Consider the following 68858-nt stretch of genomic DNA (forward strand, 5'->3'; position numbering starts at 1 on the left):
CCACCTTGGACTTGGGGGGCCGTGGGGTGCACGCGTGAGCAATGCTTTCTCACCCAGCTCTGCAGGGTGAGAGCTGGCAAAGCGTCGGCCACCACTAGAGGACGTGTTCTCTGTGCATCACCAGGATGTCACATGGTGGCTCTGCGTGCCAGACCTGGAGAGAGAGAGGCCCCCGCACGGACGGGACTCTCCCTGCCGTAAGCTCAGGTGGCCAGCCACCTTGGGGCGGGGGGGGGGGGCAGGACACAGAGCCACTGAGCAGGTGCAAAAGATGACAGCAAACCAGAGAGAGAGAGAGAGAGAGAGAGAGAGATCAGGTTCACTCCCCAAATGGCCACAATGGCTGGGGCTGGGCCAGGCCAAAGCCAGGAGTCTGGAACTCTCTCTGGGTCTCCCAGTGGGTGGCAGGGGCCCAAAATACTTGGGCCATCTTCCGCTGCTTTCCCAAGTGCATTAGCAGGGAATTGGAATAGAAGTGGAGCAGCCGGGACTCGAACCGGCGCTCATATGGGATGCCGGCACTGCAGGCGGCAGCTTTACCTGCTATGCCACAGCACCAGCCCCTAAATAGATCTTGTAATTCAATTTTGTCCCCAGCCACAGAGAGAGGGCCCACCGTGGCTGTAGGAAGACAGAGGGGCTCTTCCAGACCCCGTCCTGCCTGAGGGGGTGACTGGAGGGACCAGGGGACCCGGGAGGATGGTCACCAGATCCCTAGGGGTTGGAACAGGAAGTGGCGGGGTCACAGCACGTGGATTCCTAAAGGAGGGGGCCTGTGTGGGTGTCAGCAGGGCCTGAGCGCCGCCGCGTGTTCCGCAGCACTGTCCATGGTCACCAAAGGCAGGGCGACCCCAGCGTCCGCACCGTGGAGTAAGGCAAGGATTGGGGTCCTGACCCCAGCTACCATGTCTGGTGTGAGCCCAGAGGGCGAGCCAGAGGCACAGGCTGGGTGCTTCTCCTGGGTGAGCCCTTCAGACTGGGTCCGCAGAGGCACAAGGGGCCAGTGCTGTGGTGCAGCGGGTAAAGCCACCGCCTGTGACACCGCCGGCATCCCACATGGCGCCAGTTCGAGTCCCGGCTGCTCCTCTTCCCATCCAGCTCTCTGCTATGGCCTGGGAAAGCAGTAGAAGATGGCCCAAGTGCTTGGGCCCCTGCACCTGCGTGGGAGACCCGGAGGAATCTCCTGGCCCAGCCCTGCCATTGTGGCCATCTGGGGAGTGAACCAGCAGGTGGAAGACCTCTCTTTCTCTCTGTCTCTGTCTCTGTCTCTCTCTGCAGCTCCAGGGCCTTGGGGACCCGTATGTCCCTCTCCCCTTCCTAGGAAAACCCAGTGAAGCCCCGCAGGGGGACCTCAGGCTGACATCAGAGCGCTGGTGGCAGCACTGGGACCAGAGGGGTTCCTGCCCCGCCCCTACCCTCAGTCCCCTCCCCCACCCCAGGCGACAGCGGGGGCGGTGACTGGAAAAGGTGCCTGGACCAGAGGTTGGTGGAGAGGGAGGCAGAGCCCCCCCAAGTTCAAGTCCTCTCAGGGGGCGGGGCCTGTACTCACAGGGAGGGGCGAGGGGGGGGGAGCCTGCAGCTTCATCTCCCGACCTCTCTGGAAGGTTCCTTCCGGGCTCAGAACCTGCTCTCACCGCTGTGCTGCTGGGAGCTGACACAGCAGCCTGAGCCAGCCCTGGGGTAGCAGCCACGGCGTGTCCCCCTCAGCCCCCTCCTCCACCTCCACAGGCATTGGAAGCTCCTCCCCGTGGGCGACCCCTCCCTAGCAGGCAGCCGCTGCCCCCACCCCCAACTCTGGGTCTGAGAGACTGCGGGCTGCGGGCTATCTTGCCTGGAGCTCGCCTTTTAATAAATAGTTCAAGGGCCGGCCCCCTGGCTTAACAGGCTAATCCTCCGCCTTGTGGCGCCAGCACAAAAATGGGGTTCTAGTCCCTGTTGGGGCGCCGGATTCTATCCCTGTTGCCCCTCTTCCAGTCCAGCTCTCTGCTGTGGCCCGGGAAGGCAGTGGAGGATGGCCTGGGTGCTTGGGTCCTGCCCCCGCATGGGAGACCAGGAAAAGCACCTGGCTCCTGGCTTCGGATCAGCGCGATGCGCTGGCTGCAGCAGCCATTGGAGGGTGAACCAATGGCAAAAAGGAAGACCTTTCTCTCTGTCTCTCTCTCTATCCGCTCTGCCTGTCAAAATAATTTTTTTTTTTTTTGACAGGCAGAGTGGACAGGGAGAGAGAGAGACAGAGAGAAAGGTCTTCCTTTTTGCCGTTGGTTCACCTTCCAATGGCCGCCGCGGTAGCGCGCTGCGGCCGGCGCACCGCGCTGATCCGATGGCAGGAGCCAGGTGCTTCTCCTGGTCTCCCATGGGGTGCAGGGCCCAAGCACTTGGGCCATCCTCCACTGCACTCCCTAGCCACAGCAGAGAGCTGGCCTGGAAGAGGGGCAACCGGGACAGGATCGGTGCCCCAACCGGGACTAGAACCCGGTGTGCCGGCGCCGCAAGGCGGAGGATTAGCCTGTTGAGCCACGGCGCCGGCCTCAAAATAATTTTAATAATAATAAATAAATAGTTCAAATATTTTTTAAAAACAAAAATAAAAGGGCATCTAGTCAGGCTTTTCGGTGCAGAAGGTCAGGGAATGCAGTATCTAGAATGTGGATGGAATGTCTGGATGCGTGGCGGCCATGTTGGGACCCCGAGGCAACAAGCATAAGGAGAAAGCGAATTATTGTCACCAAGTATTGTTTTCTTGTTTTTTTCTTTTATCCTAGCAGGTGAGTGCCTAACTAGGAAGATCAAGCTATGAAAGTATCCGGAGGAGGAGGAACCTGTCAGGGAGCCAGAATGGCACGTGCAAAGGTCCTGAGGCAGGACTACAGGCTTGAACGATTTGAAGAACAGAGTCGGTGCAGTGCCATGAGCTGCAGGGTTGCTCTGGGTCTCTGGGGTTATACCCCGCCCTCTGGGCCAAGCTGCCCCTCTTCTGCCTTCTCCCTGCCGATGCCCTCCATGACGTCACCACGCCCCCTCCCCACAGCCTGGGCTGTGGCCTCCCCGTCTGAGGGCTGGACCATTGTGGCAGGGCGGGGACTGGCCGCTGGGGGTCTCAGGCCTCCACCATTCCCCCTTTGCAGACAGGGGTCCCGGTCAGGGAAGAATGTAAATGTGTTGCTTTTGGGGGCCAGCCCTGTGGCGCAGCAGGTTAAGCTGCCGCCTGCGATACAGGCATCCCAGGTGGACGCGGGTTCGAGCCCCGGCTGCTCCACTTCGGATCCAGCCCCCGGCCCACGAGCCCTTGGGAATTGTAGGCACCTCCCTCCCGCTCCCCTTGGCCCGCGCGCTCTGCACACCCAAGGACGTCCGCGCGGGTGGGCGCCCGCACACTCTGGCGGGAGGGGGGAGGAGGAGGAGGAGCGGCGGCGGCGGCTCGGCCTGGGCCCCGGGCACCGTCCCTGCGAGCGCGCGCGGACTACATTTCCCAGCCGCCCCCGCGGGTCCGCGCAGGACTACATTTCCCAGCCGCCTCCGCGAGCGCACGCCCGGACTACATTTCCCGCCGGCGCCCGCCCCGCCCAGGCCGCCGCGCCGGCGCCGGCGAGCCGAGTGTCTCCAAGATGGCCGCCTGGGGAAGGAGGCGTCTCGGCCCGGGCAGCAGCGGCGGCAGCGCCCGAGAGAGGTGAGGCGCGGGGCTCGGCGCTGGCGGGGCGCGCTCGGCGCGGGGGTGCGGGGGCCGCGGCGGGCCTCCCGGGACGCGGGGATGGCGCTGCTCAGCCCTCACCCCGCGCCGGGGCTCGCGCGCGCCCGGGCTCGCGGCGGTGGGAGCCGCCGGGCCGCGGCGGTCTGGGCCGCGCGCGAGGGCCCGGAGGGAGAGGCGACGGCCGGGGCCGCACGGGGCCCTAGGGACCCGCAGGGCCGCCGGCGGGCAGGGGGCGGCGCAGAGGTCGCGCCCCGCCTGGCCGACGCACGTGGCGAGAAGGGGGCCCGGGGGGCGGCCAGGGCGGCGCGGTCTCCGCGGGACCCTCGCCGGGCCGGGGCGCGGGGCCCGGGCCGCAGCTGCTCGCCCGCCGGCCGGCCGGCCTTGCGACTTGGCGGGCGCGCCGCGGAAGTCCTCTGACGTGACCTCTGCGGGACAATGAATGGTGCGTGGGTCGGGGGCCGCGGGCGTGCGTGTGCCGGGAGCGCCGAGCAGCCGGGGTCGCGGAAGCCGAGGCGGGCGGTGGGAGGCGGGCGGGGGTGCACGCGCGCGTGAGAGTCGGCGGAGCCGCCTGGGCTGCAGGCTGGGACAGCAAAGTTTCCATCTTGCCTTTTATTTTTTTTAATTCCCCCGAGTGAGGCTTAAGCGGAAAAGGCGCCCTCTCTGTGCGTGATCGCTTGGTTGGGGGGCCGGGCCCGGGCCGCGTTGGGACCCCCAGCACCCCGCCGTCTGCCTGGGAGACGCAGGGGCCGGCAGGTGAACAGAGGATTTTTTTCTGTGTTGTGGCTACTTCCGATCGGTGCACGGGCAGTTGAATTAAAGGACGCATTTGCTTAGGTGCAAACTTGTTAAGTCCGTGCGTAGCTTTTTTTTTTTTTTTTCCATACTAAGGCGTCTTCCGGGAACTTGTGGAAGATCCCAACCCCTCCGAGACGCGGACCTCGGGAGTTTTTTGCATGGAAACGAGGAGTAGGGCCGACTTTGCTGTGTGTCTCCGTGGGCCGAGGTTACGGCCTGGGTTTCCAGGCGTTCATGCAAACGTTCCTCTCGGAGTGGCAGGAAGTAGTCTGTTTATAAAACTCGGGATCAGGCAGGGGGGAGGGGCCGGAAGGGCCCACGAGGATGCCCCAGCCGTGGAGGTTAAGCTGTGTGCGTCTAAGACAGTCCCAGCGTGGTTTTCCCATTGGCCTGAACTAGGGGCTCACTGGGCGGGGAGCTGCCCTCCGGCAGCCACGGGGCCTTGTCCAGCCGAGGAGGCCACGGGGGCCGTACGCGGGCACTGGGGACTGGCTGGATGCAGGCTTGGGCAGGTGCGCGCGGCGTGTGGCTCCTCACCTGGCTCCCCGGCAGCGACCTCTGGCCTGGAGCTGTAGGCTTCTGCTCACACACTCGGGCCTTCTGGTTCTGCTACTTGGGTATCGCTGTCTGCCCTCCTTCCAGGTCCGTGGTGTGGCCGGAGAGCGCCCCCTCCAGGCCGTGAGGCCCCCGCCGGGTGTTCTTGGAGGTGTCCTCTGGGGTCCTGCGAGTGCGGACACTGGGTGGGGATATGGGGCAGAGCCTTGCCTGGTGCTAACGGGAGGCCACCCCTACCCCGCCGAGTCCCCCGACTATCCGCTCTCCGAAATGCCTTTGCCCGGGGTCCCAGCCGGGTGGGCTCAGATCTCAGCTGCACACACCTGGCCGGCGGGTGCTATGCAGAGCGGCTCTGTGGGCGCACTTGCCAGGTTGGCCTGTGCCCCGGACTCTGTGCCCGGTGCCAGTGTCCCCACGTGTTGCTGTCCTGAGACGCCTCTGGGCAAGCCGGGAACAAATGCCTGGACTCACAGCAGTTCAGGCGCTGCTAGCCAGGTGCCCGGGAGAAGTCCCCGAGGTGGGCTCTCGCGGCGGGTGGCCAGCCCCACGGGACAGAGCTGGCCCAGGAACAGGAGGGGCTCCGAGGCCCGCTGCTGGCTGCCTCCATGTTGACTTTTCTCTCCACTCCGTTAAATCCAGGGACCCAGCAGTGTCTGCAATGAAGAACAGCAGACTCTGAGCTGTAGCCCGAGTTCTTGCCCAAGGCGCAGCCCGCTGGCGGCGGTGAGCACGCCAGACAGATTGCCATTGGTCCCGCCGGCGTCGCTGAGGCACGCGTGCCCACCTAGGAAAGCCCAGCGCAGGTATCTGTGTGTTCTGCCACCTGCGTGCCGCCGAGCAGTCCCCGCGGGTGTGCTCCCGGGGCGCCCGGGTTCCCGGGGTCGGTGGCCTTCTGTGCCATCCGCCTCTCTGGTCCGTGCAGCATCCCAGTGGGAAGCCCGCGGGTCACCTGCCTGCCTTCCTGTGCCGTGCCATGCCGTGGTGCCCCCAGGACCTCGTCCTCCTCTTGGGTTCCAGTGGATGAGGTCTCAGGTGGTCGTGGTGGGGTGGGTGCCTGGTGCTCCCTGCTGACCCCAGGGCCCGGGAGCCTCCAGTGTGGTGGAGTCAAGTTCTAGGGCGACAGCCACCCCCTTCCTGATCCCGTGCTTTCCTTTCGGAGCTGAGAGCCCTTAGAGTCTGGGGGCTTTAATTTTCCCCGAAAGACCCGGGATGCCGTGGGGAATGGTTTCCTTCCCCTGGTCAGGCTGAGATGAGCGAGCACAGGATTTACACCCAGGGCCACCATGGGGCAGAGGTTCAGCTCTCCTGGCTGGGGAAGGGTGGGGGCTCCCGGGCCTCCCACCTGGGTGTAGGGGTCCAAGCCCCTGGGCCATCTTCCACTGCTTTCCCAGGTTTGTTAGGGACTGGAACCAGTGCTCACATGGGATCGAGCGCTGCAGGCTATGGCTCTCACCCGCTGAGCCACAGCGCCAGCCCTGGGCTGGGCTCGGGTGGGATGAGTTTCTGATCTCCCCGATTTGCCCAGGCACTCTGGGTCCAGCCACGTGGAGCCTGCTGCCCTTCTGAGCCGCTGTCCAGGAAGCCTCCGTGGGAGGTCTCCCGGGTCTTCCCTGGTGCCAGCGGCATCTGAGCGTGGCATTGTTGGGAAAAGCCAGGAGCCATTCATGGTCCTGACAGCTGGGTGTGCCCGAGGACTGGGAGGGTTTCATCTGGTTTTAGCTCATTTAGGTGTGAACGGCCTGGGGGGCCTTGCACGGGGCGCTGCCTGGCCGCTGCCCCTGTGCCCCACACACCCGGGCAGGGGAGAGCCAGAGCGTTTGCCCTTGGTCACAGCCAAGTCGGTGGCTGAGAGGGGGCGTGGATCCAGGCCTCGCCCCTTACCTGCACTGCCTGCGCCGCCCTCAGCGCTGGGGGCTCTGACTGTGCTGCGCCAGCGCTCTGCTTTCCTCCCATTCCGCCCACGGTGGGGTTCCTGCCGGGGAGGTGTGCCCGGGTGGTAAAGCAGCAGCAGCTTGGCCCTCAGGCCCATCCTCTTGGTGGCCGCGGGTGCGTTTCTCCCCGGCCCTCCCAGCGGAAGCTTGGAGTGGAACTGGCTAGGGTCAGGCTCAGACCCCGTGCAGGGGCCCGGGGAGCACCATCCCCGTGTGGCCATCTCGTTCTCCGGCGGCGGTGGGGGGTCCAGCCCCTGCACTTGCACGCCGAGGGGGTGCCGGGTGAACCAGGCTTCTGTTTTTAAGAAGAGTGTACGATTGTTTTTATCATTGGAAAAGAAGTACCTGTTTATTTGGTTTTGGGGAAAATACAGAAAAGCAAGAAGAAAAAGAAAATGTAAGTCCCCCACGAGGCCTCTGTGTGGAGAAGCCAGCGTTGACCACCGTGTGGCTCCTGTGACACTCCGTCTTCTGGTCGCAGGTTCCTAAATGCACCGGAGCACATCCAGAGTTAGGGGTGGGTCTGGCCGCAGTGTGGGTGCCCGCGGGCCTCTGCCTCCTGCTGCTGTGCACCTGGGAGGTGGGTGGCGCTCAAGTCCTTGGGTCCCTGCCACCATGAGGGAGAGCCAGTGGCAGCTCCTGGCTCTGGGCTGGCCCTGCCCTGGCCATGGTAGGCGTTTGGGGAGTGAACTACTCGATGGAAAAACCTGTCTTCGCCTTCTGCTGCTCTGCCTCTCAGTGCATTTTAAAAGTAAAAGTTCATAAAGCTGGGCCAACACGTCCAGTGCTGACCTTGCGAGGGCCCGGGCTTCCCTCTGGAGGCGGTGAGAGGCGCTGTCTGCGCAGCTCTGACCCCGCGGGGCACTGGACTGTCCGCCTTAAAGGGGTGGTGGTTGTGGCCTGTGATGTCCACATTGATCAAACCATGCGGATCAGGGCAGGCCAGGATGCCACGGCGGAGGCCGTGGTTCCAGCTTCCTGCCCACGTGGCCCCTGGGAGGCCCACGTGGCCGGGTCCCTGCCACCCACCTGAAAGACCTGGATTCAATTCCTGGCTGCCAGCTTCGGCCCCAGCCCTGCCCTGGCCGCCTTAGGCATTTGGGGAGTAGTGAACCACGGATGGAAGTGTGCTTCCTGTCTCAAATAAGCACAAATCAAAAATACAAACGAGATAGCAAGGGGAGTCCCAGTGAGATTTACCACCGCCTGCCCATTGGAATGGCAGCTGTTAAACCAAGCAGCAAGTCGCCAGTGCCGGCGAGGCCGTGGAGCCCTGTGCAGAGTGGGGGGCTGCTGTGGACACGCCCAGCGGGGCGCGTCACCCACCTCCAAGCAGACACGCACCCCGCAGAGCCTCGAGCAGGAGGGCGGTTCTGGTGGGCGACGGCGAGGTGGGGAGTCTTGAGGACCGTGTGCTGGGTGAGATGAGAGCACGGTGGCTCTCCCCCGGGAGGTGCACAGGGCCTGGGAGCGGCTCCCTGACCTGTCGGAGTTCTGGAGATGGATCACAGGAGTGAGTCACTTCCGTGGTCAGGGTGGTACCTGTTATTATTTTTAATTTACCTGAAAGGCAGAGTGACAGGGAGAGACAAAAAGAGGAGAGAGCGAGCTTCCATCTGCTGGTTCACTCCCCCAGATGGCTGCACCCCAGCGCTGGGCCAGGCCAAAGCCAGGGGCCTGGAGCTCAGAGCTGGTCTCCTACGTTGAGTGGCAGGGCCCCAAGCAGCTGAGCGTCTCCGCTGCTTCCCTGGTACACCAGCAGGGAAAGGAGCCGCCGGGAGTCCCAGTGCTCACACATGGGATGGCAGTGATGGGAGCTGCGGCTTAACCTGTACCCAGTGCCAGCGCAGGTGGTAGATTTACTACCTATCTCACCACAGTTCAGGTAGGGAATGAGCATTGGGGGGTGTAGAGGGTAAAGCCGGCATCCCATGTGGGCGCCAGTTTCAGTCCCGGCTGCTCCTCTTCTGATCCAGCTCTCTGCTGTGGCCTGGGAAAGCAGAAGATGGTCCAGTCCTTGGGCCCCTGCACCCGTGTGGGAAACCCGGAAGAAGCTCCTGGCTTTGGATCCTGATGCATCTGGGAAAGCAGTGGAAGATGGCCCAAGTGCTGGGGCCCCCGAAGCTCCAGTCTGGCCCAGCTCTAGCCAGTGTGGCCATCTGGGGAGAGAACAGGTGGATGGAAGATCTCTCTGCCTCCCTTTCTTTCTCTCAGTAACTGCCTTTCAAATAAACAAAGTCAATCTTTATATATAAAGAAAGAAGAAGGAAATCAGTGTTGCCTTGGTCCACACAGCAAGCCAGGCACAGACCGTCTCACCCCTCAGCTGTCTGGGATGGTGACCCCCAGTGTCAGGCTCCCAGGGCCATGAGCTGTGGAGGTGTGGTACCACTGAGGCATGCCTGGGGCTCTCTTCCCACCAGCTCTCAACACGAACAGGGAGAGCAGCCCGGTGCAGCTGGACTGCAGGCCTGGGGCTGGGCACCTGGCCTCACAGGGACACGGAGGCTGTCCTGTGGGGCCTTAGGGGACCGTCAGCAGCCCCAGGGCCCACGCCCTGCCCTGCCCTGCTGGAGAGCTGAGGGTGGAGGCAGCGTGGGGCAGAGTGATGCCAGGCTGAAACGGATCCAAGTCGGGTGGGGGCTTTCCTTTCCGAGCCACGCAGCTCCCTACCTGGTGATAGTGAGGCCTTCCGTCTGTTTTCAGCTGGCACACTGTAGACATGGGGTCTTGGCTTTCCCAGCACTACTTCATTCATTGATTATGTATTTGAAAGGCGGGGTGATGAGGGAAAAAGATCTTACACCCACTGACTCACTCCCCACATGGCTGCAACAGATAAGGTTGGGCCAGGTCAAAGCCAGGAGCCTGGGACTCCTTCTGGGTCTCCCCCGGGAGTAGCAGGGAGCTGGATTGGAAGTGGAGCTGCTGGGACTCGAACCAGTGCTCCGATGTGGGATGTCAGCATCACAGGCAGTGGCTTAACCCACAGTGCCACAATGTGGGGCCAGTGCTGTGGCATAGCGGGCAAAGCTGCTGCCTACAGTGCCAGCATCCCAGATGGGCGCTGGTTTGAGTCCTGGCTGCTCTGCTTCTGATCCAGCTCTCTGCCATGGCCTGGGAAAGCAGTGGAAGGTGGCCCAAGGCCCCTGCACCCACGTGGGAGACCCAGAAGAAGCTCCTGGCTTTGGATCAGCACAGCTGCAGCCATCGTGGCCATCTGGGGAGTGAACTGGCAGATGGAAGACCTCTCTCTCTCTCTCTCTCTCTAATTCTGCCTTTCAAATAAGTAAATAAATCTTAAAAAAAAAAAAAAACAGGCACTTTTTATACTATTTAAACATATCTGTGAGGCACAGAAACAGAAAGCGAGAGCTCGGAGCCTCTGCTTCCCTCCCCAGGTGCCTGTGGCAGCGTCTGTGGTTGGAGTCAGTGCTAGGAATTCAGTCCGGGTCTCCCCTGTGGGTGGCAGGAGCTGGGCGCCGCGGTGCTGAACGGAGCCGGGCGGTGCTGTAGGCACTTGCCCTGCACCTGGCTCCCTCGCTGGTCCCCTCTCAAGACCAAGCAGGGGCCACTGGCTCTGGGACTGGGTGGTGCCGCTCCCCTGCCCCCGCAGGCCGGGCAGGTGCACAGCGCCCTAGGCGACCTCACAGGCTGTTTCTGGCTGTAGGTCACCTTTCAGCCAGAAACGGGAGCACGCGTGGGTAGTAGGTGCCAAGCAGCTGGGGCTCTGACAGGGATCCCCCTGCTTCGTGCCTGTCCTGGTTTGAACCTTGCCGCCCTCCTTGCTGTGTACCCTGGAAATTGGCTCGACTTCAGAGTGGGTGCTGTCAGCTTCCAGGGCTGGGCCATCACTCGTATTTGAGTGTCCTGGGGGCAGGCACCGGGGAGTCCCCTCTGGGAGCGTGGACTCCTGCCCCACGCTCGTGTCCGTGGGTGGCGGTGGGATGACATGGACAGGAAGCCGCCCTCACTGGCAGGTGGCTGTGTGCACGGTCTGCCCCCTGCTCTGCAGCCCTCGGAGTGGAGTTCCCCGACGATGCAGCAGGACCCAGGAGGGACACCCCTTGTCCCAGGCGGGCTCTCCCCGCAGCGGGCACGGATGCAGGACGCCAGGCAGCACCCCTGCTATCCCCTGGGGAACGGGTCTCGCCCCAGAGCAGACAGCTTCGTTAGCACCCGTGCTGTGATGGGGGCTCCACCTCGGCACTGCTGAACTACAGGCACTTTCCCTGGGGAGTCGCCTTGCCCAGGGGCTCCTCCCGGAAGTGGAGTCCCCGCCCTCTGCACTGGGGGCCCGCCTCTTGGGTCTGCAGGAAGTAGCTTCCGGTGCGAGCCCTGTTGGAGTGGCGTGGAAGGAGTCTGGCAGGGGCGGGAACTTTTTTTCTGCTGAGGGCTGCTTGGATATTTATATCACCCTGCCGGACAAAGCCATCAACCTAAAAGTGACCCACTGTAGGCTGCCTGCGCTGGTGCACACCAGGCGATCTCACAGGGCTTGAGGCCCTTGGGCTGGACCGTCCCACCCCGGCTCCGGGCGGTAATATTGAGTTAGAAAACGTAGTCTGGCCCTATTGGCCTTGGATAGAGAAGGCTTCCTGGGCTGGCACTGTGGCACAGCAGGTTAAATTGCTGCCTGCAGTGCTGGCATCCCATTTGGGTACCAACTTGAGTCCAGCTGCTGTGCTTCCCATCCGGCTCCCTGCCAGTGCGCCTGAGAAAGCAGAGGAACATGGCCCGAGTACTGGGACCCTGCACCCGCCTGGGGAACCTGGGAGAAGCTCCTGGCTTTGGCCTGGCCCAGCCCTGGCCATTGTGGCCATCTAGGGAGTGAACCAGTGGATGGAAGACCTTTGTCTCTCACTTTCTCTGTAACTCTGCCTTTCTAATAATGATAATAAAAATAAAAATTTTTTTTAAAGATTTATTTATTTATTTGAAAGTCAAGAGTTACACAGAAGAAGAGGCAGAGAGAGAGGTCTTCCATCTGCTGGTTCACTCTCAGTTGGCCCCAATGGCTGGAACTGCGCCGATCCATCCTTCTTCCAGGTCTCCCACGTGGGTGCAGGGGCCCAAGCACTTGGGCCATCCTCCACTGCTTTCCCAGACCACAGCAGAGAGCTGGATGGGAAGTGGAGCAGCCGGGACTCGAGCTGGTGCCCATATGGGATGCGGGCACCTCAGGCAACGGCTTTACCCGCTATGCCACAGCACCGACCCCTAAAAAACTTTTAAAAAATGGCTTCCTGTCAGGAAAGCAGATCGCTTAAAACAAGAAGAAATAGGAGCGTGTGTGGATCCCAACATTTTTTGTGCCCAAATCTCCATTTTAAAGACTTGTTTGAAAGGAAGATCTACCAAAAGAAACGTCTTCCATCCACGGTTCCCTCCCCAAGTGGCCATGACAGTTGGGACTGAGCCAGGAGCTCCATCCTGGTGTCCCGCGTGGGTGGCCGGGACCAAGGCAGCTGGGCCATCATCTGGTGCAGTACAGGGAGCTGGACCGGAAGCAGACTGGCGCCGTGCTATGGGATGCAGGTGTTAGGAGTGGAGGCCTAACCCACAGGCCACAGCCCCCGCCTCCCACATCCCCCCAGGCTGTCACCAGTGCCGTTGCCCGTTGTGCTGCTGGTGGCCTGCAGCTTCACACCACCCTGGGCAGGCGGAACAGGCCAGGGAAATACGGCACTGCGTTCAGGCCTGGACCCAGAGCCGCTAAATGCCAGGCTACAGGGCCGCGGAGCCGAGCGCTCACGCGGTTCTGGAAACCTCTCTTGCCAGCGGGGGCTGTGCCCATGTCGGGGGCCAGTCAGTCCTGCGAGAGGCGCTCCGGTGACCTTCCCCCAAGGGCTGAGTGAGGCCTGGCTCTGAAGGCCTGTGGGGCCAGATGGCTTGGAGTTTGGTTACCCAAGGCGGAGCCGGCCCTCCCCCTCTCCTCTGTGTGTCTGTGTTGGGGGCTTCCAACGCTCCTCCCCCCTGCAGGTGGCCTGTTGCCGCTCCTCCCCCCGTGTGGTCTTCTGGGATGCCGCCGCCTCTTAGGTGGCCGTTGTATTTTCTCAGAACAGGGTCTGGCCGGGTGACCCTGTGGACGGAGACCTCGGCACCGCTGCCGCCCCTTGCCCTGGGCGTCCCAGGAGCCGGGGGCTCCAAGCCTTTCAGTCTGACTGACCCTCTGCCCTCTCTCCCCCCCAGGGTGAGCCTGTCGGCCACCGACTGCTACATCGTGCACGAGATCTACAATGGGGAGAACGCACAGGACCAGTTTGAGTACGAGCTGGAGCAGGCCCTGGAGGCCCAGTACAAGTATATCGTGATTGAGCCCACGCGCATCGGCGACGAGACGGCGCGCTGGATCACCGTGGGCAACTGCCTGCACAAGACGGCCGTGCTGGCGGGCACTGCGTGCCTCTGCACGCCCTGGGCGCTGCCGCTGGATTACTCGCACTACATCTCCCTGCCTGCCGGCGTGCTGAGCCTGGCCTGCTGCACGCTCTACGGCATCTCGTGGCAGTTCGACCCGTGCTGCAAGTACCAGGTGGAGTACGACGCCTACAAACTGTCGCGCCTGCCGCTGCACACGCTCACCTCGTCCACGCCCGTGGTGCTGGTGCGCAAGGACGACCTGCACAGGAAGAGACTGCACAACACGGTGGCCCTGGCCGCCCTGGTGTACTGTGTAAAGAAGGTCTACGAGCTCTGCGCCGTATGACTGCGGCCCCGCGCGGCAGTGCGGCCTGCCGACATGTGCGGTTCATAGATCATGGGTGTGCCAAGGGGTTTTCAGCTCGTTACACTAAGAGGCGGCTTCCCGCGGCCGGGAAGGGCCGAGGCCGCGTGGGGTGCGGTGGCGGCGCTGGCGGGGGTGCGCGCTTGGGGGGGCTTCATGTGAGCTGTTAAACTGCACCATCCAGAGCCAACCAGAAGCTGCTGACCATTAAAATGATGACAATTTCAGCGCCCGCTCTTCTCCTTCCCTGATTGGCTGCTGTGGCAGGGGTCCCCGGGCTGGTCCTGGCGCAGGGGGAGCCCGGGACCCTCCTGCAGGGGGTGGGGCTGGCGAGGAGCACACGGGAAGTCGGCTCTGGGACCTCCGGCTTTGGGTCGGTGGGCCCGCCCTGCCTTATTCCCCCACCTCCACTCCTCAGGCCTGCCTCGGCCGGGACAGCCAGGGGTCCCCTGCATCTGACACCAGTCCAGAAGGGGGGCACAGCCTGGGGGCGGGGCTTTCGGGGCCCAGGGAGGCAATCAGAGCGCCTGCCTGGGCCACACAGGGTCAGCTGTGAGAGCGGTGGCTTTAGCCCCCCGGCCGGGCGGGAATGACAAGCATACCCCCCAAACAGAAACCGGGTGCAAAGGGCAGGGGCTCTGTGGGTACAGGGAGCCAGGTCCGGGGGGGCTGTCACTTCCTGGGCCTGTGCTGTGGCAGCTGCTGCAGGGACAGCGTGCAGTCACCCCAAGGCCTCGTTCCCGCGGCCCTCCCGTGTGGGACCACGACCCGGGGAGATCAGGCCATCCTCGAGGTAAATCGGCCTGGTCTCTGTGGTGGTGGTGTTTTTAGTTGACTTCTTTTTTGAGAACAAGCTCCTGTCTGCTCCGTGATACCCACAATAGCTGGGACTGGGCTGGGCCAAAACTGGGAGGGAGACCAAGAACACTACGGGGGCCTCCCTGGAGCCTCCCGGACCGCAGTCTGCGCTGGCAGGAAACTCGACACCCCCAGGCCCGAGGAGCAAAATGCAGAGCATCTCCGAGCAGTGGGACACGTGGGGGCCCTGACACACCCCGTGCTTTGTGGAACCGGAGCGGAGCTGCGGGACTGCCCCTGATGGCACATGGTCGTGCGGCAAGGCCAAGCACAGAGCCAAGAGCTGCTGCGAGTGGAAGCCGGATCGGGCCCCGAGAAAGGGCCCTGCACACCCACACCCGCGCTTCCTTCGCCAAGGGTGCCCTGCCCTGGGGCGAGGTGGCTTCAGTTCAGAGCAGTGTGGACTCCAGGGCCCACGGGCCCACAGGCCTCAGCCTCTGACCCGGGAGGAGCAGGCCCTGGGCCTGCAGACAGCTGCATGGAGCTTGGAGTGACTGCTCAGTTCGCACCGTGTCGTTTCCTATGTGTGTCACTGGTCATAAAGTAGGTTTTACAGAGTGGATTGGGTTTTTTAAAATGTTAGGTAAATGAACCTCCCACGGTGCTGGGGTGTGGGCTGAAGGAGCCCCGAGTGCCGCCTGTCACGGGGTTCCCAAACCAGACACTCATGGAGAGACGGCCAGGCCCCGGGTGGCATCGCGCCGTCACTGCTGCGCCCCGGGCGTCCTGCTGACCCAGGCTGAGCTCTAGAGCGGCGGCTGCGGAAGGCTGAGCTGAGGCCCATCCTGTGTGCACCTGCTTCTCATGTCACCTGTCGCAGGCCGGGCAGGCGTGGGGCCTAGGGCTTAGGATGCCTGCGTCCTGCGTCCGAGTGCCTGGGTTCGAGCCCTGGACTGATGCAGACCCGGAGGGGCAGCCGTGATGGTTGAGGTGCTTGGGTGCCTGCCACCCACGTACGTGGCAGGTCCAGGTGGAGCTTTATCAGACAGAAGACGCGAGCCCAGCCGGGCCAGAGTTGGGACTCGGTGCAAGGTGTCCACACTGGGAGGATTTTATTCCAATTTTGGGAAGTGTACAGTGGGCTGCTCCCTCAACTTGAGAAGTGAGGCTGGCTCAGGGAGCCCCCACGAGGCAGCAGAGCGGAAGCAGGCCAACCACTGAAGGCCGCCCTGCGCCAGGGGCCCGGGCCCTGCCCCTCAGCCGGCTCGCTGGGCCGTGCAGCCTCCTGCGCCCCCTGTCGGCCGCTGTCGCCCAGTGCGCTCATCCGCCGTCCAGGGGCTGTGCTGAGAGCGGGTGGGGGGATGGGGGTTCCTTTTAGGTGTGGCCTGCGCCCCAGCAGTCGGCATGGACTTCCAGGAGCTGGCGGGACTGGAATTCAGAGACGCGAGCTTCTTCCAGGCCTGGATTACTGGGGGTCTGGCTGTTTATTGCGTGTTTTTTATCTCTGACCTTTGCCCCTCACCCCTGGGGAGGCAGGAGGGGCACATCCTTGACCCCCACCCCCAGAGGCAGCCGAGGTGGCCCTAGGAGTCCTTGGCCTTGCGCTCCTTCCTGGCTCTGGAGGCCATGAGCCGGAAGAAGAGCCCGGGCGCCAGAGTGCGCAGGTAGATGCCCAGGGACGGCTGCAGGTCGGCCAGCACCACGTCCTTCTGCTTCCTCCCCACGGCGGCCAGCACGGCCCGTGCCACTTCGGCGGGGCTGCGGCCCTGGGCTGTGTTCTGGTCCATGGCTGAGGTAAACACAACACAAACGTGAGGCCTTGGGCAGCACAGGCCCCTCCCCTGCTGACTCGGCGCTCTGGGGAGATGCAGGGTCCAGGACGATGGGACCCTGGTCACTGCCTGGTGGTCTGGGGCAGAGGCAGAGGCCGCCCGAGCACACTCTCCAAGCAAGCCCCCAGCCCTGTCTGAGGAGGGGCTTCCTGACCTCTGACCTCTGACGACCCGAAAAACCTGTGGCATGGTGGCTTGGCTCCGAGGGCACTACCAGCTCACAGCCAGGAAGGCCCAGCTGTGCCAGTTGCTGAGGACCACGGGGAAGCCGTCCGGGGTTCTGGGGGGGGACCCAGGGTTCCAGGAGACCCCGGGAGGGCCGAGCAGCTGTTCTCAATGAGGCAGGCACTGGGGGGCTGCGCTGGAGGGGAAGGGCAGCTCGGGCCAGCGGCCCCAGCGCTTGGGACCAGAGGGAGACCCTGAAGCGGGTCACTGGTCACGCACACTGCACGGGCTGACTGCCTTAGCCCCGGGACCCGGGCACGGGTCGGCTGGGATGGAGAGGAGTCCCCCGTCCCTGCGGCGTATCTCCTATGACAGTGTATTCCACATAAAAGTGACCAGGGATTCCCGGAGGCCAGCGCGCCCTCTGCGGCCCAGCGCGGCAGCGTGAGGAGGAGCCGGGCGGGCCTCACCTCCGTATCGGGAGCCGTCGGCCGTGACGGCGTTGACGGACAGGTTGGTGTGGATGTAGCCGGGGCTGATGACCGTCACGTCGATCTCATCCTGCTCCACCTCGGCGCGCAGGCAGTCGAAGAAGGCCTGGGTCGCGTGCTTGGAGGCCGCGTCTGCGGGGCAGGTGGGGCGGTGGGTGCCCTGCCCGGCGGGGGCTGCCGCCCATCCACCCCGCCCACCCCTCACGCCTATCCGTTCTCTCACTTGCTCACTCTCACGCATGCGCACACTCGCCCGGGTGGGGCGGGAGGGGGGTGCTGTGCTTATGACACACGTGCCAATCAGTGCCGATCAGCCAGGACCTGGGGAGGCTGCAGGGGCGGCTCAAGTAATGGGGTTCCTGCAGCCCACGTGTGAGACAGGGATTGAGTTACAGGCTCCTGGGTCTGGCCTCAGCTGCCGGGACATTTGGGGAGTGAACTAGCAATTTGGAGCTCTCTCTTCCTGCCTTTCAAATCAATTAAAAAAACAAAAAACAAAAAACAAAAAACCACCCTACACTCGGTGTACCTGCCACTGTGTAACGAAGTCACATCCTTAACCGCGGCAGGGCCACGGCCCCGGTGCCAACACGCACCCTGCCGCGCCGGTGCGCCCCGTCATTCTGTGTTTTAGTCCGTGCAGGAAAACCTGGTGGCACGTGCTGCCCAGCAGCAAAACCAAGTCCACGCCCGCCCCCCCCCCCAGCTGCACTCACCACGGGTGGGGGCAGACCATGCCAGCAGCTAGGGGAGCCTCTAACTCACCCCTGTCCTGACCCAGCCCACCCGGCCGTGGCTGGGGGCTTGGTCCCGAGATGGCCCCTGCCCCCCAAGGTGGACGGCAGTCACAAGGCCCCAGGTTTTCACCCGTGGATTGCCAGGACCCCACCTCATGTCCACACCTGTGGCCCAGGGAGCTGGGGGAGGTGCGTTTCCGCGGGCCGTGGAAGCTGCGTGGGCGAGAGACTGCAGGGCTGTGCGGCCGCCCTGCCCTCCCCCCGGGGCGCCTCCTCCAGGACCCGCCGGGTCCAACTGGGTGGAAGCAAGGAACGCCCATTCTCTGGGGCTTCTGGGGAGCCGCACTGGCCACACAGCCACAACTGATGCACCACCGGCCACTCGGCTCCACTTCCTCCTCCTGAGGCCCCGCCTTCTTGTCCCGCCCTGGTGCCTCCCAGCGACCACCCCCATGCCGCAGCCGCCCAGGGCCCCCCCAGCCAGAGTTTCAGGAGACAGAGAGGACGCACAGATCTCACGTCACAGCCCCAACGTGCTCAGCCGGCAGAGGGGCCGGTGGAGGTCCCATCCACCTGCTGGGGGGTGCGTGGGAGGAGCGCCCTGGCACCTGAAGCCCCGTGGGGAACGCCTCCTGGAAAGTGCCCACCCTGTGGCAGCTTTACGACCAGGAGTAAAGACAGCCTGGGGTGGGGGAGCAGTACTCACAGGCCGACCGGAAGGGGATGCCGATCCTGCCCTGGACGCTGCTGATGGCGACGACGTGGCCCTGCCGCCTCCTGAGCATGCCGGGCAGGAGTGCTGAGGAGAGAGGGCGCAGGCTGGGCCACCCCCGGGCCAGCCGGGGAGACCCGCGGGAGCCCCCTCCACTGCCCACAGATTCCCTCTGCCAGTGCCGGCCACAGGCCACCCAGGAGAGGAGCTGAGCCCGTCACTGCGGGGAGCACCTGGATCAGCCAGGTGCAGCAAACACCCAGGGTGATGGGGAAGATGGGGCCCGGCGGGGCTGAGCCAGGTGAGGGAGGCCAGGCCAGGCTCTCTTCCCTTCGGGCCGCAGACCAATACCTTTCGTCAGAGCAACCGGGCCGAAGTAGTTTGTCTCCATGACCCTCTTGTCCACGTCCAGCGTGGTGTCCTGGGCGGCCCCGCGGTAGCTGATGCCGGCATTGTTGATGAGGATGTCCACGTGGCCGAAGCACCGTGTGATCTCAGTGGCTGCTGTGGCTACGGCCCCGGGGTCTGTGAGGTCGAAGGTCACCGTGTGAGGCTTGTGCGTCTGCACCTGGTCAAATGCCACAGACACCAGACACACCTCAGGGACCAGCCACGTGAACCACGTGTTCCTGCTTAGGGACCCGCCTGCCTGCAGCAACCCTCTTGCCAAAGGGCTGCGGCCCGGGGCTGCTTCCCGGGGCTGCTTCCCGGCGGGACACTCGACCGGCGTGGGAGCCTCAGACTGTAATCTAGGGGCCACTCCTGCCCCGCCCAGCCGGGGGGTCAGGCACAGGCCAGGGTCAGGCCTGACACTCTGCCTGCCCACCCCTCTTGGGCAGCCATGGCATTCAGCGGAGTGCTGGCCGCGGGTGCTGGCCGGCCCAGGTTAGGTCACTCGGGTTCACCTGCTTGTGAAATGTTCTTTATACGCCTCCCCACCTCCCACCCCCCGCACCAGGCAGGCGACCCAGCAGCAGGCACAGACCAGCCCCGTGGCTGTGCAGGTTGCTGGAAAAATGAGTCACTGTGCAAGCTCACTTTGAGGGCTTCCCCACAGGAGCGAGGGGGGAGCAACCAGCGAGACGAGTCGGGGTGAGGGCAGAGGTGGCGCAGGAGCCCAGCCTGACTCTCCAAGTGTCTGCTGGGTCTCTGGGGTCTGCAGCTGCCAGCGCGGGGGGCGAGGAGGGCTTCTGTTCCCCAGGTTGAGACTTGGGGAGGTGGAGAAGGGAGCTCTGTGGGGGAGCGAAGGCCTCCTGGGGATAACCTGGGCCCAGGACGGCCGATCTGTTCCCCCATCAGGAGGCAGAGGGGGGACTACACATTCAGACCCAACAGGGAGCCAGCCTGAAGCTGGCTGGAGCTGGCCCCTCCCGGCACCCTGCTCAGACCCCATCAGGAAGACAAGCCTTGGGGCTGGAGAGCAGTACCAGCCAGGCGGGCAGGGGTCGCTGTCCTGAAAGAAAGGGTCGGGGGCAGACCCGGACACTGCTACTGGGTGTGTTATCACACAGCCCTGCCGGTAGGCTGTGGTTAGTTTCAGCTTGGTGGGGCCATCTGGGCCCGGCAGCCGTCAGCCATGGGAAAGGCAGCCCATACTCTGGGGTGGCTGGAGGGGACCAGAGTGGGCAAGAAGGACCTTGACCTTGAGGTTCTGGGTCGGGGGCTCACCTGAGCCGCTCCGCTGGCTGAGGGGCAGCACAGAAGTACGTGAGCACTGTCTCAACCACCACCAGCCAAAGCAGCCTCGAGTAGGCTTCCCTTTTTTTTTTTTAAAGATTTATTTATTGCAGCCAGCACTGTGGTTAAGCCTCTGCCTGCCTTAATGTGAGCGCTGGTTCAAGTCCAGGCTGCTCCACTTCCCATCCAGCTCCCTGCTAATGCGCCTGGGAAAGCAGTAGAAGATGGCCCAAGTGCCTGGAGCCCTGCACCCGTGGGAGGCCCAGAAGAAGCTCCTGGCTCCTGGCTTCGGCTTTGCTCAGCCCTGGCCGTTGAGGCCACTTGGTGGAATGAACTAATGGATGCAAGACGCTCTGTCTGTATCTCTCTCCCTCTCTCTCTGTATTTCTGCCTTTTAAATGAAATAAATCAATAATTTATTAAAAAATATTTATTTATTTGATGGCCGGCGCCGCGGCTCACTAGGCTAATCCTCCGCCTTGCGGCGCCGGCACACCGGGTTCTAGTCCCGGTCGGGGCACCGATCCTGTCCCGGTTGCCCCTCTTCCAGGCCAGCTCTCTGCTATGGCCAGGGAGTGCAGTGGAGGATGGCCCAAGTCCTTGGGCCCTGCACCCACATGGGAGACCAGGAGAAGCACCTGGCTCCTGCCATCGGATCAGCGCGGTGCGCCGGCCGCAGCGCGCCTACCGCGGCGGCCATTGGAGGGTGAACCAACGGCAAAAGGAAGACCTTTCTCTCTCTCTCTCACTGTCCACTCTGCCTGTAAAAAAAAAAAAAAAAAAAAAAAAAAAATATTTATTTATTTGAAAGGCAGACTGGCACTAAGAGGGAGACAGGTCTTCTAGCTGCTAGTTCACTCCCCAGATGGCTGCCAGGAGCCAGGAACCCCATCAAGGTCTCCCATGTGAATGGGAGGAGCCCAAGTAGTTGGGCCAACAGCTGCTGCTTCCCACAGGCACATCTAGCAGAGAGCTGTATCGCAAGTGGGGCAGCCCGACTACAACCTGGCGCTCCAGCACGGAGGTGCCGAAATCACAAGCAGTGGCTCAACCCGCTACGCCTCATGGCAGCCCCAGTTCCAGTGCAGTTAAAGGTGCTCTACCCATCTGGGGGAGGCGTGCAAAAACGTAAATAAGCCTCTGGCAAACACGCCTGAGAAAGCCACGTGATGCACGCAACAGGCAAAGGCTTGGACACAACTGTGTCTTAGGTACTGCAGGTGAGGACGGGGCGAGGAGACTCGCGGATACACACAGCGAAGCCGTCGGGAGACAGAAATCAGAGACAACGCGGGGACTGAGCTCAGCGAGGGCAGAGCAGTCCTCACGTACAAGGGGACCCTCAGTGGGATTTTCATCAGAAACCTTGAAAGCCAAGGCCTGTGGAGTTGATATATTCAAAGTGCTAAGAACAAAAACAAACAGAAACACAAGAATGCTGTGTCTGGCACAGCTGTTTTTTCAAAAATGAAGGGAAAACTAAGATGTTCCCAGATACGGGAAGCGCTCAGGGCCTCTGGGCTCGGGACCGGAGGGAGTGGCGGCCACGCCCAGGAGGGCCACGGGGCTCCTGATGTTGGCTTAGGAGGCCACTATAAAGACAATGAGTAACAAACAGCTACAGCCTAAGGAGCAAACGGATTGCTGCGCTTACCGCAGAAAGAGCCTGGGAGGGCTGCACAGTCTGTATGCCACTGCAACTGATTGGTGTGCATTTCAATTAGTGTTGTAGCTGTGGGACGTTAGATTGTATTCCCAGGCGACCACGAAGAAAATACACGTGGGGAAATGAGAAGGGAATCAAAGCACTTCATACCAAAATAATTCAACCCAACGCAAAAGGGCGCAGTACAGGAAGAGTGAGGGGAGAGCTAGGAGGCGTGCGGGAGAGAGAAAATGGGCAGAACTCCCTCTCCGGTGATTCCGTGCATGGGAAGCAGGCTAACCTCTTCAAGCAAGAGACCGCCAGAACGGATCTTTTTAAGAGATGACCCACGGGGCCAGCGCTGTGGCGTAGTGGGTAGAGCCGCTGCCTGCAGTGCCAGCATCCCAGATGGGCACTGGTTCGTGTCCCAGCTGCCCCACTTCCCATCCAGCTCTCTGCTGTGGCCTGGGAGGGCAGTGGAGGATGGCCCAAGTCCCTGGGCCCTGCATCCGCATAGGAGACCAGGAGAGGCACCTGGCTCCTGGCTTCGGATCGGTGCAGCTCCGGCTGTTGTGGCCATCTAGGGAGTGGACCAGCGGGTGGAAGATCTCTCTCTCTCTGTCTCTCCCTCTCACTGTCTGTAACTCTACCTCTCAAATAAATAAATAAAATCTTAAAAAAAAAAAGAGTACAGCACCAACACTGACAGACGTAATCACAATGCAATAGAACAAAGAGCCTCAACAGACGCGACCAGCTGATTCTTTCCCAAGGCGCCAAGCAGATCCAGCAAGCACAGTCAGCCAGCAGTGCTGTCCAAGGTGGCACTGGACTCAGTCTCACACTGCCCAGTGCCACTGACTCCGCTGGGTCAGACGTGAGAGTGAAAACCCGCATAGGAGGAAACGTGGGGAGACCTACCTACCTGACACTGGACTTGGCGGCAAGTGTATGGATGTGACCAAAGGCACAGGCCAAAAAAACACCGATGAACTGGGTTTCACCCATCAAAAAAAACGATTTTTTTCAAAGGACAGAATGAGGAAAACTGAAAAAGACGATCTACTCGATGGGAGAGAAAGTATCTAAGGACTGGGAAGTCCAGAACACACAAAGAATGCCGCAACCCAGCAGTGACGACCACGTGACTATGAGAAGGGCAAGGGACCGGGACACCGCTCGAGATACACAAGTGCCCGGCACACACAGGAGAAGATGCCCAGCATCGCCTGCGACTCGGGAAACGCAGATCAGACTCATGGCGAGCTCTCGTGTCGTACCTCCCCGGATGGAGGCGTCCCAAGGGTTAGAGGAGGGCAGGCTGAAACCGGACTGCGGCACTGCCAGCGGTGGGGGGTGGAGAGACCTTCGGGCGATTCTGCCCCCAGGCGTCTGTCCCAGGTCAGTGACAGCAGAAACTCCAAGAGAGGATCCTCGTACCCACAGCGGCCTTCCTCACTGTGGTCAAAATGTGGAGACCATCCGGTGTCCACCGGTGGGCACAGCTAAGCAGAATGTGGCACGTACGCGTCGTGGAACGTGACCCAGCCTTAAAGAGGAAGGGGCCTCCGGCACAGGCTGTGGCCTGGAGACAAGCTGTGGACGTGGTGCCAAGTGAGGTGAGTCAGACAGGGAAACAAACGCACCTGGATACTGCGCAACTCCCTTCTCGGTGGGGCAGGCACCTGGGGGGTGGGCAAACTCACGGAGACACACGGTGAGAGGGAGGCTGCAGGGCTGTGGCGAAGTTTCAGATGCGGACAGTGGGTAATGCCACTCAGTGGGTAATGCACTTGGAAATGGTTGAAATGGCACATGGTATGTGTGCGACATAACTGTTTCACAACTGTGACAATTTGAAAAGGTCGCAGCCAAGTCCCACCATCACCTGCGCCCCCAAAGATGAGCCATCCGGGAGGAAGGAAGGGGAGGCTATCTCCGTGGGGGGACTTGCAGTTCTAGGAAGAGGGGTGCCAGCATATGACAACCCCATGACGGCGGCCCCCACACGGCCCAGGTGTGCACGTGCAGCCCACACCCACAAGAAACATGGCCCTGGGCTCACCTTGGTGGCATGAGAAGTGCTGAGTTCTTTGGTGAGCTCTTCCAGGGCCTCCACGTTCCGGCCACAGAGCACCAGCTTGGCACCAGCAGCGTGGAAGACTTTGGCACATTCTGAGGGAGGAAGAGAAAGAACCCTGACGGCCAAGGAAGGGCAAAGCCCTCTCCCCGGGGTGGGGCGGGCTCAGCCAGGCTTGCAGGACGCCTGGCTGATCCTTCATGCACTGGAGGACCTGCAGACCTCACGGAGCCACCGTTAGGGCCCGGCTGGTGATCGGCGTCCACAGGGCAAGGAGCAGGCAGGCGGAAGACAGCTAGGCTAAGTTCTGTGCTCAGAACTTTCCATCAACAGCCAGTCCTCTGGGCACCGTCCCATTTTCACAGCTGAGGAAGTCACGTAGGCCACAGGAGTGTTCTTGGGGACAGGCGGCAAAGCTACCCCACGTAGCTGGTAGGGGGCAGCCAGCCACCCTGGCGCCATGGTCTCCTAAAACCGTGCTGTAGCCCTATCTATGCTGTTCCCATGTTGCTCAAATCCAACCAGCACAGATTTGCTGGGGTACTTATATGGCTCAGCTTGGGAGTCCTGAAGCGTGAGGGCCCACTTTCCTGGGTGCTGCACCCGAGGGTCGGGGACCGATGATACTGGGCGGAAGTGGAGAGTCTCACAGCCTGGCTGGGCTTGGAGGGATGAGTTCAGGCAGCAAAATGACACAAGTGGAGGTCACAGGTTAATGCCTACAACAGCAAAGCACCCAGGGTGTCTTTGTGTAACAGGCTCACTGCTGCCGGGATGGCGGGGCCTGGGCGAGACACCAGGCTCCACCAAGCCCACTAGAAAGGACCTCAGCTAGGGCCATGGCAGGGAGGGGGTCTCTCACCCAGTATTCTCTTGGTTACCAGAAACAGAGCTCAACTCACACTGGGACACAGCAAAACGAGCACGAACCAGAGGGGCTAGGGGAAGTTCAAGAGCAAAGAGAAAGAGCTGATGGCTAAGGCTGGGGTGGCCAGAGCCGAGGCATAGGTGCCCGGCTCTCTCAAGTGCCGGCAGGTCTCGTCTCGCCATTGTTCCCTAGCCCGGCGGCTTCTCCAGGAATGGGACGTGTGGGCAGCCCTGGGTTCCCGTCGACACCACTGCCCTGCTGCCTGGGACAAGGGCCTTCATCTTGTCTCCTTCCAGCTCTGCTGCTGGAGTCCCAGGGGAGGCCTGCAGTCATCCTCTGGAGGCAGGGGTGAACCCTGAGAACTGGGGGCAGGGCAGAGGGAGACTCTCTCTCATCCTCCCACGGGTGTGTCCTGCCGAAAGCCTTGGCAGCCTGGAAACCTAGTGTTGTTTTTCGCAGATTTTATTTGAAAGTCAGAGTTGGAGAGCGGGAAGGAGAGACAGGGAGAGAATCTCCCATCGCTGGCTCACTCCCCAGATGGCTGCCAGTGCGGGGCTGAGCCGGAACCTGGAGCCAAGAGCTTCCTCCAGGTGTGCCACGTGGACATGGACAGTGGTTAATACCACTGAATTAGGCACTTGGAAATGGCTGAAACGGTACATGGTATGTGTGTGACATAACTATTTCACAACTGACAATTTGAAAAGGTCATGGCCAAGTCCCACCATCACCTGCACCCCCAAATATGAGCTATCCGGGAGGAAGAAAGGGGAGGCTCTCTCCAGGGTGGGGGGGACTTGCAGTGCTAGTAAGAGGGATGCCAGCATATAAGAACCCTGTGACGGCGCTCCCCGTACGGCCCAGGTATGCACCTGCACCCCACTCCCAAGCGCTTGGGCCATCTTCCCCTGCTTTTCCCAGGCCATTAGCAGGGAGCTGGATCAGAAGTGGAGCAGCTGGGACAAACAGGTGCCCAAATGGGATGCTGGCGCTGCAGGCGGCGGTAGTGGTGGTGGCTTAATCCCCTGAGCCACAGCGCCGGTCCCTGGAAACTTAGTTTTGAAAAGCTACAGAGCCCAGCGGTCAGTAGAACAGGCTGAGCTGGACCTCCCACATCCAAGCCAACTCCCAGTGCTACTGGCTGTGTGACCACGCTGTTACAGCCTGCTTCTCATTTCCCCCTTCCATAAGATACAGGTAGCAAGAAGCCTCACTCAGGGGTGACTGTGGAGCTGGAAGAGGTGAGCACTCAGTATATGCTGAGTGGACAGAAGGCACCACACAAGCGCCCACTGCCCTCGTGTTTCGAAGCGGCCTTTTCCTGAATGTTCTAGAACCTGCCTAACAGGAACGTGTGGTGTGTGCAAAGAGGGGCTGCCTGCGCTTGGCAAAGGCCTCATCTCCCTCTCTGCCCCAGGCCCCTGGGTGACCACGGCACAGCCAGCGCACCACGCAGGCCGTCCCACATGGAAGCCAGTCTCCGCGGCTCGCGGAAGGGGCAGGCCTGTCCTGCAGGGCGAGCCATTGGTAGGGGGCAGAGGGAGCAGGCTGTGACATCTCTGGCAGGGAGGAGAGGGCTGGGGGCTCCTGCAGGGTGACCTGCTCTCAGCCCTTCCCCCAGAGCTCCCGGGAAGGAGGGGCTCAGGAGATGGAAGGCAGGCATCTCTCAGGTGTGTTCCTCCAGCTTCTCGTGCGTTTGTTCACTGGCCCGCTGGACAGAAGGGCAGACAGTTGCTGCCTGTCCCTGGGTGGTCTGGCGTGGCCCGAGCGCCAGCCCCTTCCTGGTAAGAGGCCTGTGAGTGCGGAGCGGGGCGGCCCTCCCAGCCGGTGCCAGCATTCCTGAGGCTGAGGCGAGAACCGCTCACCAGAGCTGCTCAAGCATTCCCGAAGACGGGGAACCTGGGGCTCAGTTTTTTTTTTCTCCTGTTGGACCACGCTGCAAGGTGCTACCGAGGGGCAAAGACGCAGAACACGGGAGGGAGGCGCTGGCGCATCTACAGCTCTGCAAGAAGGGCGCCTCAGTTCTGCTCCCGCTCTCCGGAGCGGCAGGAAGTGGATGTTGTGCAGGGAGGTGACAGACATGGGAACAAGAGACTGGAAGCCGTCCACCGGCAGGAGGGGGGCAGGGGAAGGAAAACAGCTCCAAGGCACCGTGTCTCTGGGGCTGCAGGCGCCGATGCAGTGCCGCCGGCACGCCTGCTCATAAATCAGGAGAGCTGTGAGGGCCGTGTGGTTCGGGCTGGCTGAAGTAGGCATCCAGAACATTCTGTGCGTCTGCTCAATGGTTCTACTGTTCTACAAGGGCAAGCTCACGTAGCCTAAACACACAGAACAGGAGACAGCCGGGAGAAAGACAGGAAGCCGTCTGGACACCGCACAAGCCCAACCCTCCACGGAGCTGGCACGGCCGACGGGCCCTCCTAGAAGCCACAGGACAGCAGTGCGTCCTCAGCGGCAGCCACAGCGCTGTCTGCACTCGAGGTGGCCAGTGGTTAAGAATCTATCCCTGGGGCTGGCACTGTGGCGCAGCGGGTTAACACCCTGCCCTGAAGCGCCAGCATCCCATATGGGCGCCGGTTTGAGTCCTGGCTGCTCCACGTCCGATCCAGCTCTGCTATAGCCTGGGAAAGCAGTGGAAGATAGCCCAAGTCCTTGGGCTCCTGTATCCACGTGGGAGACTCAGAAGAAGCACCTGGCTCCTGGCTTTGGATTGGCCCAGCTCCAGCCATTGCAGCCAATTGGGTAGTGAACTATCAGATGGAAGACCTCTCTCTCTCTCTCTGCCTCTCCTCTCTCTGTGTAGCTCTGACTTTCAAAATAAATAAATAAGTATTAAAAAAAAAAAAAAGAACCTGTCCCCACTTTCCCTGCGACAGCATAAGCAGAATGACTGCGCCCCAGTGAGCCCCTCTTCAGAGAGAACGCCCTGGGCCCTAGGACAGAGGCTTGCTTTTCCCAAATGTGCCGTCTCCTCCCTCCATGGTGCGGGCGGGCAGCGGGTGGGACCGAGGAGGGCACTCTGGGGCACCTGCCGCTCGCCGCTCCGCCCGGCCAGCTCGCAGACCCACTTCCTCTCTGGGAGCCAGTGCAGCGGCTGCTGCCGGGCCTATATATAGGAGCTGAGTCAGGTCCGAGGACAGGCGGGGGGCAGCGGGCCTGGAGGCAGCTGTCCGTTGGAAAGTCTGCAGATCCAGTGCCAGAGGTGGCACTCACCCCCATGTCCCCATGTGTCACCTCCTATCCACAGGGACCTGCAAGTGAAGCCAGGCTGTGGGCCCCTCACCCTCCAGGCAGGGCCCGCCTGTGCCCTGGTATCCACACAGCACCCACCCCGCACTCATCTCCAGTCCCACCCAGAATGCCCTGCCTAGCAGCCCCACCGTCTTGCCAGGCGAGGCTTCCAGACGGTGAGTTCTGGGGTCCCACAGGACACAGGCCTCTCAGCTCTGGCATTCAGTGAGATCACGCACCTAAAACTGCTGAGCAAAGGGGGATGCTCACATGCGCCTGGCCCAGCAGGCCCAGCTGTGAACGTCCCGTGGTGGAACGGCAACACCGGGAGGCAAAGGCGCCCTTCTCCGTGGACTGCAGCCCCCTGGAGGGCAGGGACCCTGCCTTTCCTCTGTTGCCCTAGCGCTTGGCCCGCGGAGCCTCACCGAGGGGAAGGCGTGCCAGTGTGCCGTGTGCTCGTGTGCAGAAGCCGAGGCAGGAGGGCAGGGGGCACGGTGCGGCACGCCTGTACGTAGAGGGCAAGGGACAAGGCCTCTGCAGCTCCTCTGTCCAGGAGGAGTGGGCGGGGGCTTTGACTGACTCCAGGCCCTCGTCCCAGCACACAGTCCCCGAGACTCGGGGGCAGGGTATTCACGAATCAGAACGGAACCGGGCCGAGCGCCTGCTGAAGGAATGGCTGAGGCATCGCTGAGCCCGTCTCTGTTGCCCAGGTCCGGCCCCGGGGTCGGGGGAGAGTGAACAGAAGCACACAGGCAGGCCTAGAACCGGGGGTGCTGGCTGATTCCAGCAAAAGGCAGGCTTCCTTTGGCATTCACAGAGCTAAAACACTTTCCAAATTAGTTGTCTGTTGCTTGAAGATTCTGAACTTCCACACAGAGACCCCCCCTATTTCACTAAGCAGCTGGAGGAGGCTGGTGTGTGGCGCAGCTTAAGCCACTGCCTGTTACACAGGCATCACATATCAGAGCAACTTTTCAAGTCCTGGCTGCTCCACTCCTGACCCAGCTCCCTGCTGATGCGCCTGGGAGGGCAGTGGGAGGATGGCCCAAGTGTCTGGGCCCCTGCACCTGCATGGGAGACCTGGATGGCACTCCTGGCTCCTGGCTTCAGCCTGGCCCAGCCCTGGCCATTGTAGCCATTTGAGAAGCGAACAGCAGATGGAAGACCTCTCTCTTTGTCTTTCAAATAAACAATTAAATAACGTTTTTAACAAAAATAAGCAGCTGGAGCAGAGCGAGGCTGCCCACGGAGTCTCCAGCTGGCCTGAGTCAGAACTGGCTTTGGCCCCACCCGGAGGCTGAGAGCCAGGGCCACTTCTCAATGCACTTAAGCCCTAGCTTTTTCCAAAGGACCACTGATGGTGACATCCGGCCCGCCCCCTGATCTGCACTTCCTGTGTCCTGTGCAGCTGAGCTGCTCCACATCCCTGGCGTGCCGGCTCCTCCCCCGCCCCACCCATCCCCACCTCAGGACCTACCTCTCCCCAGACCCGAGGTGGCGCCCGTTATCACCACCACAGCACCCCGCAGGTATGCCCTGGCTCGCATCCACTGCAGCAGGCGGAAGAGGCCGAAGATGCCCAGGCAGCCGAAGAGCAGGGGCAGGATGGCGGTGGACGTGAGGAAGTCCATGGCCCGCACTCTCAGCAGACTCCTCCTGGGAGACACAAAACCAGACAGACCAGTGGCAGAGCGGCAGAGCGGCAGGGCCCAGGCCCCTCCCGGGACTGCCACACAGCAGCCCGCTCCTAACTGCCCTCGCTCTGAGCCCCGGCCAGGGGCTTCCAGACCCTGCGTTCCGCGTCGCTTGTCCTCCAGCTACGCCACCCCACGTGGTCCCCAGAGAACACGCTGAGGTTATCACCCAGCTCAGGGACTTGCCTCCTGGAGGGCGTCACGGAGAGGGCAGCCTACCGCGCTCACCTGATTCTCCTTAACGTTCGGGAACTTAAGTAATGCCCATTATCATTTTCAATCCCTGAGTAATTTTGAGACTTTAAAAAAAATAGTTTTAAAGCAAAGGCCGGTGCCGTGGCTCAACAGGCTAATCCTCCGCCTTGCGGCGCCGGCACACCAGGTTCTAGTCCCGGTTGGGGCACTGGATTCTGTCCTGGTTGCCCCTCTTCCAGGCCAGCTCTCTGCTATGGCCCGGGAAGGCAGTGGAGGATGGCCCAGGTCTTTGGGCCCTGCACCCCCATGGGAGACCAGGAGAAGCACCTGGCTCCTGGCTTCGGATCAGCGCAGTGCGCCGGCTGCGGCGGCCATTGGAGGGTGAACCAACGGCAAAAAGGAAGACCTTTCTCTGTCTCTCTCTCTCTCACTGTCCACTCTGCCTGTCAAAAATAAAAATAAAATAAAATAAAAAAGCAAATGAAAAAGGGAACCGTGGCACTTCTGCACCTCTAAGCAAACACTCGAGGGACAGGGGCTTCCGGGCAGGACAGCTCTGGGCGGAAGCTGTGACACCACAGAGGAGCCTCCGACCACAGGCCCACGGACGCCCCAAGGAGCTCAGGGCAGGGCTACACTGTGCCACACGCCCGCAGACAGACAGACAGACAGACACATACACACACGGCGTTCTCGCGGGGCAGTCTCAGTGGACCCTGTCGGTCACATGGGCATCTGTCAAGTGTGCTGCTGTCCTTTGGAAAATGTATCGCTTTTTTCCACAGATGATCTTACTTTTCTTGTGCCCCCTGAGCCGCCCCTATTTCTTGTCACTCACCCATGCTCCTGTACCCAAAGCTACTGCCAGGGAAGGAAGGCAAAGGATGAGCTAGTGAGAAGTGGGGTGGGGAGGGGCTTGACAAGTAGGCCAGAGCATACCGGGCCAGAGGCCCCCGTCCGCCCCCAGGGCTGCGGTGCTATGAGCACAGGAAGGAAGGTGCTGCAAACCCAGAACAGCATCCTGGAGAACCAGCCCGAAGCTTCAGTTTTCCTTTATTGATTTTCATTTCATTTGGAAGGCGGAGAGGTAAAAGAGAAACAGGTCTGTTTCTTCACTCTACAACAACCCAAGCTGGACCGGGCCGAAGCCAGGAGCCTGAAGCTCAACCTGGGTTTCCCACACAGGCAAAAGGAATCCAACCACCTGAGCTGTCGCCCGCTGCTCCCCAGGGTTTGCCTCAGCAGGAAGCTAGGGACCGGGGCTGCGGCCTAGTGGGTAAATCCTCCACCTACAGTGCCGGCATCCCCTGTGAGCACTGGTTTGAGTCCTGGCTGCTCCACTTCTGATCCAGCTCCCTGGCCCAAGTGCTCGGGCCCCTGCACCCATGTTGGAGACCTGGATGAAGCTCCTGGCTCCTGGCTTCAGCCATTGAGAGTGAACCACCGGACAGAAGCTCTCGATCTCTCTCTCTGCCTCTGCCCCTCCTTCTCTGTAACTCTGACTTCCAAACAGATAAATAAATCTTAAAAAAAAAAAAAAGCAGACTAGCTCAGATTCAAACCAGGCCCTCCACTGTGCAACACAGGTGTCCCAAGTTCCCAGTGTCCACCCCAGCCTGAAGTTTTAAATCATTCATCAGCTTGGGAATACGCGAGAGTATGCAAAACCCTCACCCACGTACTAAACGCCGCACTGCCTCAGCCCCGCAAACTTAGAACGATTTTCGGCTTCCTTTCTCGAGATGTGGCCAGCTCTGCAGGCTCCGGCGGGCCTCCACCTCTGCACTAGGGTGCTCCACTCCTGAAGTTCACGTACAAGGGCTGCCCTGACCTAAGGGAACCCCCAGCTAGGCAACAGCGCTGCCTCCAGCTGGAATGGCCAGCACAAACCTGCCTTTCCAAATACACCTAAGTTCTCGATCCCCGAATAGGAACAACGTTCTTGGGCTGTTAAAAAAAAAAAAAAAAAAAAAAAGACTGCTTTCTATCAACTGCCGCTCAGTCCACTTCTAAAGGCTAAGTGGATGCGTTTCCCTCTGAGCCTCTGTCGCGGCAAGCACACTCTGAGGAGCTGGGGATGAAGGTGGCATCGCGAGCGCCAAGCTCTTTCCCCAGGTGCTGCTGGAACCGTCCCTGCCCACGACAGGATGCTCCGCCCAGGTGTGCTCAGGCCACAGGGAGGTGCCGGGCCCCATGGACCCCCTGGCCCCTGGCTCAGAACAGGCACTGGTGTCCACACCATCCTGGTTCTGCAGTGCTGCCTGGGGTCTTCCACGGGGCCTGGCCCCTGAATGCGGGGACTGAGAGGGCTTCCTGGGGGCAGGAGCAGTAACTGCGGGGGTGCGGGCATGAATGATGAGCTTTTTGCTGGTACACCAACAAACAGGAAATGATAGCAAGTGACAGAAAGCACGGGTAGGCCTTGAGGTAAATAGAGCATAGAACTTTCACACAATAAACTGGGCCAGGCCAGGCAGAATTCAACCCAGCTGGGTGGCCATTTGGGAAAAGCCCCCCCCCCCCACGCTGTAATGCCAGGTGCTTATGTCGGGCAGGTCTCAGAGCGGGACCACCCTGCCTTGCCCAGAGCAGCCCAGGCCCAGCCACTGCCTGCAACGAGCAGGGGGTGGGAGAGGCATTGGGGGTGCTGCTTAGGGAGGGACAGCAGCACTCAGCCTCTGGGGCCAGGGCCCAGAGCCCCACACAAGGTCATGGGGCTTAAGCATCAAGCACACAGCCTGTTGCCTCCCAAAATGCACAGGTTCCAGAGGTAGCCTGCCTCAGCCACCCAGCAGCCTGGGGGAAGGACCCTAACCCTCAGGGGAGGGTGGGAGCACCCCGCACCCCCAGGTATGGTCTGAGGTTAGATGAGTCACGTGGGGCTGCAACACCGCTGCCCACAATGAACTGGTACCCCCACCCCCCACATGGCACAGAACGCATTTCCCAGCCACTAGATTTCCAAGGCGGCCTGACAGAGCCCCTGGTTTATGAATACTTTTTTTTTTTTTTTTTTTTTTTGCAAAGGAAGGACACTCATTAAACACAGAGTTCAGTGCAGTTTGACCGTGAGGCCTCCGCAAGCCCTTTAACTTAATGACATCCCCAGAGGCAGCCACGATCCCGTGTCGCGATCGCGAGTTTGGTGTCAAAGCCAGCACAGCAGACAGTGAGCACACAGGCACCTGCTGTGCACCACACAGGCACCTACTGTGCACCCGGGGAAGAGCAGTGTGAACACGGACTGGCCGGGCAGGGCTCCCCGAGGAAGGGCCCTAGCGGAAGACTGGCGAAGCTTCCCCCCTGCACTGCAATTTCATGCAACCGAATCAGAACTCAAGCCAGCCAGCCGGGACGTGAAGAAAAAGAGAGAGCTACACACCGTCTGGGACACTTGTGGGATTCCGTGAGCGCCTGACTCAACAGCGCGGGCCAGCCTGGGTCTCCCGGCCCTGGGGGCAAACGTGGCGCCGGGTGGACAGGCTCCATCCTCGCCCACGGCCACTGTCTGTGGGGAGAGTGCACAGGTGCATTCAGTGTGGCAAGCCGGGACAGCACCGGGAGGGAGGCACAGGAGACCAGGAGTCGGTACGGACTCTCCCAGGCTGGGGCAAGGCAGACTGCACGGCCGGCCACTTGGCTGAAAATCAGGTTCAGGGTCACCACAGCTTCCCCGACCGGGTGAAGCTGCTCTTACTGGCAATCCTGACTCTTCAGATTCCTAAGGAGCTCCCAACGTTCCTTCCCCTCTGCTGTGCACCTGGTCACAGCGATGGGCCCTTGGGGAGCGAGGCTACCGGCAAGAGCTGTGCCAACTCCTTCCTGTTGTCCTGGGCAGCCAGGACCACGATGGGAGGGAGCTGCCGTGGGCCCCGCCGCCTTGCTGTGGCAGCTGTGGCCTTCTTGCCTCAGCAGGAGGGAACCGCGTCCCAGCTGCCACACTTCCAGACCAGGAGGCAGATCGCCCCGTGGCGCAGGGGGAGCTGCTTTCTTGGGGAAGTACGTGACGAAGGCTCACTCTGACAAGCTTATAAATTAAGGCTTTGACACCGAGTGCTTCGTAACTGCTCCTCTCACACATACGGCCAGATTACAGACTGGGAAGGCAGGACTGATCGTATGAAAAAAGGGGCGACTCGCTCACGATTTCCCTTCCAGTAGAAGGGACAGTCTGTCCAGCACCCCTGTGAGCTCTGGCAGGAAGCAGGATAGGGACAGAGGGAGAGGGCGGGGCCAGAAAAGAAGGGAGGAGACACCCCCACACAGAAGCCGTCATGCAGTGGTCATCAGAAGGATGCAGCACCCACAACTGAAACATGTGCAAAGCCATCAACCGCGGGGGTGTGGGCGGATGAGCCACGCCCACCTGCCCCTATCCTCTGTGTGTCACCAGGTCAGGGCGCTCTCACCCCAGGTGTGCAGAGTGGGGGAGAGGCCAGAGTTGGGGAGAGGCCCCGTGGACTGACTGTCCAGTAGGACTGGGGAAGTTGGGGTCGTGAGGTCTCCCTGGAGTTCAGCTGCTCCCCAGGGGTGCTTTTATTTTTTAATTTTAATTTTTTTTTGACAGACAGAGTGGACAGTGAGAGAGAGAGACAGAGAGAAAGGTCTTCCTTTGCCGTTGGTTCACCCTCCAATGGCCGCCGCGGCTGGTGCACTGCGGCCGGCACACCACGCCGATGCAAAGGCAGGAGCCAGGAGCTTCTCCTGGTCTCCCATGAGGTGCAGGGTCTCAAGCACTTGGGCCATCGTCCACTGCACTCCCGGGCCACAGCAGAGAGCTGGACTGGAAGAGGGGCAACCGGGACAGAATCCGGCGCCCCGACCGGGACTAGAACCCGGTGTGCTGGCGCCGCTAGGCAGATTAGCCTATTGAGCTGCGGTGCCGGCCTATCCAGGGGTGCTTTTAAAGGACTTTCAAACCAGAAACAAGAAAGCTGCTCTGGCCAGGAACACCTCCCTTTCTGCCGGGCGTCCCACCCCTTGTACTTAGGCATTTGGGCCCTGCACTGTATCCCACAGACGGATTCTGTTCCCAAGACTCCCTTCTTGGCTCAAGCAAGACAGACAGACAGACAGACAGACAAACAAAAACCACAACTCGTCCAGGAAAACAGGTTGTTGGCGTCCACTCAGAAAGCATGCATGGACAGGACACCTGCATCTGGGAACCAAAGGGGAGAATCTGAAAACCCTCTGAAGCTCAAGAAAGAATGAACTGAGGCCTGTCAGAAGGATTAGTCGAGGTACGGTTTGCCATGTTCCAGGAGAGCAGGCCGAAGGGCAGAGGGCAGAGAGGGAGCCCGCTGGGAAGCAGGGAGTGGCTCGGGACCCCGGGAGCACACAGGGTGCTGTTCCCACACACGTCCGCCGAGCCCTGCGTTTCCGAAGTGACCACCAGCTCTGATCGGCTGGTCTATTTAAGGTGACACAGCCACGGGCCATGCTCGGGACCCACATCTGAAAAAAGTCCCTATCTCCACAAAGTAAAAGCAGAATAAAGCTGCTTCATTGTATTTCAAGTGTCTGAGAAGCTGCCTTTGACTGGAAAGAAAGAACAATATCCTACCTCGGGTGGCGGCTACGGTGCCCGTGGCAGGTCCTGGGCCTCGGGCAGAGCGGCTGAGGCCAGAAGCCAGAGGATAGCTTCGAGTCAGCAGGCCCTCCCTGGAATGCCGGGACAAGCCCCGGCCGAGCGGCCCATGGGGTGTATTTTGGGATGCGAGCCCGGAGGCCCTGGGTTTAAAGCAGTACGGGCTGGCATTGGTGGAGGCACATGGCAGGCTGGGAGTACTTCAGGCTGCCCCCGGGACGTTCGGTTCTGGGAAGAGGAGCCTGTGGCAGGGAGCTCTGCTCTCCAGTAAGACGCCGAGCACAGCTTCACAGCAACCCGGCCAGCGCGGCCAGGGGGAGGTGCCAGCGGCCAGCCCGGCCCCTGTGGTGCGGCTCCCTGGAGTCGGGTGGCCACGAGACAGCGAGACAGCGGCACACGACGCGGAGCCTGGCCGCTGTCAGGATGCACACACATCCGCCGTGGCTACCGAGACGCTCGGCAGAGAAACACTGTTGGTTTCTGGTGTGCCTTTAAAGAGAACGGAGTGTCTGCAAGAGGCCCAGCCCCCTGGGGGGACAACGGGCAAGTCGCCAGGCAAGTCAGTTCTAGGGAGCTGGTTTCAGGGTCCCCCGCGTGGACCGGTGTGGGACACGGGCCCCACGACAAGGCGTCCTCTGATCAAGATGGCGATGCTCATCCCCATGAGGAGATGCAAACGGGCTGCTGGCTCCCGAGCTGGCTGGCCGGGGCAATCCCCCTCCCCGCAAACAGTGCACCCAAAGCTGCAAACACAGGAGTAATAGGGGCTCTTGAGACTCAATACGGTCTGTATGCGCGCGGGGGCGACTCAAGGACTTGGGCCGCTGCTATCCACGTGGGAGACCTGGATTAAGTTCTGGATCCAGTGCATGGAAGCTCGCTCACTCGCTCTCTTTCTCTCTGCCTTTCAAATAAATAAATCAGCAAATAAATAAAGTCTGAATAAGTGTGTGCCGTAAGAGGACCATGCTTATAACTTTGCACCAACAGCTGTGGGTCACTTCGGGTCCTAGGTTGCCAGCTCCTCCATTCAACTACTAGTTTTTTGTCTTTTGAATTTTTAATCAGTTTTTAACAGATTTGATGTTTTGTAGCTACAGGTTTTTTTTTTTTTTTTTTTTTTTACAGGCAGAGTGGACAAGGAGAGAGAGAGACAGAGAGAAAGGTCTTCCTTTGCCGTTGGTTCACCCTCCAGTGGCTGCCACGGTTGGCGCACCGCGCTGATCTGAAGCCAGGAGCCAGGTGCTTCTCCTGGTCTCCCATGGGGTGCAGGGCCCAAGTACTTGGGCCATCCTCCACTGCCCTCCCTGGCCACAGCAGAGAGCTGGCCTGGAAGAGGGGCATCCGGGACAGGACCGGTGCCCCGACCGGGACTAGAACCCGGTGTGCCGGCGCTGCAAGGCAGAGGATTAGCCTAGTGAGCCGCGGCGCCGGCTCTTAGCTACAGTTCTAAGAACCTAAGGATATTCCCATCCTTCTTCCCTCTTGGTAATCTTTGAATCCTAAGCCTAAGTCCTGTACTGTGGCCCCATAAATACTTTTTTTTTTTTTAAATTGAGGTAAAATTCACGTTCCATAACATCAACCATTAACAATTTAAAGTGTACAACTTGGGGCTGGCACCGTGGCTCACTTGGTTAGTTCTCTGCCTGCGGCGCCGGCATCCCATGTGGGTGCCAGGTTCTAGTCCCGGTTGCTCCTCTTCCAGTCCAGCTCTCTGCTGTGGCCTGGGAGGGCAGTGGAGGATGGCCCAAGTGCCTGGGCCCCTGTACCCACATGAGAAACCAGGAGGAAGCACCTGGCTCCTGGCTTCGGATCGGCGCAGTGTGCCGGCTGTAGCGGCCATTTGTGGAGTGAACCAACGGAAGGAAGACCTTTCTCTCTCTCTCTCTCTCTCTCTCTCTCTCTCTCTCTCTCTCTCTCTCTAACTCTACCTGTCAAATAAAAAAAAAAAAATAAAATAAAGTGTACAACTGAGGGCATTTTAGTACAAAGAGGGCTGTGCAACTGTCACCTCCATGTAATTCTAAGACCATAGGGGCCAGCGCTGTGGCGCAGTGGGTTAATGCCCTGGCCTGAAGTGCCGGCATCCCGTAAGGGCACTGGTTCAAGACCCGGCTGCTCCACTTCCTGTCCAGCTCTCTGCTATGGCCTGGGAAAGCAGTAGAAGATGGCCCAAGTCCTTGGGCCCCTGCACCCACGTGGGAGACCTGGAAGAAGCTCCTGGCTCCTGGCTTCGGATCGGCGCAGCTCCGGCCGTTGCGGCCATCTGGAGAATGAACCATCGGATGGAAGACCTTTCTCTCTGTCTCTACCTCTCTCTGTAACTCTGACTTTCAAATAAATAAATCTTTTAAAAAAATTCTAAGACCATAAATAATCCCCCCTAAGCTTTATTATTTGAAAAGGCAGAGAAACAGGGTGGGCAAGACCTCCCACCTGCGGCTCACTCCCTGAATGCAGCGGCCAGGGCTGGGCCAGGCTGAAGCCAGGAGCCTGGAGCTCCATCCTGCTCCACTGCACCCTACATGAGTGGTGGGGGCTCACCGTAGGGAGCCATCACCTGCAGCCTCCCGGGGTGCACACCAGCAGGAAGCTGGAGCCAAAGATCCAGGCACTCCTACATGGGATGTGGGCATTCATCTACTGCGCCACAGTGCCTGCTCCCCCGGCCCCCCTCAAACAGTTTTTATTTTCAGCCCCAGAGTCAGCTTCCTAAATTGTATCCTGAATAAGCTCATAGTTCAAAAAGCTGTTCCTCAGGGCCAGTGCTGTGGCGTAGCAGGAAAAGCCGCCGCCTGCAGTCCCGGCATCCCATATGGGCGCCAGTTCAAGTCCCAGCTGCTCCACTTCCCATCCAGCTCTCTGCTATAGCCTGGGAAAGCAGTAGAAGATGGCCCAAGTCCTTGGGCCCCTGCACCTGCGTGGGAGACCTGGAGGCAGCTCCTGGCTCCTGGCTTCGGATTGGCCCAGCTCCAGCCGTTGCAACATTTGGGGAGTGTCTCCCTCTCTCTCCCTCTCTTTCTCTCTGCCTCTGCAGCAACAAGGTGGATAAGTGTCAATGCAAAGATGAAGGTGAGAACCCAATGTATGTGAAAGGAGCCAACAGACCCTAAGCCAGAGTATGTGGCGGGAACCATGTGCAGGCCTCACTCCCAGACACTCAAGGACAAAAGAGCACAGCACCCGCTATGCTGGCTGTGAGGATTTACTGAGCGCCTACTGCGTGCAATCTGTCCCAGGCTCTGGGCTGCAGAGAACCAAACAGGAAGGAAGTGACTGTCTTCACAGAGACGGGACAGTGGCGGAGCAGGCAGGCCTGAGGGGACACCTGCAGTGGAGGCGCACGGTCATTCTGACTCGGGCCTTCTCGGCCACGCTGCCTCCTTCACCTCTCAGCCAGCCCCTCGGGCACCTCGGCCAGGGAGCCGGACCCGGCCTCTGGGGTCACGGCGCAGGGCAGAGAACCAATGCTCCATGGGATTTTCCTCATGGCGAGCCTCAGAGAGGTTTATAGCAGGAACAAAACACAACAAAAGCCATTAAAAAAAAAAAAAAGCGTTTCTTTGAAAGGCAGAGCTAGACAGAGAGCGAGAGAGAGATCTTCTATCCACTGGCTCACTCTCCAAATGCCTGCAGCTCCCCAAGTGCCTGGGCTGGGCCACGCTGAAGCCAGGGGCCTGGGAACACCACCAGGACCTCTCACGTGGGCGGCAGGGGCCCAAGCACTTGGGCCACCTTCTGCTGCTTTCCCACGCGTCCACCAGCAGGGAGCTGGATCAGAAGTAGCACGGCCGGGACTCAAACCAGCGCTCACAGGGGACGTCGGTGTTGCAAGTGGTGGCTTAACTCGCTGTACCACAACGCCGGCCCCAACAAAAGCCGATTTTAGGAGTGGGCCTTGTGGTGCAGCGGGTTAAGCCATGCTTGGGATACCTGCATCCCATACCGGTTCAAGTCCCGGCTACTCTGAGCTTTCAATTCAGCTTCCTGCTCATTTGCCTGGGAATCAGAAAAGGATGGCCACTCGACTGCCAGGGCCCCTGCCAGCCACGCGGGAGATCCCTGTGGAGCTGGTGGTCCTGGCTTCTGCCTGGCCCAGTGCTGGTGGTTGCGCACACTCAGGGAGTGAACCAGCAGCTGCAAGATCTCTCTGTCTCTGCCACTCTTTCAAATAAACAAATAAAGACCCAATTTTGGTTTCCAATGTGCTTTTCTCACTGAAATACAGCAAGGTGGTCCACACACAGGGGACTGACTGACAGGCAAGGGGTAGCGGCCCCCAAGTCCTGACACTGTACCAAAGCCACATCTCTCACACTGAACTCGATATTCAGACTGGGCCTGTATTTTCAATGGTACCAAAGGTGCTTAAGATATAGTAAATCATCATCATTTTCGGGGCCTTTGTGACAGAAGACATTCTTCCAGGGGTTAATGGTAAACGGGAGGCTCTTGCCTGCCACACGCCCCCCAGCTCCTACTCAACCCGCAGCCCCGCCGGGGTGTCCTGTGGCAGCCCTGACGCCCCACTGCCGGGCAGAGGCAGCCTGCGTGCCTCCACACAGAGCCTCAGTGACGCCCACGCAGCTGCCTCTCCCCCATCCACACAGCCCTCTGAGAAAGGCATCTGGCCTTGCACCCTCTGCCTCCAGCACCTTCCACGCCTTCCCGAGTGAGGCCAAATTGTGGAGATAAACTGAGGCAGCCCTCAGACCACAGGGAAAGCTGGGGCACAGCTGCGCTGCTTCTACTTGGTAACGAGCAAGAGCCCCAGGACGAAGCCTGAGGAACAAGTGGACGCTCTGGCCCTGGGCCAGTCACCATGTGAACCACACCCGGCCACAGCTCCTTTCTGGCCAACGGTTTCAGACACCAGTAAAAGCAACCGGGATAAAGGCATGTCATTTTTTTTTTAAGATTTTTATTTATTTATTTGAGAGGCAGAGTTACAGACAGAGAGAGGGAGAGGCAGAGAGAGAGAGAGAGGTCTTCCATGCACTGGTTCACTCCCCAGATGGCCGCTACAGTTAGAGCCGATTTGAAGCCAGGAGCCAGGAGCTTCCTTCAGGTCTCCCACATGGGTGCAAGGGCCCAAGGACTTGGTCCATCTTCTACTGCTTTCCCAGGCCACAGCAGAGAGCTGGATAGGAAGTGGAGCAGCCAGGATCAAACCGGCACCCATATGGGATTTGGGCACCGCAGGTAGAGGCTTAGCCCACTCCGCCACAACGGCGGCCCCAAAGGCATGTCATTTACAAAGGGTTCAATGTGGAGAATCGGGGCTGGAATCAGATTAGCCTGAATTCCAACACACACTGGGTCCCGGGCCTCCTGGTGGACTTGGAGAGCAGCCCCGCCTCTGACCCCTGGGTCTCTCGGACAATCTGCCTTACTGTAATTTATCCAGGCCGGTGGCTTGCCCGGAATCTGAGTTATTTATAGAACTGAAAAACGTTATTATGAAATTCAACTAGGAAACGCTCTACTCTCTGAAGCAGCTTCTGAGAGAGAGGGAGGGAGGGAGGGAGGGAGGAAGAGTTTTCCGACGAGTCCACGTGAACCTTGCCAGGGCACCGACCTCCACGCTGCAAGCCCAGGCAGACAGGGCCAGAGAGCGGCAAGACGGACGGGGGAAGAAACGCACAGAAACCCGAGAGGCTGCACCACCGCCAACGGCTGTCCTTTCACCCAAAAATAGCCCAGCCAGCGCTATCACTGCCTGTCACCAGGCCTCCGTGTCACCTCAGGACAGGCTACGGTAAACACGCAATCTATCTCATCCACTGCTAGCACATTTCCCACTGTTCTGCACAGATACATTTCTCTCCCTTTATTTCTTTCTCTCACAGGGTTTTTCAGGCTTAAAAACAAACAAACAAACAAAAAAAAAAAAAAAAAAAAAAAAAAGGAAAGAAAATCTATGTGGCTAACTCCAAAGTATTAAAAAGGAAAAAAAATGCCTGAAGTTCAAAAAATCTTTACTATCCATTACAGTCCTTGGCAATGCAGGTAATGGTGTAAGGACCACCTTTCCACGCTGCGTTTAAGTTAGAAAGGCAAATACATCCAGCTACGGACCAGAGCTAGCTCAGGGTCACAAAGAGCATACTAAGCTTGGCCACAGGACAAGGCGAAGGCGGACACAGTCAAGGTCGAGGATGTGGGCCAGGAAGTGTAAGACCAAGTGTCCTGACTCCAGGGGGGCTTGGCCCACTGCTGCACTTCTGCACACCTCTGAGCATGTCTGCAATGCGCGTCTCATGTTCTGCTTTCCTCAAATGAGGCTGCAAAAGTAAATATAATCTGCTCTGTCACAGGCATCCCTTGTACGACAACGTCGGCTAATAAATCCTCCAGCTAGCAAGGAACAAACCCAGCACCTTGGAGCCACAGCCACGTCTCCCGGGGCAGCTTGGGGTGGGGTCTCTGTGCCCCTCACTGGGCCAAAGGGGGGCTGCACTTTGCCAGGCCTCACTTCCTCATGCACTCCAGGAGCCCTCGCTACCTGCATCAGAAGCACTATTTAAATGCAGAGCCACCCAGCCCTAAAGAGGGTGCCGGAGCTGGGCTCTCTCATCCTCTGAGGATGATCCTCATGGGGGCTGCCACATCGTGACGTCCCGAGGACCTCTGCAGTTGCTTACAGAGGACACGAGACCCTGGGCATATCCCGGGGTGATCCGCCGGCCACCACCCGCAGGGACCAGGCCGGTGCCAGCCCTCCCTCACCAAGGCCGTCCACACCCCTACCCCAGTGCTCAACCTCAGCGCCCTCACTTGACGGAAGCCGCTGCACACAATCTTCAAGCCTGTCCCCCCCTCACACACACACCAGGTCACCTCAAGTCACCAAAGGGAGCCCAGGTGCCTGGGACAGCCTGGCTCCCACCTCCACACCACTCTGCACAATGTCTTTTCTGAGCCCATTTGCTGAAAGGCCTCCCGCCATCTTCAACCTCCATCCCTCCCCCTTCCTGAGGACTCGGACCCCCACGGCCCTGTGCACTGGTGGCTGTTCTGTCCCCCACACGCCTCACAATACGGTCTGGAGGCATTTCACTGGGGTGGGAGGTGTTAAACAGTAATCCACTTTAAATTGTCTTTTTTTTTTTTTTAACTTATTTGAAAGGCAGACACATACAGACACACACCCCTCATCCGCTGGTTCACTCCCCAGATGGCCACAATAGCTGGAGCTGCACCAATCCAAAGCCAAGAGCCAAGAGCTTCCTCCAGGTCTTCCACGCATGTGCAGGGGCCCAAGGACTTGGGCCATCTTCTACTGCTTTTCCAGGCCACAGCAGACAGCTGGATCAGAAGTGGAGCAGCCGGGACTTGAACCAGCGCCAATACGGGATGCTGGCACTGCAGGCGGCAGCTTTACCTGCTACGCCACAGCACCAGCCCCCCTCAATATACTTTAAATTACCTGTAGGTTACTTACAACACCTGATAATATGCAAATCATGGCTACCCCATGTTGATCAGGAGATAATGATAAAAAAAAAAAAAAAAAAGGCTGCGCATTTCAGTACAAGAGCCATTTTTGCTACTTTTGATGCACAGCTGGCTGACGGCCCCTGAGCGCTCACGGTCAGATACCCTGCTGCTGCTCCAGCTGGTTGTAATGGTTTAGTCGTGAACAAGGGCTTCTCTTTCTTTCTTTTTTTTTTTTTTTTTTTGACAGGCAGAGTGGATAGTGAGAGAGAGACAGAGAGAGAGGTCTTCCTTTTTGCTGTTGGTTCACCCTCCAATGGCCGCTGCGGCCAGCGCATCGCGCTGATCCAAAGCCAGGAGCCAGGTGCTTCTCCCGGTCTCCCATGCGGGTGCAGGGCCCAAGCACTTGGGCCATCCTCCACTGCCTTCCCGGGCCATAGCAGAGAGCTGGCCTGGAAGAGGGGCAACCGGATAGAATCCGGCGCCCCAACCGGGACTAGAACCCGGTGTGCCGGCGCCGCAAGGCGGAGGATTAGCCTGTTAAGCCACAGCGCCGGCCAAGAGCTTCTCTTTCGCGTTCACTCACTCTTCTCCAATGATCCTCTCCAGACAAGTTTCTAACTTGCATCGCTCTCCCTGTCTGAAAACTTCCATCAACCTCTCCTGCAAGGCAGGTCTGCTGGCCACGGATTCCCCTGGGTCTCTGCTCTGGCTAATTCTGCAGGCACAGGCTCCTGGCCGGGGGTCTTCTCTCACTGCCCGCTCCCCCTCCCCGCCTTGCTAGCAGGGTGGCAGAGAAGTCACACGTCAGCAGACGTCAGGTGAGCATCGGACTCTTCTCTCTGGCTTCTTTCACCATCTTTTTTTTTTTTTTTCTTTAATCTTTGATTTTCTGAAGTTTTAACGTGTTAGCCTACAGGCAGCTTGTCTTTGAGTCCCCTCTGAAATTCACAGCACAATTTTATCCTCAAAGCAACAGCACCACAGGCAAAGCCTCTGGGAGGTGGCTGAGTAACAAAGCATCCTAGGGAAGGGGGTCCGGCGCCCTGGCGGCAGGCTTGGCCCCCTTTCCCCCTTTCTGTCCTGTGAGCAGACACGCATGACACCATGTAGGAGGCCCCCACCAGACCCGGCTAGGGTACTAGTCCTGCATTGCCAACCTTCCGAACTATGAAATAATTTTCTGTTCTTTATAAATCACCCGCCCTACGATTTTCTTTATTTATATTTTTAAAGATTTTTAAAATTTATTTTAGAGTCAGAGTTACAGACAGTGAGAGCAAGAGAGAGAGAGAGAGATGGCCTTCCAACCACTGGTTCACCCCCCAAATGGCTGCAACGGCCAGAGCTGGGCCAATCCGAAGCCAGGAGCCTCTTCCAGGTCTCCCACGCGGGTGCAGGGGCCTATGCCCATGGATCATCTTCTGTTTTCCTAGGTCATGGCAGAGAGCGGGATCTGAAGAGCAGCCGGGACTTGAACCGGTGCCCATATGGGATGATGGCACTGCAGGCAGCAGCTTTACCCACTACGCCACAGCACAGGCAGCCTGAGACGTGCTGCCGGGTGTCCCCCGAGCCTCCTGGAGCTGCAGTTTGCCGTCTGAGGTGGATCTGAGGGAAACCCCCGATCACGCCTGCTCCCGATATCTCCGGGCCTTTCTTCCTCCTCCTGAAGCTCCCCTTGTGCACACGTCACATCTTCAACAGTCACCTCACTGTTCCGGTTTGGTTTCTCGCCACCTCTTTTTCTCTTTGTTTTCGCAGTTTCAGAAGTTCCTACTGTCCTGTTCTCAAAGCTCAGAGACTCTTTCTCTAGCCATATCCAGGCCACTAATTAGTCCCTCGGGGGCCATTCCTCATTTCGGCCGCAGGCTTGCTTGGGCTCTAGCGACTTTTTCATTCTCGCTTAGATTTCCTGTCTCCGCTCACAGTACCCATCTGTTCCTGCGTGTTGTCTACGTCTTACAGAGGAACCCTCAGCAGACTAATTATAGTCTTAGAAGCATTCCTGGTCTGATAAACCCCACATCGCTACCACATCAGACTCCGGGTCTGGAGCCTATTTAGTCTCTTTGAACTTGGTGCTCTGTTTCCGTGGGCCTTTTAAGTTTTTGTCGGGGGGGGGGGGGGGGACCTGACGTACTGTGCAAAGGACCGCATTCCTTAAGCGAGGCTTTAGGGGTACAGGGCAAGCAGGCGGCGTCCCACAGCTCTTGACTGGGTCTCAAGCTTCTGGCGAGCCTGTGGGGTATGCACTTCACCAGCGCTCCTCAGCTTCCTCCCCTGGGTGGGACAGGATGGCGAGGAGGGGCTCCGTGGGAGGCGAGCATGACCGGGGTGGGGGTGGGGGTGGGGGGGGGGGCTGACAACCCTTTCTCGGAATGGAAGTGACGCTGGTGAAACTGCTTCTCCCGAGGGCAGGCCCTGCACCCCTGAGCCGGATGCCCTGCTGTATTTCAGAATGGCGAGTTGCCTCTCCCCCTGCTGGGGGCATGGGAGGATTCTTCTTCAGTATTCACTGTGAGAAGCTCATGATAGTGGAGACAAAATTCCCAAAGGCACAGGGGCTCCCTGTGACCAGGTCCCACAGAGATTTAAAATCTCAGATGCGTCCTGCTGTGCCTCCAGCAGCCTGTCAAGTACAGTTCAGGCTTCCCTGCCACCTTGCTGGTTCTCACAGAACTTTCTGTCTATGGGTTGGTTTGTTTTTCGTTTTTAAGAGACAGAGAGATGTTTTCTGTGGGGCGGTTTCACTCCTCAAACGCCTACAACAACTAGGGCTGGGCCAGGCTGAAGCCAGGAGCCTAGAACTGAATCTGGGTCTGCCACACGGGTGGCAGGGACCCAAGGACTTGAGCCATCCCCTGCTGCCTCTAAGGGTGCACATGGGCAGGAAGCCAGAAGCAGAAGTGGAGCTGCGCCGATCTGAAGCCAGGAGCCAGGGGCTTCTTCCAGGTTTCCCGAGTGAGTGCAGGGGCCCAAGGGCTTGGGCCATCTTCTGCTGCTTTCCCAGGCCATAGCTGAGAGCTGGATGGGAAGTGGAGCAGCCAGGACTCGAACGGGTGACCAGATGGGATGCCAGCGCTGCAGGTGGCAGCTTTAGCCGCTACGCCACAGCACCGGCCCCCCAAGCAGTACCTTAACTCCTACACCAAATGCCACCCCACTTAAGGGTGTGCTTGCTGCAGTCGGTGTGATTCTATGTACTCACCTGTCTGTAATTTGAGGGGCAGGGGCTCACCCTGTAAACTCATGTCCCTGCTGTTCACCTTTTCACGTGTTCTTAGGATAAAGTGATTAAAAAAAAAAAAAAGTGGCTGACTTCTAAGGCCCTTTTGTGCCAGCCCAGAAACTAGAAGTCCTGCCACTGCCGTCTATGAGAGGAGTTAGTCACCAATCACAAAACCATCGCTCCCACGTACGCAGACTTCCATTTTATTTGCAACAAAATAAGCTTATCTTTTTTTAAAAAAAATTATTTATTTATTTGAAAGGCAGAATTACAGAAAGGCAGAGGCAGAGAGAGACAAAGGTGGCAGCAGGGGGTGGGGGGTGGTCTTCCGTATGCTGGTTCACTCCTCAGATGGCCACAATGGCCGGAGCTGCGCTGATCTGAAGCCAGGAGCCAGGAGCTTCCTCTGGGTCTCCCATGCAGATGCAGGGGCCCAAGGACTTGGGCCATCTTCTACTGCTTTCCCAGGCCACAGCAGAGAGCTGGATCAGAAGTGGAGCAGCCAGGACTCGAACCGGCGACCAGATGGGATGCCAGCACTGCAGGCCAGGGCTTTAACCCACTGCGCCACAGTGCCAGCTCCAGCTTATCTTTTAATTCCATCATCTGTGATCTTTCTGAAGTGCCCCCACATTCTACCTGGGGTCCCCACTTCCTCAAGTCCTTCAGACATTCACAACAGCTGTGTGGAGGTCTTCTTACGACCAGCATCCGGGCCACTGGGGCAGGGGGCGCCCCTGTGACCAACCATTCCCTCCTGGCCACAAGCTTCCCTCATTCTTTACATGCCTTACAGCTTTTTGTCGCTAATTAGACACTCAGTAATTTTTGTTGTTGTTGTTGAAAACTGGACGCATCTAGCTTCTGACTGTCTGAAGACTGGTTTGGTTACTGGTTTATTTGTTTAGCAGCCTGCCGGTACCAAAGCTATGAACTTTGACTCACTGCCACCTGCAGGGCAGTCAGTGACACATCTCCATTCTTGTTCCTGCTTTTATTTGTATGCTTGGTGTTCTACTAGGGGTAGCCTCGACATCTGTATAGCTTAGTGGTCAATCACCGGGCAGAGTCTGCCCTCAGACACAGCTGAGCAGGGCTTCCACAGGCAGACGACTTCCAAGTCCCCTTGGCATTGACTTCCCACCAGGCCCTCTGCCACCTCCTCTGCAGGTGCACACAGCCGTGGGACAAGCTCAGGCCCTCCCTGGTCTCCTCTGCTCACCCACGTTGTCCTGCAGTCACCTGGGATCCAGGGGGAGTTTCTCAAGCCTGTCTACAGCCTCTCCCAAGACTTCCTGTCCAGTTTCCGGCTGCTTTACTGGTCTACTGCTTGCCCAACGAGGGCTACAACCTAAGAGCAGCAGAACCGCTGCCTCCCCCACTCACGTGCCCCCAGGCTGCTTCCTGAGAAAGGGCTGGCCAGGGTTTGGACTTGCTTTGGGTTTTCCTCTGTTCCAGACAGCGCCAGCCTCCTCTCACAGTGAGACTACTGGTTTCATGGTGGACCGAAGTGCAATGCTTCTTGATTTGTTGGAAGCCTTTGGTCAATTTCCAAAACCCTGAAACAGCTGTTTTGACACCTTTGCTCTGTCGTACAGCTGGTATTTGAGATCTGTCTCTTCTCGCCACCATCACAAGAAGTCTTGCTCCTGTCCCAAGGACTACACATAACGATTTACTGTGAGATGTTACTGACAACAGGCACCAACACCCAGCGTCAGAAATTCTGTCTCGGGGGCCCGTTGTGCCGCAGTGGGTCAAGCCGCTGCTAGGGACACTGGCATCCCCTATCAGAGCGCCAGCTCCAGTCCTGGCTGCTGTCTTCTGATTTGGTTTCTCGTTACACAGTGCCTGGGGAAGCAGCGGTTGATGGCTCAAGTATCGGAGCCCCTGCCGCCCATGTGGGAAACCAGGAGGGAGGTCCTGGCTCCTGGCTTCTGTCTTCAGCCAACTGGGGAGGGGCCTAGAAGATGGGAGATCTCTCCCTCCCTCTCCCTTCCTTCCTCCCCTGTGCCCCATCCCCCCGCTGTTGCTCTGCCCTTCAAATAAATAAATCCTAAAAAGAAACTACTCCCTTCAAAAACTCTCATCTGCGTGTCATCACCAAATACTGCCTGTCAGTTAGGAACTTTCAAGAAGAGATATCTTAGGGTTGGCACTATAGCTCAGAGGGTTAAAACTCCTAGCCTGCAGTGCTGGCATCTCACGTGGGTGTCAGTTCGAGTCCTGGCTGCTCCACTTCCAAGCCAGCTCCCTGTTATGGCCTGGGAAGGCAGCGGAGGATGGCCCAAGTACTTGGGCCCCTGCACCCTCACAAGAGACCTGGAAGAGGATCCTGGCTCCTGGCTTCAGACTGGCTCACCTCTGGCCATTTGGGGAGTGAGCCATCAAATGGAAGGCCTCTCTCTCTCTGCCTCTCCTTCTCTTTGTGTAACTCTGCCTTTCAAATAAATAAATAAATCTTAAAAAAAAAAAAGAGAGAGATACCTTATAAAGTGTTATCTTTGTCAAGTTAAATAAAAAACGTTGGTGGGGAAAGGCAATAACCTTCTATTGAAGCTAATGAGAGGGAAACAAGGCAGAACCTGCTGCTGTCAGGAGCCCCATTTCCTGTGTCCAGCGCCCAGCCAGGCACTAGGTGCCACGGCTGTCCAGCCGCCCCGTCTTTCCAGCCCTGCCAGGATCCGACTTCTGCCTCTCACAAGTCAGTTCTTGTTCCACTAAACAGTTACCCTTTAAGTTCCCAGCTGCTCTGGCCTACAATCAAGTTGCTAGCAGCCACTTTTCCACTAAGATCTATAAATCAATCAATCAGGGGGCAGAGTGCTGATTTCAAATAGTTACTGGTACGGAAAACTGTCTGGGAACCCGCGGGCCTCGGTCCAGACACCCGCGGGCAGCAGCTGGCTGGGTGAGGGGCTCCCGGCAAGTTCTCCTCTGCGAACTCTGTCACACCTGCCTTGCTTTACAGGGCCCAGACAAACAAGGGCGACTTGCAGAGCTACACCCAGAGGGTGGCAGAGAGCACGAGAGACGGCGAAGAGAAGGAACCAGGAAAACGGCCACGCTCATCTTCCTCACCGGGGCCGGAACCCGTGGGCAACCAAATTAACCAGTTTCAAGGTGCTTCTTACCGGCCCTCACCTGCCGACGGGCAGGCAGAAACTGTCGCTGTTTCACTCACTTCACTAACTGAGATGCTTTTACACACGCAGCCTTCTCCTACAGGCAACACACTAAGAAATGTGACCCACATTTACCTACAATAATGCTGCACTTAAATTTTTTCTTTTAATCACAATTTACCGGAAGTCACTGTCTGAAAAACACTGATGTACCATAATTTTAAAATGTAAATATTGGGCCGGCGCCGTGGCTCAACAGGCTAATCCTCCGCCTTGCGGCGCCGGCACACCGGGTTCTAGTCCCGGTCGGGGCACCGATCCTGTCCCGGTTGCCCCTCTTCCAGGCCAGCTCTCTGCTGTGGCCAGGGAGTGCAGTGGAGGATGGCCCAAGTGCTTGGGCCCTGCACCCCATGGGAGACCAGGAGAAGCACCTGGCTCCTGGCTTTGGATCAGCGCGGTGCGCCGGCCGCAGCGCGCTACCGCGGCGGCCATTGGAGGGTGAACCAACGGCAAAAGGAAGACCTTTCTCTCTGTTTCTCTCTCACTGTCCACTCTGCCTGTCAAAAATTTAAAAAAATAAATAAATAAATAAATAAAATGTAAATATTGGGGCCGCTGCTGTGGCGTAGCGGGTAAAGCCGCCACCTGCAGTGCCAGCATCCCATATGGGCACCAGTTCGAGTCCCGGCTGCTCCACTTCCCATCCAGCTCTCTGCAATGGCCTGGGAAAGCAGTAGAAGATGGCCCAAGTCCTTGGGCCCCTGCACCCACGTGGGAGACCTGGAAGAAGCTTCTCGCTCCAGGCTTTGGATCATAGTTCCAGCCATTGTGGGAGTGAACCAACAGATGGAAGCTCGCTCTCTCTCTCTCTGTAACTCTGACTTTCAAATAAATTTTTTTAAAAATGTAAATGTTTAATTTTTTAAAAAAAATCTATTACAATGGTGGGACTCTCCAACCTTCCTCAGTACAGATTCCTTTGACAGCTGATTAATGGAGGCCAGTGCTGTGGCACAGTAGGTAAAGCCAATGCCTGCCGTGCTAATAACACATATGGGTGCCGGTTCAAGTCCTGGCTGCTCCACTTTTGATCTAGCTCTCTGCTATGGCTTGGGGAAGCACTGGAAGATGGCCCAAGTCCTTGGGACCCTGCACTCTATGGGAGATGCAGAAGCTCTTGGCTCCGGCCTGGCTCAGCCCTGGTCATTGCGGCCATTTGGGGAGTGAACCAAGGGATGGAAGATCTCTCTCTCTGCAACTCTGCCTTTCAAATAGATAAATAAATCTTTAAAAAAAATACACACAACTGATTTTAAAAATATCTGATTAACAACACCAATGTCTCTGATAAAATGCAAGTATATGCAAAATTATGGAAATTATTTCAGGCAATCTACAAACCCCAGATGCCCATTTGTACACCTGTGTTTGTTAGGAAATCTTTCTGGAATGCACACATTTAGCATGGCCGCCTGGGCCACTCACTGAACTTGGGAGTTTATCAACGTGGATTCGTCACACCAAGGCAGCCCAGCATTGCAAATGAAAACACCAGTCACCAGAGGGTCACAACACTGCCACCTCTTACTTCCTCTGCTTGACCCTGAACTTACCCTCCCTGGACCCCAGCCTGCCCACCTAGGGAACAGGGACAGGATCCACACTCTCCCCACGACAGTTACGGGACAGGAGGCAGACAGAGCAGGTCCTCACACACCGTGAAGTGCTGCAGGTCAAATGGGGTTGGCTGGCACCCTCCGGGTGGGAGTGTCTCCACCTGCCAGGGTCGAAAGCGAGTGAGAGAAAGCCCAGAACTGTCTGCCAGCAACTGAGGGCACTCAGCCTGCCCTTGGGTTATCTCCAAGAGCTCCTTGATCCATCTCTGTTTCCTGTGTGCGATCCCAGGAGTCAGCGGCAGCAAAATCACAGCTCTTTTGCGTGAGCCGCTGGGTGGGCCCTGGCAGGTGCACACACTGCTGAGTGCGATGCTATCTGACTGTTATAATTTGTAACCTGGCAACTGACAGGCAGACAGACAGGGGCCGCACTCCTTCGGAGGCGAACTTTGTATTACGGGATGCTGGGAGGCCCAAGGTTACAATCCTTCACTCCTCTCGGACTGTGACAGAACGCACAAGTCCTCAAACCACAAGTATCTTTTCACTTCTAACATCATTAATCTTTCCTCTTCTATGGCTGTTTCCAGTACAGGGGACAACCTTAACGGAGTGAAACAGTAACATTACACAATGGCCACATCATCCTTTAGAAAGTAAGTTTTAGCCTGTGACCATGTATGGCTATGGTGGAGAGGAAAATATTAATAACAAATACTTTTTTTTTTTAGTCCTTGCAATGTACCAGACACTGCACTACATCCTGCACACCCATGACCTCATTCCATCCTCATAGCAATCATCTGAGGCAGGAACAAGAGCTATTTCCATCCACTGAAGAAGCGAGGACAGGGCCTGAGCTCACAGAGCCGGTGACCGAGGAGAGAGCCGGACCCAGTGAGTCCGAATCCAAAGCCCACAAGCTTCGTTCTAAAGCACAACAAATAAGGACCAGAGACAAAACGAACCAACTAGAACCGCAGCAGTCCACCTCAGGAAGGGCTCTTCCACTGTCCCAAACCTCGGTGCAGCCGCAGCTCCCATGCAGCCGGGCACCCCCGATGCGGTTCAGCTAACGCCCTGCCCCGTCTCTGAGAACCGGGAAACAGCAGCTGTTTCCTAATACGGCCTCCAACTTAACCACCCCCAGGTGCTTCTCACTAAACCTGGAAAAACTCACATTCCGCCTTCCAAAGGTAGTGTTCCTCGTACAAAGAGCGGCCCTACTGCGTGGAACAAAGGGCTGAGGACGTCCCAGTCACGCTGCTGGGCGGGCGAGGATCCACCAGCTCCCGCTATGGATGGGGAACCTTGCACAGTAGGGAGCCTCCACGCTCACCCCGACACATACGCCCCTCCAGAACATCAGGATAGCCCCACCTGCCAAAGACGGAGCTCTCGGGTATAACTGGGTAGCAGCCAGAAAGGACATCTAACAAAGACAGGTTCTGTCCGGGCTAACCACCAGGGACCAAAATTTTGGTTAGAAACCCACAAGTTTTAAGTAACATTATTGGTAACATTTCTCTGAAAAATACATATACATATATGTGAAAGAAATCACAGGGGGGCAGGCAATATGGCGCAGCGGGTTAAGCCGTGGCTCGAGATACCAGCACCTGTATCAGGACACCAGTTCAAGCCCCAGCTCCCTGCTGAGGTTTCCACCACCCCACCCATGGGAGACCTGGATGGAGTTCTGGGCTTCTGGCTTCAGGATGGCCCAGGCCTGGCCATGTCAGCCATCTAGGGAGCAAGCTGGCAGGTGGAAGACCTCTTTCTCTCTTTGTCGCTGTGCCTTTCAAATAAATAAATCGTTAGGGGGCCGGCGCTCTGTGGTAGAAGGTTAAGCCTCTGCCTGCCATCTTGCAATGTTGACATCCCATATTGGGGGGGGGGGGGGGGCTGTAAATAGGGCAAACGGGATGTTTTCAGAAGGAAATACCAAGACCTGGGAGCAGTACTGGTCTCAGGACAAGATCCCCGCCTACACACGGCCTCTGACCTCACACCCTTTCCTCCTAGTTTCGAGGCTGCAAACGCGCCCGGCCCCGCCCTGGTAACTCTCTGCCCAATTTAACTCCAACTCAAGTGTGATTTTCTCAGCAAAGCCTCTCCTCCATCCCCCCCCCAACTCCCTCCCCATGCGAGTGAACCTGTTTTCTACTCCCACAGCGCCCTCTACCGTCCTGCACAGCACGTAGCACAATCACAACTAATACTTTTTTTTTTTTTTTTTTTTTTTTTTTTTTTAAGATTTACTCCTTTGAAAGAAGTAGTGACAGAGAAAGAGGGAGAGACAGAGATCGTCCATTCGCTGGTTCACTCCTTGGTTTCAACGGCTGTGGCTGTGCCAGGCCAGAGCCAGGAGCTCCATCCGGATCTCCCGCGTGGTGGCAGGGCCCTAAACGCTTGGGCGGTCAGAGGCCGCCTTCTCTGGTGCATCACAGGGAGCTGGACCGGCAGGAACACAGCACCCACGACTCTAACCAGCACTCTGATACGGGACGCCAGCATTTGCAAGCGGTGGCTTAACCTGAGCCACAGTGCCAGCCCATTAGTTGCCCTTGATTAATTATCAATTCAATGTCTATCTCTCTTGCAACCTAAGGTCAAGGGCTGTATGCGGCCGGCGCTGTGGCATAGTGGGTAAAGCCGCCACCTGCAGTGCCAGGGTCCCATGTGGGCGCCGGTTCAAGTCCTGGCTGCTCCACTTCTGATCCAGCTCTCTGCTATGGCCTGGGAGAGCAGTGGAAGATGGCCCAAGTGCTTGGGCCCCTGCACCTGCGTGGGAGACCTGGAAGAAGCTCCTGGCTCCTGGCTTTGGATCAGCACAGCTCCGGCCATTGCAGCCAATTGGGGAGTGAACCAGCAGATGGAAGACCTCTCTCTCTCTCTCTCTGCCTCTCCTCTCTCTGACTTTTAAACGGCTAAGGACAGCAGCACTAGGCATTTAACAGGACTTGCACTCGGAGCGGCACCGCCAGCAGCCGCGGTGCAAAATCAGGGGAGTCCCGACAGCCAGGAGCACCCGCCTTCCACGAAACGGGGTCTGCTCTGCTCTGCTGACTCTTGGTCGCCGGCTAGGGCGCCTCGGCCCCAGGCCACGCCACCTCATACGCTCCCCCCAGCTGCACACCCTGGCTTCACACACACCCAGCGGCACATGTCCCCAAGTGCACCCCCCAGCTTCACATATCCCCCCATCTGGTCATGTCCCGCCAGATGTGCGCACCCCAATGCCCCCAGCTGCACGCACCGCCACACTGCATAGCCCCCCCATATGCACACACCCACATGGACACGCCCCCACACCTGCACAAGGCCCCAGCTGCATGCCCCCCCAACCAGCACACCTGCACACACCCACATGGACACGCCCCCACACCTGCACAAGGCCTCACACTGCACGCCCCCTCACACTGCATAGGCGCCCCCCACCAGCACACGCCCACACAGACACGCCCCCCACCTGCACACGCCCATATGGGCACGCCCCCATGCCCCCCCACCTGCATAGGCCCCCCCACCAGCACACGCCCCACACACCTGCACAGGCGCCCACACCTGCACACGTACCCACATGCACACGCCCCTACACCTGCACGCCCCCCCCACACCTGCACACGCCCCCGGCTGCACGCCCCACCTGCAGCGGCCCTCCACCTGCACGCGTACCCACATGCACACGCCCCTCCACCTGCACACGTACCCACATGCACACGACCCTACACCTGCACGCCCCCCCATCCACCTGCACACGCCCCCGGCTGCACGCCCCACCTGCAGTGGTCCTCCACCTGCACACGCGCCCACACCTGCACGCGTACCCACATGCACACACCCCTACACCTGCACACGTACCCACATGCACACGCCCCTACACCTGCACACGCCCCCGGCTGCGCGCGAGCCAGGGGCACCCGCCGCCCTCCCCGCGCCGGTGGGCGCCCGCGGAAACCGGGACCCCGCGACCTCGGAGACAGGCGGGGCCCCCGCGAGCACACGTCCGAGCCGGAGCTCCGGTCCCCGGGGCTGAGCTCAGTCGGCCCTCGCGTAGGCGGCTGCGGGAGCCCGGAAGCCGCCCGCTCGGGGCCCGCGGCCTCCGTTAAGCTTTAACCGCTTCCTTCCCGCTCGGGTCAAGGGCTGACTCGAGTCAAGACACACTTCCAGGCCGGACGCTGTCCCCCTCCCTCACCGCGGAGGGCCCTCGCGCCTCAGCGCCTACCTGGTTGCCGGAGAGACCATAGTCAATCAACTGCGTCTCCCGCCTCGGAAGTGACGTAGCCGGGCCGCTGCGTTCCGTCCAATCCCAGCTTCGGCGGCGCGCATGTGCGGCTGCAGTGCGCCCCCTCGCGGCATAGGAGGGATATGAAGGGCCCCGAGGTTTGAGTGGCGTCCTCTTGACTAAGTCCCGCCCCTTCCGCTTCGCTGCTGCAGATGGTGGTTTGCGCCTTGGGGGGGGGGGGGGGTTGGAGAATTGACTGCAGTTACCGTAAGTAAAACCACAGCGCAAAGATTAAAAGGGCAGTGAAAAGAGGAGAGAGGTTGGGAACAGGCCCACAAGAAGTGGCCATTCCCTGGGCCCCCAGCAGCCCCTGGAACCCACACAGATATTGCGAGCTCAGTTGAAGGCAGAAGAATCCATGTATGTGAACTCTGGACAGCGACATAGCAGAATGTCGTGATCATGCCACAGAGGAAAAATGTTTATTTTTTTAAGTTCATCGAACTATTTTTTTTTCCAAGATTTTGTTTATTTGAGAGGCAGAGTTAGAGAGAGATCTTCCGTCTGCTGGTTCCCTCCCCAGATGGCCACAATGGCCAGACCAAAGCCAAGAGCCAGGAACTCCATCCGCATCTTCCATGTGGGTGCAGGGGCCCAAGGACTTGGGCCATCTTCTGCGGCTTTCCCAGGCCTTAACAGAGAGCTGGATTGGAAGAGGAGCAGCCAGGACTAGAACTGGCGCCCATACGAGATGCTTAACTGCTATACAGTGCCAGCTCCATTCTGTGTACTTGCAAAGCAAAATCATTTCTGGGGCACTGTTTGCTTGGTAAAGGGCAGCATGAGGGGCCGGCACTGAGGGGTATCTGGTAAAGCCACCGCCTGCAGCGCCAGCATCCCATGTGAGCACCGGTTCGAGTCCCAGCTGCTCCACTTCCAATCCAGCTCTCTTCTGTGGCCTGGGAAAGCAGTGCTTGGTCCCCTGCACCTGCGTGGGAGACCCGGAAGAATCTCCTGGCTCCTGGCCCAGGCCCAGCCGTTGTCTCCATTTGAAAAGTGAACCAGTGGATGGAAGATCTCTCTCTCTAACTCTGCCTTTCAAATAAATAAATATTTTTAAAAATAATAAAATCAATGAAGGGGGGAATGCCAAAATGGGGTTATAATTATCCTAAATTATTTTCCTTTTTAATCATTTTACTATTGATACTTAACACTTTATTTTACTATCAATTGAGAAACTATAATTGTCTATATTTATCGGTTGATGTTATGATTTGTGAATATAATGTGGAATAATTAAGTCCAACTAATCAACATATCTATCACCTCAAATACTTTATTGTGTTAAGAACATCTGAGGCCTTGTTGAATATTATGGTTAGTGGTGCACTAAGCCTGTGATGACAGAGTGGATTGAAATTATGTTTTTGAAAAAATTAAGAGGGACCAGTGTTGCCGTGTAGTGGATTAAGCAGCTGCCTGCAGTGCCAGCATCCCATGTGGGTGCTGGTTCAAGTACTGGCTGCTCTACTTTTTTTTAAAGATGTATTTATTTATTTGAAAGTCAGAGTTACACAGAGAGAGAGGGAGGGAGCTTTTCCACCCGCTGGTTCACTCCCCAGATGGCCATAACGGCTGGGGCTGGAGCTGTGCCGATCCGAAGCCAGGAGCCAGGAGCTTCTTCCTGGTCTCCCACACGGGTACAGGGGCCCAAGGACTTGGGCCATCTTCTACTGCTTTCCCAGGCCACAGCAGAGAGCTGGATCGGAAGTGGAGCAGCTGGGACTCGAACCAGCGCCCACATGGGATGCTGGTACTGCAGGCGGCGACCCCCAAGCAATGCTTTTTAACATGCAAGGCAATGCCTTTGTGTCCCGGACAGGACAATTTCAGAATGTGTGGGAAAGTCTGCCAGTTGGCAGTGGTGTGAGATTACCAGGAGCGACCATCTCTATCCTCTCTCCTCTCCTCTTCTTTCTCTCTCTGTGCCCCGGGGCATTTCGGGATCCCATCTCCTCTGTGTTTCCTGCTGGGGAGGCAGTGACTAGCACTGGCTGTCCCTTGGCTTCCTGCCTGCCAGCCACTGGTCCTCAGCCTCCTCCTCTGTATGGTGTAAGAATGCGTGCTGGGGCCGGCAGGTAAGGCCGCCACCTGCAGTGCCGGCATCCCATATGGGTGCAAGTTCTAGTCCCGGCTGCTCCGCTTCTGCTCAGCTCTCTGCTGTGGCCTGGGAAAGCAGTAGAAGATGGCCCAAGTCCTTGGGCCCCTGCACCCGTGTCGAGACCCGGAAGAAGCTCCTGGCTCCTGGTTTTGGATCAGCCCAGCTCCAGCCATTGGGACCATTTGGAGAGTGAACCAGCGGATGGAAGACCTCTCACTCTCTCTGTGTAACTCTGCCTCTCAAATAAATTATAAAATATTGAAAAAAGAAAAGAAGAAAGCAAAGTAAGGCCAGATCCTGTGCAATGATGCTGCCAAACCCAGAACCCCTTCGTCCCCGCCGCGTCCCGGCTCTCAGAGTGGGGGTCAGGCCTCACTGCGAGACCCAGTCTGAGGGCGCTGAGCCTGCCCCGGGGCCCGGGCTCTCGGGGGTGGGGTGGGGGTGGGAGGGAGCTGGCCGTGGCTCTCACTTCCCCCCAAGTCCACGAGCCAGGATGGAGGCAGTAGGTCAGGGCCGCGAACCCGGCGGCTGCGGGGGGCACTGAGAGCAGGTGCCGAGGACGGCGCGAAGGCAGGGAAGGGAGAGCGGCCCGGAACCTCAGGCAGAGGGAGAACGAGCCCCTGGCAGGGCGGGAGGGCGTCGTTCCAGCCCCTGTTCCAGCTGCGTTCTCCCACCGAGGGTTGGCCATGGCCGAGTCGGCGCAGGAACCACAGCGCAGTCAACCACGGCCCAGAAACCCTTGGGGCTGTCAATCATGACGTCTCCACCAATGGGTGGGCGTGTTTCACGGCTGGGCCAATCAGGCTCTGTCTCTAGGGCTTTTGCGTAAGGCCCAAAAAGAAAAGAGGGGCGGGGCGTTTGTGTGTGTTGCGGTGCGAATTCAATCCGCGGTCCCGATCCCCTGATCGTTCCCGCCTACAGAATCTCTTTCTATCGGTGTGCATCAACATTTAGTACAAAAGGACCGCCGCTTCTTGGCTGGTCACTCCGCTCCCCAGCCGAAGACTACATTTCCCAGCGTCCCTTGCAGACTGGAAGGGCCCGGAAGCCGGAGCGGCGGAGCCATGGCAACCGTACCGCGTCCTGGTGTGGAGGCTGCGGCCCTCGGACGGCGCCCGCTACGACGCGCAGACGACCTCGTGTTTGGAGAGTCACCGTGGGCCTCGGGGTTGCCGGACCGGGGCCTGAAGGTGCGTGCGCCGACGGAAGGCGCCGCCAGGAGGTGCAGGGCGGTACAGAGGCCGCGGGAGAGCCCGCTGGTGCCCGCAGCTTCACCCGCGTGGTGGTGATACGCGTGCACATGGGTGTGCAGTTCACAGATCTGTACACCCGAGACCGGAGCGTTGCATTTATTGCATGTGTGTTACAAAAAAATGCAGTTTTTGGCCGGCGCCGCGGCTCACTAGGCTAATCCTCCGCCTAGCGGCGCCGGCACACCGGGTTCTAGTCCCGGTCGGGGCGCCGGATTCTGTCCCGGTTGCCCCTCTTCCAGGCCAGCTCTCTGCTGTGGCCAGGGAGTGCAGTGGAGGATGGCCCAAGTGCTTGGGCCCTGCACCCCATGGGAGACCAGGAGAAGCACCTGGCTCCTGGCTTCGGATCAGTGCGGTGCGCCAGCCGCGGCGGCCATTGGAGGGTGAACCAACGGCAAAGGAAGACCTTTCTCTCTGTCTCTCTCTCTCTCTCTCACTGTCCACTCTGCCTGTCAAAAAAAAAAAAATGCAGTTTTTTTTAAGGGCTTATTTTTAAGGTAGAGTGACAGAGGGAAGAGACAGAGAAAGGTCTTCCATCCGCTGGTTCACTCCCCAAATGGCTACAATCTCCAGGGCTGGGCCCAGGAACCAGGAGCTTCTTCTGGGTCTCCTACACAGGTGCAGGGACGCATGCACTTGGGTCATCTTCCACTGCTTTCCCAGGAGCAATAGCAGGGAGCTGGATCAGATGTGGAACAGCTGGGACTTGAACCAGCTTCATATGGGATGCCAGCACTGCAGGCGGTGGCTTTACCTGCTGCGCCACAGCGCCGGCCCCATGGCATTGGTAATTTCATCTTTCTGTTCTCATGATAAAACTAGACACTCAGAGAGGTAGGGTCAGCATTTGGTCTTGATGAAGACAGCAAGCATCTTATCTACTCTTAAAGGGCCTCTGCCCCTTTTCTCATTCCAACAGGCACCTGACCTAACTGCCTGTTAGTGCATCTGACTCTTCACATCGCCCCTTCTCCTGGGAAGGATGAACCCTGACTGCCGTTTGTTGTATGGCTGCTTCACACTGAACGGGGCGTCGTTGAGGGTCATCAGCCGCAGAGCAGTCTTCTGAGGGTTGCTGCAAGGATCCCGGGTAGAAGGCAGGTTTCCTCGGGGGCGTCGTCTGGAGGACTGCCTGGAGTGTGAGGGCTTCCACTTGTTTGGTCCTGGATCACAGAGGGTGTAAGACAGTTATTACTCTCCCAAGGGAGAGCCTCATCTCCTGAGAGCTCCTGGGATCCAGCCAGAAGCCTCAAAGACTCAGTGTGAGAGCTTTAGATGTCAAAGAATTGCCAGATGTTAGCCGGCGCCGCGGCTCACTAGACTAATCCTCCGCCTAGCGGCGCCGGCACACCGGGTTCTAGTCCCGGTCGGGGCACCGATCCTGTCCCGGTTGCCCCTCTTCCAGGCCAGCTCTCTGCTGTGGCCAGGGAGTACAGTGGAGGATGGCCCAAGTCCTTGGGCCCTGCACCCCATGGGAGACCAGGATAAACACCTGGCTCCTGCCATCGGATCAGCGCAGTGCGCTGGCCGCAGCGCGCTACCGCGGTGGCCATTGGAGGGTGAACCAACGGCAAAAGGAAGACCTTTCTCTCTGTCTCTCTCTCACTGTCCACTCTGCCTGTCAAAAAATTATTAAAAAAAAAAAAAACTCAAAAAAAAAAAAAAAAAAGAATTGCCAGATGTTTAAAACATTTGGGCAAAGTAAGTTAGGTCTGAGCGTTTTAACTGAGACTGCAGGCCAGATCTAATCATAGAGTTAACTCCTTTAAGACAACATTTTAAGCAATGACACGCAATGGAGGCAACAGAAAGCACATGAAATACAACACATGCATTCAGCTTTGTTACCTAGGTCAGCTACAGACACACAAGAGCCGTACTGATGTCCGCACGTGAACCCATCGCTTAGGCCAGTGACATACAAAGAGGTAGAATCGGGGAATCCTGCTATCTGTCTTGAAGATGGAAGAGCTAACTTCAAAATGATTCCTTCTGATCTCACCCAAACTAATTTCTCACAGCATTCAACTTCCACAAACCTACAACATGCTGTCTCTTCAGTTCCTCTTTCTTTCTTTTTTTTTTTAAGATTTATTTATTTATTTGAAAGTGAGAGTTAGAGAGAGAAGGAGAGGCAGAGCGAGAGAGACAGAGAGAGAGAGACAGAGAGAGAGAGAGAGAGAGAGAGAGAGAGAGGTCTTCCATCCACTGGTTCACTCCTCAATTGGCCACAATGGCCAGAGCTGCACCGATCCAAAATCAGGAGCCAGGAGCTTCTTCTGTGTCTCTCACACAGGTGCAGGAGCCCAAGGACTTGGGCCATCTTCCACTGATTTCCCAGGCCACAGCAGAGAGCTGGATTGGAAGGGCAGCAGCCAGGACTCGAACTGGCGCCCATATGGGATACTGGCACTGCAGGCTGCAGCTTTACCCACTATACCACAGTGCCAGCCACAACATCTCTAAATTAAGGAGAAAAAATGTTGTAAAAGAACATGCAGCATTCTAACCCATAGTTATATAAAGCAGTTTTCAAATTTTGAGAACACAACAGCAGTTTTTGAACACAGGTAGGAGACGGGTGAGTGATTTTTTTTTTTTTTTTTTTTGACAGGCAGAGTTAGAGAGAGACAGAGAGTCATAGACAGTGAGAGAGACAGAGAGAAAGGTCTTCCTTCCGTTGGTTCACTCCCCTAATGGCCGCTACAGCCAGCACTGCACCGATCCGAAGCCAGGAGCTGGGTACTTCCTCCCGGTCTCCCATGCGGGTGCAGGGGCCCAAGCACTTGGGCCATCCTCCACTGCCCTCCCGGGCCACAGCAGAGAGCTGAGCTGGAAGAGAAGCAACCGGGACTAGTACCTGGTGCCCCAACCGGGACTAGAACCCAGGGTGCCTGTGCCGAAGGCGGAGGATTAGCCAAGTGAGCTATGGCACTGGCCTGGTGAGTGATTTTTACACAATTATACTTTACCAAAGTGTTGCAAACCCTAAGAGTCTCAGAAAGACGTTCCACCTAGATGGCAGGCCATTTAAGCATACTACCAACAAGGCTTTGTTAAGAGGCGTAAGTATTTTTGTGAATCCCTTTGGGGTTTGGACAAGATCCAAACTGGCCATGATGACAGTAAGTGAACTTACTGCATCTTGGGAAGCATAACAGGGTTTCACAGACCTTTATGCTTTTTGGGACAGTGGTGATTGATCGGAGAGCTCTATAGTTTAACAAGACATATACTGATGATTGGAGAACAGAATAATCTTAGATAGGCAGAGAAATGTCTATAATTTCCTAGACACTGTCAGTCTAGGTAAGAATCTCAAGAGGGAGATTGGAAATCATGGCCCCGCAGGAAGTCTGATCAGTGGTAAAAGAAGTTTGGGTTTTTTTTGGTTGTTTTTTTGTTTTTTGTTTTTTGGTTTTTTTTGACAGGCAGAGTGGACAGTGAGAGAGAGAGACAGAGAAAAAGGTCTTCCTTTTGTCGTGGGTTCACCCTCCAATGGCCTCTGCGGCCAGTGCGCTGCGGCCGGCGCACCGTGCTGATCCCAAGGCAGGAGCCAGGTGCTTCTCCTGGTCTCCCATGTGGGTGCAGGGCCCAAGCACTTGGGCCATCCTCCACTGCACTCCCGGGCCATAGCAGAGAGCTGGCCTGGAAGAGGGGCAACCGGGACAGAATCTGGTGCCCCGACCAGGACTAGAACCCGGTGTGCCGGCGCCACAAGGCGGAGGATTAGCCTATTGAGCCACGGCACCGGCCAGAAGTTTTAAACAAAACTTAGGGACTGGCACTGTGGCACAGTGGGCTAAGCTGCCTTCTGCAGCGTCAGTATCCCATACGGGCGCCGGTTCAAGTCCTAGCTGCTCCACTTCTGATCCAGCTCCCTGCTAATGCACCTGGAAAAGCAGTAGGAGATGGTCCAAGTGTTGGGGCTCCTGTACCCATGTGGGAAACCTGGAAGAAGCTCCTGGCTCCTGGCTTCAGCCTGGCCTAGCACTGGCTATTGTGGCCATTTGGGGAGTGAACCAGCAGAGGGAAGATCTCTCTGTGTTTCTATCTCTCTGTAACTCTGACTGTGATGACAAGTTCTTACTAGTGTTTTATTCACAATGGTGACTAAGGAGGTAGGAAAAATGAAGTGAGACCTGTGACATTCTTCAGTAGGAAGGACAGACTGAGACCAGGTGCTGGGCCTTGGCCGCCAAGTAGATGCTGTGCCCCTCGCCCAACTTCCCAACATTTGAGATGAAGGCCGGGGGAGGGGGGGGGTGAAGAACCCCAGGCAGATCGGGCAAGCCAAGGTTAGTAGGGCCTAGGTACAGAGTTTGAGAGAGAGGGCAGATTGGTCTAGGTCTCTTTTAAGATACTTCTCCTGGGGGCTGGCGCTGTGGCGTAGCGGGTAAAGCCTCCACCAGCTGAAGTGCGAACAACCCATATGGGTGCCAGTTCGAGTCCTGGCTGCTCCACTTTTGATCTAAGTCACCAATAATGGCTCTTTCTGTAACTCGGCCTCTCAAATAAATAAAATAAGGACAGGACAAGGAGAGTGAGCACACAGAGGCCACGGCGTGAAGCAGAGAGAGATGGAGACCTTGTTAGGGTCTCGGGAAACAAAAGGAGCCCCTATGGCATGGAGCCCGGAGTCCATGGCCTTGCTCCAGGCCATGCCCAGTGTCAACAGTGGCTCTCGCTCCCCATAGGAAGACTGGGGTCCAGCCTGGAGGGTTTCAGGAAGCACAGAGGTGTGCCTTGGCCAGGATCCCTCAGTCATCCCAGTCGCTCACCAAAGGCCGCTCCATTCAAAAGGGAAAAATCAGCTCCAGGGAGGCTGAACCTGCCCTAACCAGTGAGCCTGAGTCTTTTTTTTTTTTTTAAGATTTATTTATTTACTTGAAAGATTTACACAGAGAGAGAAGGAGAGGCAGAGCGAGAGAGACAGAGAGGGAGGTCTCCCATCTGCTGGTTCACTCCCAAATTGGCCACAACAGCTGGAGCTGCACCTATCTGAAGGTAGGAGCCTGGAGCTTCCTCCGGGGGCCATCTTCTACTGCTTTTCCAGGCCACAGCAGAGGCTGGATTGAAAGTGGAGCAGCTAGGACTCGAACCGCTGCCACAGCGCCAGTTGGCCACCAGCCAACATTTTTAAAGTTGATGCATATGAGCAGGTCTTCAAAGACTTCATGGGGAAATCCATAGTATGAAAAAACTAGGCACACATTTTCTTTTAAAAAAAATTTATTTATTTATTTATTTGAAAGTCATAGTTACACAGAGAGAGAAGGAGAGGCAAAGAGAGAAAGAGAGAGAGATCTTTCATCCGATGGTTCACTCCCCAGATGGCTCCAACAGCCTCCTGGAGACTCTTCCGGGTCTCCCATGTGGCTGCAGGGGCCCAAGGACTTGGGCCATCTTCCACTGCTTTCCCAGGCTATAACAGAGAGCTGGATCAGAAGTGGAACAGCCGGGACTCGAACTGGCACCCATATGGGATACTGGGACTGCAGGTGGCGGCTTTACCTGCTACACCACAGCGCCAGCCCCTAAGCATGTCTTTTTTGGAAAGGTTTAGGGGATTCTTCCCCTTTGGAGCCACCTGGATGTGGCAGGAGGTTTCTGACTTCCATAAATCTTGCTTTGCTCCCCGTCCCGGCAGCGTGCGGGGTAATTCTTCTGTGTGAGAGGAGCGAGCGTCCGGGGCGCCTTCATCATCCCCCGTAAGTGTGGTGGCGACTCGACTTGGAGCCACTTGGAATTCCACTCCAATTGGCTTCAGAGGGCATTGCTGGATGGGCAAGAGTGTGGACCACTCTGACTTCTGTTTCTTCAGAGAGCTCACTCGCCTCCACAGCAACTCCCTCAAGAACACCAGGTCCCCGTCGGCCAGTCAAAAGCAATTGCCAGGACCGGCACTGTGGTGTAGTGGGTAAAGCTGCTGACTCCAGTGCTGGTATCCCATATGGGCTCCAGTTCGAGTCCCGGCTGCTCCACTTCTGATCCACCTCTCTGATATGGCCTGAGAAAGCAGTAGAAGATGGCCCAGTCCTTGGGCCCCTGCACCTACATGGAAGATCTGGAAGAAATTCCTGGCTCCTGGCTTTGGATCAGCTCAGCTCTGGCTATTGTGGCCATTTGGGGAATGAACCAGCAGATGAAAGATCTCTCTCTGTGTCTCCACTGCTCTCTGTCTGTAACTTTGTCCTTCAAATAAATTTTTAAAGAAAAAATGTTGGCTGGGTGCCGGCGCTATGGTGTAGCAGAATAAACCTCTGCCTGCAACACTGACATCCCATATGGTCACCAGTTTGAGTCCCAGATGCTCTACTTCTAATCCAGCTCCCTGCTAATGTGCCTGGGAAAGATGGCCCAAGTGCTTGGGCCCTTGCATCCACATTTGAGACCCAGAAGAAGTTTCTGGCTTCAGCGGGGCCCAATCCTGGCTGTTTTAGCCATTTGGGGAGTGAACCAGCAGATGGAAGATTCTCTGGCTCCTTTCCCTCTCTGTGACTGTGCCTTTCAAATAAATAAAATAAATCTTAGGGGGAAAGTTGGCGCCAAAATGAACTTATGTTTTACATTCCACTTTCTGTGGATCTTTTAGAATACCCATGTGCACACACACGCAGAGAGAACAGACACAGTCCAAGATGCCGGCTGGTCACTGCCTCCACTTGCCTCCCACCTGCCTTAGCTGATGGTCGCTGGTAAGACCCCCATCTCAGAAGGGGTCATGTCCCAAGAGCAGGAGGAGAGACTGCAGGACAGGGGCCCGCAGGAGTCTGGACAGACAGGCTGTGCTGGGTTTCTGTGGCAGCCACACCCCTCTAAGGAAGCCCTCATTCGCACCTGCCAGCTTCCAGACTTCATCCCTGTCCTCCTAACAACCCAAGGGAATAGTTGCTAAGATGACCTCTGTCTGACGTTGGCTCTATAAGGCCAGAAAATGTTTACACTTCAACAATTAAAAGGGGGGGGGCTGCTGGGGAGAGAGCTGGCAGTATGGCGTAGTAGGTTAAGCCTCCACCTTTGGCACTGGCACCCCATATAGACGCTGGTTTGAGTCCCAGCTGCTCCACTTCTTTTTTTTTTTTTTTTTTTTTTGACAAGCAGAGTGGACAGTGAGAAAGAGAGACAGAGAGAAAGGTCTTCCTTTTCCGTTGGTTCACCCCACAATGGCCACTGCGGCCAGCGCACCGCACTGATCCGAAGCCAGGAGCCAGGTGCTTCTCCTGGTCTCTCACACAGGTGCAGGGCCCAAGGACCTGGGCCATCCTCCACTCCCAGGCCACAGCAGAGAGCTGGACTGGAAGAGGAGCAACCGGGACTAGAACCTGGGGTGCCGGCACCACAGGTGGAGGATTAGCCTATTGAGCCATGGCGCCAGCTGCTCTACTTCTGATCCAGATCTCTGCAAAGGCCTGGGAAAGCAGTGGAAGATGGCCCAAGTGCTTGGGCGCCTGCACCTACATGGGAGACCCGGAAGACCCCTGCCTCCTGGCTTCAGATTCTCTCTGTGTAATTATCTTAGTTGATATTTTGTAGCCCTAGGGATACTGTTGTAACTGACATCCTTGTATTCTTTTTTTTTTTTTTTTTTTTTTTTTTGACAGGCAGAGTGGATAGTGAGAGAGGGACAGAGAGAAAGGTCTTCCTTTGCCGTAGGTTCACCCTCCAATGGCTGCCGCGGCCGGCGCGCTGTGGTCGGCACACCGCACTGACCCGAAGCCAGGAGCCAGGTGCTTCTCCTGGTCTCCCTTGCGGGTGCAGGGCCCAAACACTTGGGTCATCCTCCACTGCACTCCCAGGCCACAGCAGAGAGCTGGCCTGGAAGAGGGGCAACCGGGACAGAATCCGGCACCCTGACCGGGACTAGAACCCAGTGTGCTGGCGCCGCAAGGCAGAGGATTAGCCTATTGAGGCACGGCGCCGGCCAATCCTTGTATTCTTGATACTTTTAAGATCTATCTCTTAGATCTGAAGATTACTCTCCACAAGTGTGATGGGAAAATATGCATCTCTTCTTTTTTTTTTTTTTAAAGATTTATTTATTTATTTGAAAGTCAGTTACACAGAGAGGGAGAGAGAGAGAGAGAGAGAGAGAGAGAGAGAGAGAGGTCTTCCATCCGCTGGTTCACTCCCAAAATGGCTACAATGGCCCGAGCTGCGTCGATCCAAAGCCAGGAGTCTTCTGGGTCTCCCACGCGGGTGCAGAGGTCCAAGCACTTGGGCCATCTTCTACTGCTTTCCCAGGCCACAGCAGAGAGCTGGACCAGAAGTGGAGCAGCTGGGTCTCAAACCGGCACCCATATGGGATGCTGGCACTTCAGCAGTGGCTTTACCTGCTCCACCACAGTGCCGACCCCCTTTTTTCCTTTTAAAGATTGATTTATTTGCAAGGGAGAGACAGAGAGAGAGAGAGAGATCTTCTATCTGCTGGTTCACTCCCCAAATGGGCACCACAGCCAGCGGAGGGGTTGGGCCAGGATGAAGTTTGAGACCAGAACTCCATGTGGGTCTCCCATGTGGGTGCAGGAGCCCAAAGACTTTGGCTATCTTCTCCTGCTTTCCCAGGTGAGTGAGCAGGGGTTCTGCAAAGTGAAAAGCTGCTCTCTATGGGCCAAAGGGAGCACCTCTCTTAGAGGCAGGGAGGCAGGCATGAGCCATTGGCTGCCCCTCAGCCGCCTCTCATTTCATCTATCCGACAAGAGCAATTCCACCTGGGCAGCAACTCGCACCGTCACTGTGACCTTGAACTGACCTTAAACTGTGAGACCTTACAAAGACCAGGAGACTCTGTCTCCTGCCTAAGAACTACCCCCCACCCTGCCACAGCATCCACAACCCCTATTCTAGGCTTCCAGTTGAGATGAGTCATTGCCGTGTCCCCTGGGAGGAGCCTCCACGGAGCTGGCCCCCTGCATGGGCTGGTGGCACCTGAGGATCCAGCAAGGGTTTGCCAAGCCTTTAGGGTTTTCCCCCAGAACACCCTTCTTAAAAATGGTCTTCTTGGGGCCGGCGCTGTAGTGCGGTGGTTGGAGCCACCTCCTGCGGTGCCAGCATCCCATATGGGCTCAGGTTTGAGTCCTGGCTGCTCCACTTTCGATCCAGCTCTCTGCTATGGCCTGGGAAAGCAGTAGAAGATGGCCCAAGTCCTTGGGCCCCTGCACCCATGTGGGAGACCTGTAAGAGGCTCCTGGCTTCAGATCAGCGCAGTTCTGGCTGTTGTGGCCAGCTGGGGAGTTAACCAGCGGATGGAAAACCTCTCTCTCTCTTTCTCTCTCTCTCTCTCTCTCTCTCTCTTCCTTTCCTTCTCTCTGTGTGACTGACTTTCAAGTAAATAAATATCTTTTTAAAAAAATTAAAAAGGTCTTCTTTCTGTAATTGACCCCCAAAAAATCATATCTCATTAGCTTGCACACGGCGATGCTTTGACTGCACGTACACCATGGGATGGACAAACCGGAGCTAATCCACAGGTGCCCCACAACGCTTTCTTTCCATGGTGATTCCTTGGTGAGACCACTCAGAGATGGGCTTCCTCGCGGCACTTTTCCAGGCTCGAATGCAGCGTTACCAACTACAGCCTCCAGCAAGCACTACCAAGCTCTGGCCCCTTGGCTCCTGCTGCTGGGCTGTGATTTTGTGACCTTGGACCAACATCTCCCATCCCCCACCCCCATGCCAGGTCCCGGTAGCCACCGTTCTACGAACACAACGTTTTCCATTTCCACATGTGGTGCATTTGTCTTTCTGTGGCTGGCTTTTTTCACCCTACATGATGTCTTCCAGGTTCTTGTGTCATCACACAGGACAGGACTTCCTTTTCACGGCTGAATACTATTCCATTGTATATGTGAATAGCCCACATTTCTTTGCTCATCTATATCTTGGCATTGTGAATGGTGCTGCAATGAACTTGGCAGTGCAGATTTTATTTTAAAGATTTATGTTTTTGTTTGAAAAACAGAGTTGAGAGAGAGAGAGAGAGAGAGAGAGAGGGCTTCCAGCCACTGGTTCATTCCCCAAGTGGCCATAATTGCTAGGACTGGGCTTGAATCAGGCTGAAACTAGGAGCCTGGATCTCCAGCTGGGTCTCGCATGTGGGTGCAGGGGCCCAAGCACTTAGACCATCTTCTACTGCCTTCCCAATTGCATGCATTAGAAGGGAGCAGGATCCCAAGTGGAGCAGCCAGGACTTGAACCAGAGCCCATATGGGATGCCGGCATCATATGCAGTGGCATGAGCCACAACACCAGTCCGACAGGTCTTTCTTTCTTCTTTCTTTCTTTCTTTCTTTCTTTCTTTCTTTCTTTCTTTCTTTCTTTCTTTCTTTCTTTCTTTCTTTCTTTTTGACAGGCAGAGTGGATAGTGAGAGAGAGACAGAGAGAAAGGTCTTC

At 57.9% G+C, this 68858-nt stretch overlaps 2 protein-coding genes across 3 annotated transcripts; one reads left to right on the forward strand and one right to left on the reverse strand.

Annotated features, from left to right (window-relative positions):
- The first annotated feature begins 3582 nt into the window (after positions 1 to 3582).
- Positions 3583 to 15115, forward strand: TMEM11 (transmembrane protein 11). Its single transcript, XM_062216660.1, has 2 exons — positions 3583 to 3667; positions 13162 to 15115. The coding sequence occupies exons 1-2, from the start codon at positions 3606 to 3608 to the stop codon at positions 13676 to 13678; spliced, it is 579 nt and encodes a 192-aa protein (XP_062072644.1). The 5' UTR covers positions 3583 to 3605; the 3' UTR covers positions 13679 to 15115.
- A 445-nt stretch (positions 15116 to 15560) lies between these two features.
- DHRS7B (dehydrogenase/reductase 7B) lies at positions 15561 to 55112 on the reverse strand. 2 transcript variants are annotated; one of them, XM_062216646.1, is made up of 7 exons: positions 35388 to 35469; positions 29410 to 29588; positions 23819 to 23928; positions 18783 to 18999; positions 18426 to 18518; positions 16962 to 17114; positions 15561 to 16283 (listed from the first exon to the last, which is right to left on the reverse strand). In XM_062216646.1, exons 2-7 carry the CDS (start codon positions 29561 to 29563, stop codon positions 16078 to 16080), a joined length of 933 nt encoding a protein of 310 aa, XP_062072630.1. In that variant the 5' UTR covers positions 29564 to 29588; positions 35388 to 35469; the 3' UTR covers positions 15561 to 16077. The 2 variants fall into 2 exon arrangements, with proteins under 2 accessions (XP_062072630.1, XP_062072629.1); XM_062216645.1 differs by lacking the exon at positions 35388 to 35469 and adding an exon at positions 55053 to 55112 and having other exon boundaries at positions 15562 to 16283.
- Positions 55113 to 68858: the final 13746 nt, after the last annotated feature.

This window comes from Lepus europaeus, chromosome 18 (assembly GCF_033115175.1).
Source record: "Lepus europaeus isolate LE1 chromosome 18, mLepTim1.pri, whole genome shotgun sequence".
Lineage (NCBI taxonomy): Eukaryota > Metazoa > Chordata > Mammalia > Lagomorpha > Leporidae > Lepus > Lepus europaeus.

What these genes read in the sequence shown, in the direction of transcription:
- DHRS7B (XM_062216645.1), bottom strand. Translation starts at nt 55,072, where the DNA reads ATGGTCTCTCCGGCAACCAG. An exon ending in ATGGTCTCTCCGGCAACCAG is followed by an intron (nt 29,589 to 55,052) that starts GTAGGCGCTGAG and finishes TGTGTCTCCCAG; the next exon opens with GAGGAGTCTGCTGAGAGTGC. An exon ending in GCACTTCTCATGCCACCAAG is followed by an intron (nt 19,000 to 23,818) that starts GTGAGCCCAGGG and finishes GCATTTGACCAG; the next exon opens with GTGCAGACGCACAAGCCTCA.
- TMEM11 (XM_062216660.1), top strand. Translation starts at nt 3,606, where the DNA reads ATGGCCGCCTGGGGAAGGAGGCGTCTCGGCCCGGGCAGCAGCGGCGGC. An exon ending in GGCGGCAGCGCCCGAGAGAG is followed by an intron (nt 3,668 to 13,161) that starts GTGAGGCGCGGG and finishes TCTCCCCCCCAG; the next exon opens with GGTGAGCCTGTCGGCCACCG.